Here is a 72,089-nt window from a genome sequence, read left to right as displayed (position 1 = left end):
GTTGAAACCACTGCATTTTGATACTTTTGGCTGAAAATCTAGAAGTGGTTTAACCTTGAAAAATATTAAAAGTTGAAAGGAGACCTGCTGGAAACCAATACGAACCTTCCAGTCTGAATAGCCCAGATTTGTAATACTAGTGAATTTTTCAGTGATCAATCTTAAGTAAATGGAGTCCCTGCATTATCTGTGGGGAAGTGCTTTTCTTCTGAACCATAATTTTAGACTGGACTGAGTTGAAGTTGGCGTCATTCCCTGTGCTCCCCATGATATCAAAGCACACCATGTATTTTAACTTTTCAGTACCTTTTGCCAATGAAAACAAAAGTTATAATTAATAGTCTCAGCAGTTTTGCTGCCAAGGGTTCCTGGCCACAATTCCTAGTTTGTTTTATGCTGCAGATGCATACCTCTGAATCTTGTTAACAATTTTTTTTCCTTTCCAATGGTTAAAGACTACTGCTGTCCAAGGAACTAGCCCTTCTTTAGAAATAAAAGAAAATAAAGCATGGCTGTTAAAGAGTTAATTTGCTCATGAGAAGATATTTTTGCGACAAACTCTTTGAAGGAGCTAAGATTCTTGTTAAGGCTAAAGCATCGTATCATGTATCAGTAAATGAACTGCTCTAAATTAATTTTGATGGCAGAGTTATATTGTATATGGAGTGTGTTACAATACTGAAGAATAACTCTACGCAATAAATGTATGGGTTAGCAGGTTGAGGTCTTATCTCTTTGCTCTCAGGAGCATCATTTAATTAATTGACTTAATAATTTCAACCCTGTAAGACTGGTAAAATCTCTTCCATGATGATGTGATACTTTTTAATTATTCAAGTATGTTTGTGTTTCTAAATATATGATCTGATTTCTGACTGTAGAGGTAGCTTGTGAAGCACAACTCTAATACAGAATCTTTAGAAAAAAGGGATTTTTCTTGCCAAAAAAACAGGTCCAGTCTTCTAAAAAGGGATTTTTTTTGTTTGTTTGTTTTGTATTTGTAGAGTTAGACCACACAGTCTGGTTTTATATTATTGACAACTGCAATTGGCTGATGGACTTGCTTCTGCTGAATTTGATGGTAGACAAGTGTTTTCCTACCACACAGAAATGTTTAATTTTTTCCCCTACTTTGCCTTCATGGCCGTCTTTCTACAGTAACATAAGCTGGATGTTGGTGTGGCAGGACTCTAATGTCTTGTTCAGCTCTTTGCTTGTCTTCCATAGAAGCTTTTGTTCTGCTTATATAATTATTTTTTTTTTTGTAATCGAGTCTCCCGTGGAAGGCTGTGTGGGTGGTTCAAACACTGTATCTGATCAGATGCTGTTTACCTAAGGCATCTGATTAATGAGCATATGTCTGAGTGGGATGAATACCCTAATGAGTGTCTTGGATAGACACAAATCTAAGGAAAGGATTCAGGCTGTCATTGTGTAGTGCTTAGTGACTGAGCTAAGTGCAATTTCAAATGGAAACCTCAGAGTTAAAAGATCTCTCTGTAACTTGTTATGTCTCTTCCAGTATTGCCATTTCTGTATTTTCCCTACTTTTTCAGAACTGTAATGATATGAAGAGAGCTAATTAAATGTCCTAGTACTATTGAAGCATTCTGTGAGTACTTGAGGTGTCCCAGCAGACAGTGGCTAAATGTGAAATTCAGCTTTGTTGTCTTGTTTCAACATGACTGTTCTCAATTCTGTGTTGCTTTGTTCATATGGTAATATGCTATTTCTATGCAATGTAAATGTTCCTCTTACTCAATTTGTATTTAGTATACTCCTCTATACTGTGTCAACTTTCCCAATAGGGGAATCTGAAATGTTCATGCAATTCTATTTCTGAAACCCTTCTATTTGAACGGAAGAAATCTTCATAGAAATAAATTTCCCAGGTTAGATTTTGTTAGATGTTCTGAACTGAACTTCTGCTGTCAGGACAAGTATTTAGGTTTTTGCATCTTATTTGAATTTCAGAAGTAACTTTTACCATATCAGGGGTGCTGTTTTGAATGCTTGGCAAGGTGGCCTGAGAGTCAATGGCTTGTTCTTTTCATTGCCATACAGCTGAATAAGAGGGGCAAAGTTTGTGCCTTGTTTAGCCACCAAACAGGGAGTGCATTAATAAAAAATTCCCAATTTTCTGATTTGCAATGTCAAGTGGACCAGCCATCTAGCTGTGACAGTTACAGCAAAAAGTAATTCCACCTGTTCTGAGAAGTAAAAAATTACCTGTGGAACAGCTGGGCAGCTGCAAGGACAAAATATAGAAAAGATTGATGATCTTAGCCTATTATGATTTGTAAACCTTGAGGATATTGGTTGCTCGCAGCTTTGGCCATATTTTCTCCAAGCTTGCTCACCCCACTGGACTTACATCAGTAGAGTTCCAAGAAGTAATGTGATAGATGGACTGAAGCTCTGTCAGTGAGATAGTTGACATCATGTCTTAGCATAATTGTGCTGGCTGAGGTGCAATAGCAATAAAACTGGTAGTGTAAGGTAGCCAGCATTGAAACCCATGCTTCAATGTCTTCAAAATTGGCATCTGATCTGAAGGCAAATCTCTATATGCTGCAGTGTATTTCCAAATGTGGGAACTGGGGGGGTGAGTAGAGGTTTGTGAAGGTCCATTTTACTATTGCTATCTTTAAGATTTTAATTTAATTTAATTTAATTTAATTTAATTTAATTTTATTTTATTTTATTTTATTTTATTTTATTTTATTTTTTAAGTAGGAATTAAAGTCAACATTGCTGTGAATGGAGTTGTGCTGGTGCTGCAACATGAGTGTAAGCTGTGGGAGGACAGTAGGACATGGGTTACCATCTAGGGTTAAAGTAGCCTTAAAAACATCAACTATAGAAGAAACCTAGATAGAATAATGGAGAGGTTCCTGCTCTCAGCCTCTAATGGATCCTATTTCTAGGGGTCTTGCGTTGCTGCAGGAAGAGCTTCTGCTAGTAGAATGTCTAGGAGAACAGCCTCCTCTGATCAAGGCTTTCATGAAGCATTTCTTAGCCTCTCAGGTGGCTATGCAAGATATTTCAGGACTGCTGAACTGCACAACAGACTTCCTGTAGTCTGTGTCAAGAACCAATGAACAGGAAACTACTTATTTTCCATATTATGGTTTGCGTAATAAAAAGCAGGCTATTGACATCTTGGCAGCTTTTCGTTGCTAAAACATTATTTTGAGCAAATAACCACTAAGAAAAAATCTTTTTTTTTTTTTTTTTTTTCCTTCCCCTGTTTGGATAATAGGAAAAAAGTAGCAAGAGAGAGCAAACATATTAACTTGCATCGTAAAACACTGAAACCACTTGAAACTATAAGCTTTATGTATTCCCACAGCTTCTTGCTGTAATTCTTTCTCAGTTTAGTGGTTTACCTACAAACAGTCCAGCAGGAGAGTCCAGGCAGGAGAGCTGGCAACTAGAATATTCTATGTAGAGAAATCCCTCTTTGTGTTTGTGTGGAAGAACTGATGGGACATGCTATGCTACGGAAAGTAAAACTGGAAAATTAAAACCTGTCTTTAAACAGAAATATAATCTACTTGATCTGTACTAAAGCTCACTAGAATTCATAAGCACACAGTGAGATCTCTTTGCTCCCGTTTATTGTTGTAGTTTGTCATCCAACAAAAGCTGATGTAGTCCATGCTGAATTCACCATAACTTCAGTTATCTTTTAAACTCTAGTGGGACTAAGCATATTAAAAGTCTCTCAAGTATATCTCACAAGATGCGCTTGCTGCAGTGCACATAGACCTAAACTGTGTTCCTGAACACTTCAGTCTACAGCAGAAACAATGCCAGAAAAGTTTAGAAGCAGGCAGTCACTTAATAACCCATGTGGCAAATATATTATCTTGTGCTACAAAACTTATAATAAAATTACAGGTTTGGCTGCTTTCTCCCACATAGAATCCCAGAATTTTTTTGCCTTGAATGCAATCCCTGGAGGTCACCTGGTCCAACCTCCTGCCTAGAGCAGGGTGAATTCAGGCTACCAGCATACAATGTAAAATGAAAAGATATGAAACTTTTCCATGAAAAGAAAAGTGTAATCTTGCCTATTGCAACCATAAGTAATTGTTGAGGTTGTTCTGAGTTACCAGCTCTGAGCTGCTTAAACAACAGTGTGCTCAATTAGTCACTACCTTGCAAACAGCTGCCACTGCAGTTTTACAAAGATGCAACTGTTGTTGAAAAACAAACAAGCAAAGAAAAGCCCAAAAAATGGCTTGGCTTTGGTTCTTTGAGTCCGGGCTTTCTCGGAGGTGGCATGACATACCAGTACAAGTAGTGCTATGTAAGTACAGCAGTGTGTGGTAGCACCTAACTGACACAGTCTTTCTTGGATAAAAAACTATGCCCTTATTGAATCTGAGGAACTCTTTGCAAGCTCTTTCTGAAGCCAGCATATGGAAAAATTTGCAAGTCTTATGTTGGAAAATGTTTTTTCCCTTCTTGGGCATGAGATCTTCTTGTGAGTTCCGAAAAGCATGCATCTGCCACCAACTCTGCTGGTCTGAAAGAGGGGAGACCCTGCCAGTCTATGTAATGCTGCTTTTTGCAACAGTTAAGTATCTATGAGGGTGTGGTAAATACTAATAAAAGAAGCTTAAGAAAGACTTAAATCAAAACACTCCACTAAGTATTTTGGAGGCTACACAGAGGGAGCCCAATGCTAGGTAAATTTTTCTAACTGTTGGAAGAGAAAAAATCAATTACAGTCCCAGTCACAAGCTGAGATCATTTATTTAAAGGGAAACACTTGGTGCTATGGTGCTTCATAATTTATATGACTGGGTATGCTTTACATAGCTGGACTTCTAATCTGGTCTTTACTCTTATGCATAACATTATAATGTTCTTAGAAGGAAACTGTTTTCCAAAGAGGTAAGATTAAAACTCTGTTGTGGGAGGTGGTGGCACTCTTCACTGAAAACAAGCAGCCTGATTTCTTCTGCTGCTGGGCATCCTGGTGGCATTTTGAAAGCTGTTCAGCTCAATGATGTGGGTATTGCATATTAGTTCCTGTTTTGGTCTAATAATGTGAAAGGCAGAGCAAAATGTGGTCTGCTGGAAGTGCCATGACTTGTGGAACAGTACAGACGAAACTGAGCTGCTCTTGTTTCTGTGCAATGCTTGCAAATTCTTCCTGTAATAATTGCACTTAAAGAGTGAACCTGCCCCTACCAGTGGGTTAATGATCTCTGCTGGTTTTCTGCCTTCTGAGCACATTGTATCACAGAAAAAACATTTGAGATCAGTTTTTCATGTGGACTCTGATCAACTTATATAGAGATATGTATTGGCTGAAAAAAATTAATAAGCATAGCATAGCAGGAAGCTGGGAAGTCTACAGAGGAAATACACAACTGAAGTGCTGCAGGAAAATGCCAACTGTCTTGTTGGTGATAGCAGTGTCTATAGGAAATCCATTCTTACATTCTCTATCTAGCTCTTTGATACTAGGGCAGATATATAGAACTACATAATCTGTTCTAGCAGAACTAGCTTGATCCAGCACAGACTGAGACTCCCAAGAGCAATTGCATCCCCGTTACTGTGAATTCTGCTGTTACGGGTATTAACGGTGTGAGAAATGTAGCTGAAAAAGTTAGTAGTATGAGTCCAGAAGCACCTAGATGACTAAATATCTTGTGCAAACCAATATAGCCAAATGATTTTTTATTAGTATTTTATTATTTAAAAAAAATAATGGTGGCTTATGATCAGCAGTGTACGACATGTGACTCATTCATTACTGTGACCTCAACTGTTGGAGCCACAGAGCTGGCAGGGCTCTTTGTGGAAATACCTGGAAGGATACCAAGAACCAGGGCAGGAGTATCCTGTCTGCTGTCACAGCTTCCTGTCAACAGTCAGTGAGCTCACAGTTGAGAACAGATGTTTGTGGCTTTGTATAGGGCTACTGTGTATGACTATCATAACATCCTTACTGAAGATGAGAAAGGAAAGAAGGATCCTGCAAAGCTGAATATCACTTAAATGGCAGACCTTATATAAGCATTTAGGGATGTAATGTGAAGTTCCCATGTATTTCAGGCTTGTTTTTAAGTCTCTCATCCCTCATTCTGCAAGGTGAATTTTGAAATAGGAAAGTTGCTCACCATAATAAAATTAAATTTGTATCTGTTGCGTCATTTTGGAGAATATATGAAGAGATTCTAACTTCTCAGCAGCTCTAAGGTATGTTTGTTTTGCTAACAATTTGCTTATGGTGTTTTATGATGGTGAAATGACAGAAATTGGTTGGTCTTATCAGTACAAACCTTTTAGGAATGAGATCACATTTCATCAGCTGATTTGCATAAAATTGAAATGTTAATTTACTTTTTTTTGGAGAGCACAAGAAAGTAAAATTGCTACTTGAAACATCTGGGGAGAATACTTACTGTACTTGATAAATCCATTCATCTGTTGGAATAGAGCTCATTAAGGAGAAAGGAAGAGAAAGCAAAGGCCAACACAAGACCATTTGTTTTCCTCTCTGCACTTCCTCCCTCTTCTCTGTTAAAGAAGTTTGGCATTTCAGTGTAGAACTGATTAAATTATTCCTGGAGTTTTAACATCTGCATTGCTAACAAGTGCTTGTGATTGGAGCAAGGAGACTGAACAAAAAAGCCAACCTAATGCAACTCCATAGTGTTTGCTTCACACAATCTGTTACTGGGAAGCAGGAATAAAAGCTATAGGAAGCTCCATATTTACTGTCTATATTGTAAAAATTGGATGATGTTCTTGCATAACATAATAGATATTAATACGAGAAATTAATAAAGAAGCTGTTTACTGGTTGTTCTGTAGTTTTAAAGCAGTTGCTTTAAAATAGTTATGGGAACTGGGGGAAAATTGAAATTCTATTCTTTTGTTAAAGATGGGTTCATATTTTTTATTTTTAAAGTACTTATTGCTATTCACTTTCATCATAAATAGTTCAACAAATGGCTTTCTTCTGCAAAATGGAACTGAGATGGGCTGTTACTGGTTGTTGAAAAACACATTTTAATAAAAGAAAAACATTAGGCTAAATAAAAGCAGTAAATTGGAACAAAAAAACCCTGAAGCCTTGAAGCTACCAACCTTTATATGAAGTGAAGTTTTTCAGCCACCACTCTGTTGCTAGTTGATGGAGTCTGTATCTCCCCAAACTACCTCCCAAGTTACTGGGAGATCATGATAAAGACCATGCTGAAGTCGAGGTATACAACATTCACTACTCTCCACTTGTCCACAGAGTCGTTTACTGCCTCCTGGAAGGCAGAAAAATTGGTCAGGCATGATTTACTCTTGTTAGATCTATGCCACAACTTTTCTCTGAATCACTGTAAAGTATGATTGCACCAGTTCAAAAGGTTTAGGATCCTCCTGTCAGCACATATTTATGCCAGCTTCTGCTAGAATTCTGGCAGAGTTGGCCAGACTCCTATTGGTGGTGCCAGGCAATAGGATGAGAGGCACAAATTAAACCACAGGAAATTCCAACTGAACATGAGGAAGAATTTCCTGTGAGGGTGGCTAAGCATTGGAATAAATTGCTTTGAGAAGTTGTGGTGTTTCCTTCCCCAGAGATTCCACAACTCAAGAGCTGTCTGGACACAATCCTGAGTAATGTGCTCTTGGTCACCCTGCTTCAGCAGGGAGGTTGGAATAGATGACCACTTGTGGTCCCTTACAGCTTCAACCATTCTGTGATACCCTGCTGAAGAACAGCAGCAGATGTAGCACTAATTACTGGGCTGTCATTTCTACTAGGAAGAGGTGTCTGGCAGGAGGGGAAAACTCTGAAGCTTTTTGGGTGAAAATATTAAAGTGGAAAAGCGTAGCTTTGGCATCATGAGCAGTTATAGACACTTTGTGTATAAGCTGTGTATAAGCTTTGTGTATAAGAAAAACATTGCACGCTGATGACGTTTTTCATGTTTTTTTTGTGTGTGTGTGTTTTTTTTGTCTGTTTTCAAACTGCTCGGCAGTTACGTGGAGTATTTAAGTAACTGACCAAACAGTTAAAAGCTACTTTGGTCCTTTGCAATTGCAAGTGTGAAGCAGAAAAAGAATATGTAAGACACTTCCGTGTGTTTCTCTGCATAGTATGGCATGAGTGTCAAAGAGGGGATGTTCTGTGTGGTTTTTGGAAAATGTGCCTTGGGGAAATGTCACACACTGTCCTGTCTGGAAAAAGACTATGTGGGGAGCCTCTCAATTGCAGTAGGAGCAGCACAGTCCTGAAGTGTTAGAGTGTAGTTTAGTTTGGTTTGGCTTAGAAGGGTGTCTGATGCAACTTGATATTCCATAAAATTTCAGTAGCATATACTAGGCGTATTTATCCCTGCTTTTGGATTCAAAACAGTTGTAATGTTAAGTTTTAAAGCTGTTATTCTGGATATGGCTCTTGAAGTGTACTATAGAAAGGTTTTGAGGACTGAGCATGTCATTGCTGATGGGTAATTACAATTTACTTCAGTTGACTTTAATAGCTGCTGCATGCCATGTTTGCATCAAAGTTTGAGAAGGCTTCCAGGCAGACTTGCTTCTGTAACATACTAGGAAAATGTGGGGGATCCAACACTTCAAGGAAGAAAACCAAGCAACTTTTTATTATAGGCTATGTCACTGTGGCTTACTAAAGTTGTTCCTCAGAAAGGAAATCACTGAACTACACTAGCTGGCCTTATGCTGGCATTTGTCAGCCTTATGAATACTTCCAAGAAGATGCATTGATTTAGGACAAATAGCAAGTTTATAAGCACTTTACTGATCAGCTTAAAATGTTCTTGGTGGTTTGGTTTTCTATTTTTTTTGTTGTTGTTGTTTGGGGTTTTGTTTGTTTGTTTGTTATTTCTTTAAAGAACAACCAAAAGAACCTGTTCTTGAATATGAGTATGGCGAATAATTCTGTCCTGAACTGCAACAAGTGAACCAGTCTATCTCTTCAATTTCTAACTTCTGTGAACAAAGGTAAACTAAGAGCGTGTCATGGAGCAGATGGAATCAACCTACCATGAAGTTACAATAAGTTGAAAATGTGATGTCGGTCTGCTTGTAAATTCATGCCAGCAGGAGCTCTGCAGGGTTTGTTGACAAATAATAAGATAATTTAGCCAAAGTGTATATCATGTCACAGTGTGGGATTTAGGTATTATACACCAAAAATGGAATTTACAGGGAAGCAAAGCTACAAAGCTACTGCTACCAGAGTATATGCTGGGAAGATCTTTGTAAGCATTAAGTATGCAATAATGTGCTTGTACTCTTCAAGGCTAGGGCAAAAAAGCTGGAGATGTACTTCTTTTGAATGAGGCCAACTGGATCCGTCATGGTATCTGTCACTGCCATTAGAAGAACTACCGGAACCTGTGCTTCTTTTCCACTTTACACAGGTGACAGCAGCACATACAATCTTCAGCCTCAGGGTGTGGTTCTGATGTTTCCTTAGCTTAATTAGCAGCAGAAGTTGTGGGTCAATACAAGTGACACGGAGCTATATTAAATAGTTACTACAAGACAAGAAGAGCTAGCATAGGATTCTAAGAGTCAGAAGCTATTTGTTTAACCATTAGGAACAGCATATAATTCTGATGTTTTTATTTGCCTTCCTAGGGGAGGTTTCAGGTGATTTATTTTGCTTTCAGATATGTCAAGAATACTTCAGTTACTGTGCTGTTTGCTCCTGCGACATCAGCATTCTGTGTTCTTTGAGAAACTGCTCAGCATTGTTGGCTGAGCTACCACACTTTAGTTTGGGAAAGCATGACTTCTGTTGTGAGTTCTCTTGACTTGCATTGATATCAAATGAGATGGATGACATTCTTAATCATATGGTTTAGTTTTAGGTAGTCCTGTGAGAAGCAGGGAGTTGAACTTGATGATCCCTTCCAACTTGAGATACTCAATGATTCTATGATTCTATTGAATTCACCAAGGATACTTAGTATTGCTGTCACCATTATTTTTTTGTGCTTGCATCTTATGTAGAGATATACAGAACTCTGGTTTCTGGGTCAGAGAAGTAGATAAGTCCTTAAATGCACTATGCTCTATATAGCAACTGTATGTGAAAAAACATTGCCAACCTTCTTGTAACAATTTTTTCCTTGACATGTTTTGAAACTCCTTCTGTTTTGGGTGTTTGTCTTCAATTTTTGGTGGGGCGTGGGGGAGAAGTGTGAAACTGAAATTCTGCAAGTGTTAAAAAACAGAAAAATGAATATTTGCTTTTATGTTCAGCCTTGCAAGCTTCTGTTTCAGAAAGCTTCTACAGATCTGACAGATGGGAGCTGCCAAGGAGGCAGTCCCTATGATGGAGATGTAGTTTGCCACCCCTATCTATCTTCTGCGGGCGTTCCTGTCACCTTTGTTAAATCCGGAAGTTTGTGTTCCCTGGGTATTTCCTAGCCTGGAGTTTGGCAAGAGTTTTTATATGTGTTTGTCTCCTGATATAGCCCTATAACACTTGTCTGTGTTTAATTCTTAACTTGGTACCACTTTCATACAGTCAAGCTTCTTTCTTTAATTATAATTGACTCTTATTTGCTGAAGATTGTGTGATGCTGAAAAATCCCCCAGTGAGGGAAAGCCCAAGTAACATGGGTGCTACAGTACAAAAGTGGGGCCTGGCTGTGTCCATTCTGAGATCTGCAGAACAAACTGAGCTTGGTGGCTTCACAGTCCCTGGGGATGTGGGGCTGTCTCGCAGGTTGAATCCAGTGTTAGCTAAAGGGTGAGTGTGGGTATCGATACTGAACTGCATCTGGTATGATGAGTGCTCCCAGAGCACCAGAATGGGATAAAGTCACCTACCAGGTTTTGAAAGGGCTGATCCATCTGGGATCATCAGTGCTAGGTAAGGCTCAATTCCAATTGGATTATCCATGCTCCTATGGCAGGGAAGTTGTCATCCTAGAAAGCCACCTCAAGTTTAATGAGACCTCAGATACTAAAATTAGCTGTACCTTTACACTGTAGGAATTAGTATGAGCTGACCTTTGGATATGGGTAGTTGCTCACATACAGTGCTATTATTCAGCTGATGAGTCTGTAGGAACTCGGCTTTGCAGAGTACCAGCAGCTTACAGGGAGTTGACAGGGAATGTCTGGTCTGGTCTCTGAACTTCTCTATTTCCATGGTCTTCCCTCAGGATATAGTTGATGCTTGGCTAACTTGTGGTTTCTAATTTTTTAGTACTTAAATCATGCAGCTATAGCATTCTGTTGCTTCTTTTAGTCTCGTGATTGCCAATGAAAATTTAAGTGATGTAGGTGCCACACTGTACAATACTGTTTTGATACATGTTAATTTTATTTCAGTTCGAGGGTGCAAAAAGCTTAGAAAGTGTAATGCTAGTCATCACAGTTGTCAAAAGACTCCCTGCCATATGCAGTGGAATAGTAAAACGAAGCCCAAAAGCACAAACTAATCCCATTGGTGTTTGAAAGACTGGAAATTTTCTGTTGTGATTGCCCAACATGCACAAAATGTACAGCTCAGTGTAACGATTTTCTTAAAACCTGTTGATAGCTAGGTTTGATCAACAAAGAATGGAGTCAATAGGCAGTCATGAGAAACTGAATGGCCCTACTGTATCTGGTTTGGGATTGTAGGTACATCTTAGGTATGAAGACAAACCATCTCTGCCGAATGCAGCCACTAAGGGTTTACTTAACTGGCCACTGGATGCCAGTATTGCTCTGCAGAAACTGGTAATGGAAAGCTTATTTTTGTGACTAATATTGCAATGGCTGCTCCAGTGTCAGCAGCATTTTATCACTGGTTTTCTAAACAGGCAGAAAGGGTGGCTAAAGTGCTAGAATGAAACATTACGCTTCATTTTACTTTCTTGACAGACTGAATACAGAGGGGTTGTTGATTTATATTTGACCTGTATTAAAGTATGTTAGATTTTGGAATCATCCATAGCAGCATACTTTGTAATGAAAAGAACATCATCTTTGCAGTTGGCCCTTTTCAGACTGTCATGAATCTGTTCTGTTGATGGTCTGGCCTACTTTGAAATGGCTTGCAGAAGGAAGTTCTCTTTGCTAATTCAGGGCTAAAAATCCTGATACTGCCCAAACAAATCTGTAACATCTGTGGCAATTTTAAAAATCCTGTACATGTGGGCAGAATTCCAAGATCTGTAGGACTTCTGAATTTGAATACAGTGACTTCTGTTCTTGTGTCTGGGAGTTTGTACTTGAAGACACAGTTTATTCACTGTCCTAATAGTGATATTTGGCAATGAGATTCTTCTAATCTTCTAATGGCTATCAGAGGCTTAAATGAGGGTATGCATTGTTTGCTGGTTTGTTTTTTTTTGGGGGGGGTGTCTTTTTGTTGTTTAATTATTTTAAGAGTTGCCTTGTTCTGGTGGAGGTTCGGAAATGATGAAGCTGCCAGCTTGGTCACTATTACCACAAAGATTAGTGTACAGAATACTGAAAGGACCACACCACTGTTCACCTCATGCTAAATGTTCATTCAACAAGGAGACACTAGATTTGGCAAATCTAACTGCTATATTGAAATATTTGAGTAGGAAAGTATGTTTTCCCTGTCTCATGTCAGTCCAACATGTTATCTCATGTGCAGGAGCTAGCATGAAAACTCATTACAGTCCAGAAAAGCAGCCTCTGCGTAAGTAATCAATGGGCGAAATGGAAACCACAGTGACCTCATTATTCAGCTTTAGCCTTGCCATGCTTTTGCTTTGTTCCTAGACAAAGTAACAGCTTTTCCTTTTAAGTATGCCTTAGAGATAGCATTAACCTGGAAGTAGTACTGTGGGAGAGGAAAATCGCTTCTTCAAAGTTTTATTAGCTGATATGGAGAAATGAACAAAAGAAGTTACTGTAAGTTTCTTTGGTTGTAGTGGAAGTGAGAAGCTGTTTAACAACATGGTCCATTTGTTGTATTTAAAGGAAGGGTTATAAAAAGAAGCTTGTGAGGCTCTAGCCTAAATTTAATTAGGGTTACTGTGCTGTTCAGCTGCCAGTCTTTAGATCACAGAATACTGGCAGGGATTCAGAGGCTGAAGTAACTGGATGGCTCATTCTCAGGGACCAGAAAACATTGTTCTGTTCATTAGCCAGATACTCTGACTTCTGTTCCTGGTAGTTTTAATGTGTAGTGCTCATTAGAACTCGCTCACTGTGAGGGGTTGTAAGGGCCACCCCCCCTTGGGATGTGGAGCTGACAAGGTTCAAGGCCAGTTTAGAGATGGTGCAGCTGAAGGCAGCCTCTGCAGCGTGATGCCATTTGGTTCTTGACTGCAGCCCTGGCAGTAGAAGCCCCCAGCTCCCACTAGCTAGGCTATGATGACTGGCTGGCTTCTGCTTGCGGCAAGAGGTTGAGCCTAGAGTTTGCAGGAACCAGAAGTGATGCAGGCAGATTCATATTTGGGGCAAAGCAGCAGAAGGGCCCTGGAGACAGGGTTTGATGAGCAGCATGTTTTCCATGTGTAGTACAGAGAGCCTGAGAAGCCTGTGGTGTGAACCAGGAGTGGGTTGTAACTGTGACATGCTCTCACAAAAGCCTGGGATCCTTCATTTCTGGTTCAGGAATAGTCACTTGAGCATTTTGTGAGACCTTCTGTTCTGTTTCAAGGAAGATCAGAAGAGCAAAGTAGGTAGATAAGTTTGGGCTTTTTTCTCATGTTTTGCAAGAAAACTGAAAATCAGGGTAAGAAATAAAATGTACAGGAAAAAAGGGAGAGGGAAAGATGGATCTCTGCAGTCCAGGCAAAAGCTGGAACCCAATGCAGAAGATGGGCTCTCTGGATTTAACAATGCTATGACCTCCTGGAACTTGTGCAAAGGAAATCCTGAGAGGGGAAGAGGCAAAATACTAGGCTACTTTTTGTCAGTAATGTCCCTGATGTTTGGTAGCATAAATTCTTTTGTAAAAGCAACATGATGATTTTCTGAAACCATTTAGAACTAAGATTGGTTCCTAACCTGCATGAATTTGGGGCAAGGAAAGTATTCTAACCAATGTGTATGTACAAAAACTTGTAGCATTTTTACCCATTTGTTTTCAAAATAAATTTTATTTAAAAGTTTTAAGTGTTCTTTACTGTGTGTGATTAATTGATTTCTTTTTAGAAATACTTTAGGAAGCAGAGCAGTTAAAAATATATGAAGTACGCAGAATGCACTGGAGAACACAGATGTTCTTTTATTTTTTCTTGCTGTCAATTAAGATGTAGACAAAACTAAGGAAACGTGACTGGACAACACACAGTCCTTTAGTTCTTGGTGTATTTTTTTCTTTTTCAAACTATTTCTGTTCAAATAATTCTGTTCTTGTTTGACAATAGAAAAAAACTCAGCTTTTCTGAAGGAGCAGGGAAGAGCTAATCCATCCATCTCTGCTAAAATACCCAAAAAGCAAAACCCTTAAAATATGATCCATGTCCCTACAGCTAGTTAATGGAAAATAAAGGCTGACTTTTAAATTTACCAGCATTTCCCCAGAGGCCAAAGGCTTGGAGCAGACATTGCTGTTCTGCCTCAGCATTCTTCAGCGCTGCTGAATACCACTTTGGCTAAAAACCTGTTCTGGTATCAATTAAAATTCAGACAGTAATAAATCAAACAATGAAATTTTTGCTTGGATAATAAAGGGTCATATTTATTCTTTTGAAACTCAGAATGCAGGGATTTCCATGTATAACCCTCTAAGCATCAGAGGGATTGAGAAGTTCTGCAACACTTTGGAAGACTTGAAGACATTTTGTCCACTATCTCCAAGGACTGGAATTCATAGGTATCACTGTTAGGTTTCGCGATACAAAGCTCATCTACACACACAGGGGAGCACAGAGAGACAATGGAATGGGAAACCCAAATATCCCGAGCCCCAGCTACTCCCAGGCTCATCTCAGGAGCCATCATCCCATCCCTGTAAGTTTGGAAGAACACAGGGGCTAAAGGCAGGCAGGAACTCATATTAAGGACTCAGAAGAAGGTACCTGTCAGAGGAAGGTGACACCCTATCAAGGCCTTTCTTAGGGCTGTCCCAGAAGAATTTCAGCCCCAGTGTCTCAGTGTGTAACTCATCAAGAAAAGTAAATTTTCTTCCTCTCCAGAGCACTGTTGCTATTGGTCATATACAAATTCCCAAAGGAAGAAACCAAGGAAAGGCTTTTGGCACATTCTGAAAAACAAATGAGAGGGTTCTGTTATGGGGGTCTGAATGTGGTAGTTTGATAGAGGGGAGGCTGCTGCAGCTCAAAGCCTCAGTAGTGAGGCTGAGCCTGTATTCCCATCATAAACACAGACAAGCACCCGTATAGTGCACATACTTACACACACATGGGCTGGCTGTACCGATTAGCATGGAGAGACAGACACAGTGCACACAAAAGCACCAACAGCACCAGTGTCCTCATCCTGCTCCCTTCTTTGACAGAGCAGGGTGAAGATCTGTTAGTGGGAAATATATGCATATGGGTGACAGATCTGGGAACCACATTTGCAAAACTCAAACAGTCACCTGGTGTGGTGGGCCACGTGAAAAGGAGGGATAAGGAAACACTTGGCATGGGGCAGGACTCCCAGTGGTGTAGCTGAGAGCAAAGGGTGAAAGTCAGAGTCACTGCAGAGGAATGGGAGGACTAGGCTGAGAGTGAGTTCAGCTCCATGCAGGAATGTATGAATGTATGCCTTTTGACCCCTCTGATCTTCTGTAGGAGGATTTTTCAAAATCCTAGAGAGATGTGGGAAGAAAAGGTGGTGTGTTTTGTTGGGGTCACTCTCATGGTGACTCTACTCTGCATGTGACGGATGCCCCAGCAGTGCACCCACACCAATAGCCGCCAAGGCTGCTGTAGGAGTGATGCACAATTGTCACATCCACTGTTCAACCACTAGTAAAAAGCTTCAGCAGTGGCCAATAGTGAGAAATGGAAACAAATGTGACTGGGCCCTGACATCTGGTGCTCTGACCATGGTGTTTGGCCTAAAGAAATGTATGAACATGGTGCTAGTTTTGTCTGTGGTGGGAAAGAACGAGGAGATTTGGGCCAGGGGCGGAATACTGCTCTCTTTCCTTTCCTTGCAGCTCCTGTGGGGAATCTGCAGTACCTGTTGGTGGGTTGGTACCCTGCTCTCCTGGGTGCAGGGTCCTGAACTTGCAGAGAAGATGTTGCAAAAGCTGCAGTGAGCAGGTGGAACAGCAATGAAGCACACACAGAAAAGCAGGGGAGGGGGAGGAAAATTTCTGCATAGGAAAACAGCCCAATATATCTTGGATGATGACTGACAATGGGAAAATGACACCAATTCTGGCTTTGAAATTGCTAGAAATACACATCTCATGATTCTCAGAGAAGGCCCTTCAGTGACCTCCGGTGAAGCAAATTAAAACTGAAGAAAGGAAACAGGGTTTTTTTCATTAAATTTCCCTTTTCATGCTTCTATAGACTACAGTATGCTACTATTGTTTATTGGCCATCTGTAGCAATTAAAAGCTCAACCAGCACAGCTTTCAATCCTGTTGTTCATCCTTTTGTAGCACAGATAGTCAAGGGTTTGTTTCACCTGCACTCTAAAATAAAACAGGCTTTTCTTGGAGTTAGTTTAAATTTCCACTGCAGTCAGCTGGTTTTCCTTTAGAGGTTTGAGTAATTCTTCTTTCATTTAGTTTAAAACATTGTCCTTTTCAGATATTACAGCTAACTTGTACTGTATTTCAGTAGAAACACTTAGTTTTGTTTATGCTTAAATGCTAAATATTTTGTTCTTTTAAGCTTAAGGAAATTAAGTGTAATGTATATTTGGGAGAAAATAGTTTTAAACAATCCAGGTAAGCAGGTTTATTGATGACATCCCTTTATGATTAATTCCTTGATAACATGAACCTATTAAACATATATACTAGAGAACTTGGGTGTGTTTATACAATGGGCTGCATTCCTCTTTTCCTTCTCAGAAGTACAGTTTTAGCCCCTGTGTTGATCACTTCAGAGTATCAAGTGGCAAGAGGTACACCATGATAACAATCCTACTGGGATGGAGTTTAAAACCCTATCAAAAGTTAAATAAAACAATCCAGTGCATTTCCACACTGCTTTAAAGTGATGGTTGACCTTACAGGAGAAAGAGTTATAATGTTCTAAGCCTTTACAACCCCTTAGCATTTCTTCTTCAGAAGAATGTGAACCTATGGTTGTCTTTACGTTTTCTGTCTTCTGCATCCCTTGGCTCCCATTTCTCAGATACATGAGTTGTTTTCTTAGGAACAATGGACAACGGGCTGTCTTTTTCCTTTCCTTACATCAATTTAATTGCATATGTTTTACAGACAGGACCATTGCTAATTCAGCAAGGCACATGTGCATGTTGCAAAAGCTCTTGTAAAAGAATGATTGAGATTTCACATTTCTGCAGAAGGCAAACACAATAAAATCCCAGCAACTGGCCCATGTTTGCTCTGCTGTTCTGAAACTATAAATGTTTTATGGAAACACTGGGATTTATATGTACATTCATACTTTAAAGAGAAGAATAGGTCTTAATCCACTGGGGACTTGGCTTACTAGAGATGTGAATCCTCTGGCCTTTCCGCTCCTGCTGTGTATAGCTTTCTGCAATATGGGATGACATTCACACTAGAGCTCCATTTTGCTCCAAGGCAGATGGGCAACTGATGGGTGATTGCTCTGTCACTAAGTAGACTGCTTAAGAATACCAAATAGTAATGTAGTTACTGCAGTGTGTTTCTGATTAAAAAATGTCCATTTTGCATTCTTCATCTCAAAACCACATTTAGTAATGTCAAAAGAAGCAATGAAGTTATCTTCCTTAAATAGAAAAACACCCAAGAAAACCTACTAGTGTTGAGAGGTTAGAGTCCAGACTTTAATACATAAACACTATTACCAGTCACCTCATTACTGAAAGATTGACCTAGCTTTATATGGCAGAGGATCTACTGGTATAAGAATGAAATCCATGCCACCATTTAAATTGCCTAATCAGATGTGCCTTCTGGCTTGGAAATATTGCAGTGGTTTAGTTTTGGAGGAGATATTTTTTTTCCTTTTTCTTCTTTTTTTTTTTTTCCTTTTCTCTTTGCTGAAGAGCTCTTGAAACAACTATTAAATAGAGACAAACAGCTGACAGTCCTATTCTTCCATTAAAGCATGGAAAAATGTAGCCATCTGCCTTTCTGCAAATTGTAAGAGGAGGGGAAAGCTATGCTAAATATCTGAGGAATGATGAAGTAAGGCAAGCTGTGCACTCTGATTTTCTGTGTCAGCTACATAAGTCATCCATCACTATTACAGTTTGCAGCTGGGGATATTGCCGGGTTCTGACATGAATTGTAATGGGAGATGGAAACATCCTGGTGAGCTGTCTGGCTCATGTAAAGAGGCTTCTGCTGTTACTTTATGTTGTAAATGCTTTTCTGTTGCTGTTAAGGAAACTAATATAGTTTTAAACAAAAGCTTGAGCAACTTCTGACTCTTGGAATGATCTAGACTGCCAGTGCTGGGGAATGGCTGGATGAAGGTCTTTTCCAACCTGGTTGATTCCATATCTCCATGATGACCTGCAGTTCCAATCTTAGTTAGGTTTAGGTTTGGTTTTTGAAAGTTCTTGGGAGTGGAATGTACCTTCTTTATGTTTTCCTAATAATTTTCTTCAGCCCACACAGAGAGGAGAGCCTGTAAGCAGAACCTGAATTTGAGAAGAAAGGGATGACGCATTATTGCTCTTCCGCACTAAAATGGTCACCAGTAGTTCAAATATTCCAGCATTTCCATTTTTTCCTTGCTCTTCCCTTCTCTTTTGCCTGTACTCACTGCCTGTTGGTTTTGTTTTGTTGTTTTTTTTTTCTGCCTCCTTTTCTTCCCCAAATCCTTCTGCTTTCCTTAGTCCCTTGCCCTGCCTGGACATTTAACTTTCAGTTTTGAATTCCAGCCTCTCCTGTTTTTTAACAGTCCTTATGTCCTGGCATTTCTCCCTACCATCAGCCTTCCAGACACTGTCAGAAGAAGATTCCAGGTATTGTTAGCTTTGGGATCTAGGAAGTGGTGCTGGTGTCAGAGAGGTAAGCCCCATCTCTCCTGGGAAAAGTAGAATGACGGACATGTGGTATTGTCTTTCCAAGCCACTAGCATGCAGTAGCTTCACTGCAATGCAATAGCAGTGTTTAGAATATATGATGTATGGTTTAGTAAAGAGAGATAGCCTAAACGGAAAGAGTACTTGGAAATCTTTCAAGCCAAGGTTTGAATTTCAGGTTTTTCAAAAAGTCCATAAATTCCTTCCCTAAAATTCAGAGATTTAACTTTTTAGTTACAGTTTGCATAGTACATATTTAGTTTTGTACTTGTGTTTTACTGAGAAATCTGCTGTGCTGCTTTTTTTAGGAAACCTTTTGATCCCTATGCTCCTATAAATATTTGCCATCTATACCAGATATCTCTGCTGGGTTTTCTCATGACTTTCAAAGGATTCTGAGTAGGCATCAGTGCAGTTACTTTACGATCTATAGGAGAAGTTATTAGTGTTGTTTCCAGCATAACAGGGTCCTACTTTAACTGTAGGACTGACATACCTTTAACAACCCTGTGTTTTTTTCTTAACCTTTTGAATACTCTATAGTTGGGGTAGCTTTTGTCAATTTTAATATAGGAAGTATTTCTTCGGATAGCCTCACTGTATTAGAGGAAAGAATTTTCTTTCTGTCTTGAACATGAAGTATATGCTGTACTAAATAACCTGTATGTATAAAGAGTGGATTTTTATCTTTCAACCAAGCCTTCTGTTCATTGTTATCTTTTAGCTAAGACTTCTGTTCAGTCTAGCACTTGCATTACCAAGAGTATCCACTTTCCCTTTTCTCAAGCCTTTCAGCTTAACCACAGAGCAGACTGTTTTCCAAGAGTGTAAGTGCTTAAATGCATTGTAGCTACTAGTGATAAATTATCTTTCCCACAAAGACATAGAGGGAAGGAGGTCAGCATAATTACTTGTGTCCTATGGTTAGTGTCCTCGGAGTGGGCTAAGCTGAAGGAAGGTCATGAGGACTTAGAAGCCTCAGGTCAGGTGGCAAACTGAAGACAGAAGGTCAGGTGGCAAACTTGACTATGATCCATGTTTTCTCTTTGCATGACACCACTTTCCCTTGACCAGGAAGGCCAAGTTCATTATAGACATTTGATTTTTCTATCTGTTCTGTCAGTGTAAGAACAATGTTCCTTTTTTAGAAAGCTTTAAGTTTTATTTTTCTTGGCTTAGGTTTGAAGTTAGGTTTACAAAAACAATAAGCTGCTCAGTTTTTATGATAGTTATAAATATAGAATTGACTATTCATAAATCTAAATAAGGCTGTAAAATACAACCTGATTGTAAAATAAAGAATGGAAGGGATTTTTTTAGTTTAAGCATATGGTCTTCATTTCATTTGTGCTTACATCCCCTACTCCACACAAAAAAAATCTCAGCTGACCTATTGTAAATGATTCAGGTTAATTCCACCCTTTTGCATTAAATACCCTCAGTGTGACACACTGTAAAAATCTACCTACTTAGCAGTTACTGGGAAGAAGTATGCTCATGAGAAGGGCCCCAGTTTTGATTTAATCACTGTTGACAGAAGTCATTATCAATGCTTTTTAAAGTTTGCTGATAGTTAATGCAAGCCAGCAGGTTAAGATGCCTACATCCTGATGCAGCCGCAATATGGGTGGTTAGAGGACTCCTCACTACTCTGTGGTGGGACCTCATTGTGTGACTGAGGGTAGGGGCTATGTCACCAATACCAAGAATGTGTTCACTTTTAAGGTTTTGAATATTAAGGCTGGTACTGGTGACAGATCTATATCCCCCTTTACTGTACGGTAGATTATTGGGCATATAATTCATTGATAAAGAAGTCTAAAGTTAAGGTTTCATACTTCTCCCATGATCCTGAGACAAGGGTTCTTTTTGCTTTCTAATACACCCTGAACACAGTTTTCTCTAGCAAAAATGTGGAATAATGGTCTTTATTTCTTTCAGTAGAATTTGGCATGTGACATTATATGTGTACGGGCTTGTAAGCTCTCAAATGCAAGATTTAATGCATCGCAATGTGTTTCAATGATTTTAGAGTACATCATGTTATGGAGGTTGGTAGCCAGTCTGGACTTAAAGTTGCAAATTGTTTTATTAATTGTAAAGTTTTATTTCATTGTTCTGTGCTCCTGCTCTGAAATACTAGTATGCTTTTAAAAATAGTCTAAACTTGCGTGATGAACTGCACCCTAATTATTCCAGTAGCTGCATAAAGCAGCTTCACAACCAGGGTGAGAAGTCTTTCAAGCCTGCAGCAGGTCTTAGTAAATATAACTACCTACAAAAGAAAAATGAGGTTGTGAGCTGCATACTTAGTTGTTTCTGTGTTTTGAGAAGATATTGCATCAACAGTGTAAAGATCAGATCAATCAAGTTTCCCTGTCTCCTTTTTGCTGTTTATTGTTTAATTCCTGTTAAAGGTCTGTGATTCTATGACAACCCGTCCCTGGTAGAAGGCCACTGTAGTGAGCCTGCACTTCTTGCCAGATTGACTGTGTGGAATTCCCAGCTTAACACGGAGGGATGTACACAATAAAAGTCTTATTCAAGAGCAGAGACATCTTTTTTCACAACCCTTGAAAATGTCTAATCCCGAAAATAGGGCGTGGACTGGCTGCAAACTCCTCTGCGTAAGTATGAGACAGTGGGGCTGCTCACTCTGTATAGAGAGGCCTGAATTATGCTTCCTTCTGGCTACATTCTCAACCTATACCCAATACTGAGCTTTCAGGTTCAGGTACTCTCTCACCTGCAGTCACCCTGATTCTGAGGTTTTGGGATTTTCTAATGTATGATAGTACAGTCACAAGAAGATATATGAAGTTTGATCTGTGACCCAGTGGTCTGAGCTTTCTTTTTGCAAACATGGGTGTGTTCTCTATTTTGTGGGAAATGAGGTCAAGTCCTCTATCTATAGATGTCTGTCTTTGGAACCACATGGCAAGGAAAGGGAGTTAACCTGTTGCTTCACTTGGCATGTGCTTTTTGCTGTGAATTTCTTTCCAAGGCACGTGACGCATGACTGTTTTTCTGCTCTGGGATTCAGTTGCTTCAAAGGCATGATGATACTCACTGTAGCTAATGCTGAGTCCCTCATCTTTCTCTATTTTATATCTTAGAACCAACAATACTGGTCGGTTCTGCATACTTTCCTCATATCCATAAAACATGTTTTTCTCTTTCACAGAAATATGTATTATTCTTCCAGGAGATATTCTGCTGGAATATTCCCAGTCATGCCATGACAGACTAAAGCAAACATCACTCAGCTGGAAACTCACTAAACTTGGGCGGTTTGTTTTTTGTCTGGAAAGCACCTGTTATTTGATGTACATCTCACATAAAAGTAGTTTTACTAACCATTAATTTACTGCTGCTATAAAACATTTAAACTTACCCCCTTTTACATAGATGTGTAGCACCAGCCTTTGGTTACAGGTTGACACCAGGTAATACCTACAGTAATTATAAATTGTCTGTAAGCCCTGGAATTGATTATTTTACCTTTCCCTGCAAAGTTTCCTCCTGCTCTGCAAAGCCCATCCATACATTCATACATGCATTTGGGGAGCTCAGCTGCAGGATCTGGGCTATGTTCTGTTTCATATGCATATATATACACACACATATAATAATGAATATTTTGGTGAAGAAATGCTTAATAGTTAAAAATGTTTAAGTTTTGTAGCTTTCTGTTTCATACAAGTGTGTATCATCCCTGCCAGAATGGGCAAAATATTAAGGTTCTTCTATAGGAAAGTAAATTTGGAGTTTATAGTTACTGAAATAATTTAAACAGAAGTACTGATGTATGGTGGTGAAAAAGGATGCCATGAGTTTGCAAAGGTTGTGGTGTTGGACTCAAATGTCCTAAGATTAAGATGGTGAGAATCCCCGACCCATCACCAAAACTGAATCTAATCAGTACTGCTAAAACGATTTGGCAGTCAACTCCTGCTTTCAGGTTACTTTCCAGCCTTCTGGCAGCTGTGTCTTCTCTTCATCCAAACCCATGAAAAAGACCTGTAATTCACTGGCAAGCTTGTTAAATTATTTACATGTGTAACTTGGGGTACTTGAAAGGTAATGTTATAGGCATGCTATTAGCCTAGGTGATAACATAATCCATCATGCTCAGTGTTTCCCAGGGTAAAATTTTTCTTTCAGTCTTCTATATTTTTTTGTAGTTTTGTAGGTTTTTGCTAAGCTTTAACAGTTTGCAATTTTCCATTTTGGAAATCTGTTTCAAGTGGACTAGGGATGGGGAAATGAACTGAAACTTATTTGCTGAAGACTAAACAATGTCAAAGAACAAAGGAGACGATATCTTCCCCTTAAAGTTTAGCAGCTTTGTACTTTGAAGAAATGATATTTAATAGGAGGCTACCTTTGTATTAAGTATCCTTCTGCTCATCTAGGGACGATAAAAAATCCCAACTTGGTTAACAACTAAGACCTTTAAATATACTATGAAAATTGTAACTGAATCAAGAGCAGGCATTTGCAAAAGTTAAGTGATAATATTTTGTATGTCCACAACATAGTTTACTAGACTTGGAATTGCTATAATGTATGAAATACAATGAGAATATGAGCACTGATTGTTAACTTGTGCTTACAGTGTTGATATGGTTGTACCTTGTCTTTTCCTTTGGAAGGGGGGGATAATTCCACTCCAGGCTATGTATACAAATTAATTTTCATGAGCCACTTGTATTCTAGTAATAGTATTCTATCCTGTATGAAAAATAAACAGGTAATCATATCCTTCAGTAAATACAGCCTGAGGTGGTGCATTGAACAGCAAGAAAAAAACTGTATGCCGAGTAACTACTCTGTAAAGGAATACTGGTCACCCATGGCTGGTCTGGTGAGCATCCAATGGAAAACAGAGTCAGTGGATATAATGCAGTACAGTACCATATATACATATGTGTGTATATATAGATTAAAAATATGTAGGAAAACATAGGAAAAAAACAGATTAAGATAGGTTTTACAACCATATTGCAAAATTTTAAAATGCTGTTTACAGATGCACATAGATGCACATACTGCAGAAACATGGGCACATACCTTTTTAAAGAGAAAAATGACAAAGATAAAATAATTTTATTATTTTTTTTTTATATAGCCATTTAAATGCTCTTTAAATTCATCTCTAAAATTACTAACTGGGTTAAACTTGGAACGAAATTCAACTGCAGGTTTATTTTCTTCTGGGAATAAAACATGAACAAACTGTATAATTGCTGCTAGAGTCTGAATTTCAATCACTTGCCAAATGATCCTAGGACAGATGCTTCTAATAATGATGAATTGAGTGCTCCATTAATTAGAACACACTTGTGCTCTCATTAGACAAGCAGTGTTTAAAATATTCCCACTGCTTCACATTGTCATGCATGCATGCTGACCATTAACATGTTCATTAACAATCTGTATTATAGGCAGGGTTCTGCTTTGGCTATAAGAGATCTGAGCTGCTATTCCTGGAATTTCTCTGCTGCTCAAGGTTTATTCTAAGCCTAAATTTAACATTTCTTTTTTTGTGAAAATTTACTTTAGTGCAACATCCAAACTGATAACAGTAACCAAGAATGTGTCTGATTTTAGAGCTGGAGTTTTGACAATATTTTTGCTGGAAGCAAGCTTCTGTTCCTCTGGCTTATGCATTACTGAACTTTGTTTTTGTGGCTGGAACATAAAGTTCATGAATTGGTAAAGTTTGCGAACACCTGAGTCTTTTCAGCTTTTGAGAGAGAACTATTTTAGATCAAAAATGTTTCTTTATTTCCACTGCTAATAACTCATCTAGAAATTTTAGCTTTATCTTGTAGTTTCAGGTTGAATTAATAAACATTTATTGATATTGCTTTGATATTTTGGGGGAGTTATTTTTAGCAAGTAAAAGAAATTGTTATTATAATCTTAAATGCAAGAATGCTTGTTCTTTTAATGAACATGTATTTTCTTTAGTGTTTTGAGTGTCTTGTACAAATTGCTCAATATTCATGTTTCAGTAATACAGTGCTTAACATTCACTTTCTAGTCCCAGCATTTGCACTAAGTTAATGGACCATGGCAGTCATTTTTGGCTAATAAACTCAATTAAAATAATGTAATAAAAAAAAAATTGCTTACTGAATCATAACTATTCATAGTGATATTTGGAAAAGTGAAAATTTGGAAAAGTGAAAATTTGGAAAGATGAGATATAAATGAATTTTTAAACTGATACTATTAAACATTTGATTCCCTGAAAGTTCTCAAATGATCTTCTTTCAATTTTCCCACAGTAATAACATGATTTTATACAATGAAAGAAACTGCTGGGTTTGGGGCCACAGGGATGGTACCCTGGTGAAAGCATACAAAAAATTCAGTTTCTGTTGTTTGGAGTGAGTGAATCAGTCAAATATCTTAGTGCATACTATGTGATTTGGTATCACGTGATGGCTGCACTTTCGCATTTAAAAAGAAATAGAAATGCTTCCTTCCTAGTATTCTGTTCTGAGAAGTAGTAAAATTGGTGGCTGGATTTTCAGATTTCAGGTTTGTCAGGTTGGTTGAACCCAAGAGAAAGTTGATGGTCACTTCTGGTGGGTCTGTTGAGGGTGAAGTTGGAGGGATTAGAACCATGCAACAGTAACTGCTGAGGGAAGAAACATATCCAAGGTGGGGTTTTATTGTATTTCTACGGTATTGTTAATGGCAACTTGCACTTCATGACATAGCTCTAAAAAGTGCAGCATGGTCCCAATACTGAAAGGACAGCTACTGGCTTCTGGCAGGGCTTACTGACTTCAGTTATGCTCCACACAGCCCCTCATCCATGTGGATTGACGGGCTCATAGAAGGGGATTTAAAGTATATGTTTCTCACTTGTTTTCTGAAAACCCATAAAAAGGATAAAGTTATTCAGAGGTGCTCAAATACTGGAAAGATCATAATTTTCTTTAGTGTGTTCTGCAGTTCCCCACAGGTCAAAGATGGGCGCAAGAATCAGAGCAATGGTTCAGCAGGTTGTCAACAAATGGCTTTTGGTGCTTGTCTTAAATGATGCTGATCTCAGTATATTAAAAAAGAAATCAGCCCTGCTGCTTCCTTCCAATAAAAGGAAGAACGCAGGGGGTATGTACATTCTGTGCAGTTCTTCTGCTAATTAGAGGTTTGAAGGAACTGTACATGAAAAGCTCCCCACTGAGCTCACTGAATTCTGTGTAGCAGCCTTATTACCTAGTATTAGTGTTAAATGTCCATTTTCTCTCATGCCCCCTGCTGGTAAATGAAGACTTACTGTTTGGGCTTCTTATGTGGGCATGATTGCACAGAGTGCTAAGGGAAGACAAAAATCCCTTTTAAATGAGCTCAGAGCAAGAAAAATCTATTCCAGTTCCCAAGTGCTTGGGACTATATTGGAATGTGGTGTTGTGGCTTCAGTAAAACTACCATGGAAAATTTTAGCTGCCTATGGGACTCTTGACCAAGCAAAACCAATGGGACTCTTGACCAAGCATGTGTTTTCTCCCATCTTCCCTGCTGTTTTGGGGAAAGGAAGAAGGAGGTATGGGGTGGAATTAAGAGAACAGTCTCCAAGATATACTTCTGGTAGGGTGACAGCTTAAGGATACTTGAGAATCTCTTTGCTTTGATAAATAAGCCTATTGCTTTGTCTGCAAGTTTTCACGTGCTTTACTTTCCCCATATATTTACACAGATTTTGGTGTTTATATGTATGGGGCCTGGTTGCTTGAAATATTTGTTATGAAGCAGTTAGCCTTCTTGAATTGTGATTTACTAATTGGATTGTATGACCAGAATATTTACTGTGAGATAATGTAAATGGTGCAAGACACTTATAGCAATACAGTAGAAAGTCTGAAAAAGCTGTTATGTGCTTTTGTTTACTTCCTCTGGATTCTTGTGGAATTTTTGGCATAAGTGTTTTGATGTAGCAGAAGCTACAAACTAGATTTGATAAATATGCTGCAGAAAGTAACGCTGCTGTGTTACTGCATTGTTAGTATATTTGTTATATAAAATGTCAATATTTAGACACTGCCTTTAAAGGAGAACCTGAGGAAAAGACAACTCAGAACAGTGCTTGTTCTGAGCCATTGTTTTTGTTTTGCTAGTACTTGCAATAGAGAAGAGGGGTTTATTACTACAGGAAATTCAAGAGCATTTGCACTGTTGAGCACCTACTACTTCTATTCTCAAAGGTGATCACATATTTTTGATTTACACCTAGGAGCTTCCAACCTGGTTTGCTTGGGTACCACTGGCCATGAAAGCCTATGAAGAAGAACACAGGCTCTCATCCTGGCCTCATTTATTCTCTTAGCACACCCTATGATGTAACCTGTCATTTTAGTTGATTTAGGGTGTGAGTATGAGGCTGGGCTTCCTCACGCCCTGAGTCAATTAAAGTATGTTTAGTTGCTCACCTCCTGACAACCTGTGTCAGCCAGGTCATTGTCAACCCCCATCAGCAGGTGTGTTATGACTGCCTGTGTTGCCCATAAAGCCAACGCTTCAAGTAGGTAATTCAGACCCATCTGCTGCACATTTTTTGACATGCGTTTTCAGTTATCTCTGCTGCTGAGTGCATTTTGATGGGAATTTTTCAAGCCTATTGGGCTTGAAAAGAAAATTTAATTTCCTTTCTAATCACAAGGAAGATTTCAGTCCATTTTGAGGAGGGCATCCACTTCTGAAATATTTCTTCCCTATGTCCCACAAAATGCCTATACTGCCATAAATTGGCAGAGTGTGACTTATTTGTCTGTTCCTGTTTGCACTTAGCCTCTAAGTAAAGCAGTTAGGGCTGTTCTTGACAATTTTCACCATCTCCATCTTTCTTCAAAGGCATTTCTTTAATCTCTCCACTTGTGACTATTTTAGCTCCTTCACCTTTTCCTCTCTGATGCTAGTCCTTCCAGCTAGAGCTGGGCTGAATGGGCTCCAATTTTACCCATTCAGCCCAGGGAATTTCTGGTTGAGGTGACAATGTGGCTCTTGAGATTGTTTTGGAATGGGATTTCTCCTCAGAAGATGTTCAGTGTTACTGCAGGATAAATGTATCTGTTGTTAAGAATTAGAACAAGAAGATTTCTTTGTGAATAATCGTATGCTTGGGAAATGCTTTGTCTCTGTATGTTTGCAATATGCCCTTTTAATTCCCTTCAATCTCTAAAACCTCTGAGATCTGAATACTGAGCATAATGGGGGTATATATGCACTGACCCAAATGATACTTCTATGTTTAAAAGTTTCATTGTAAGCTTTTGGTGCATATGTAAACTCATGCAATGAATTTAAGCACATACTATTTTATAAAATAGTCCAATAGTCTGGGAAACTAATTTGGGTTTGGTGATGCAGTTATGAGGACTGATAGGAACCAAGTATCGTCCTTTGGTCCTGAGACAAGTTTGCACTGCTGATGTTTGAGAAGAACACATTCCCTAGATAAATCTATTGATAAGATTCATGTTAGTCCCTTAACTTAGTCAATTACCTCTCAAAGCTAAGCCAATTAGTTATATCATCAAAGTATCATTTAGTTTTCTTTATAAAGTCTTTTCCATCATCTGTAAAAGCCAGCTTGCATCTTACAACTAAGGTACTGAAATGACCTGCCCTTCACATTTTATTTCAAATGAAATTTCTTTCCAATATGAACTTTCAGTTTCCTTTTAACACTGGAAACACCAACACCTCATAAAGGTTAATGCTTGTCAGTCTGTAAATGAAATCAAGCTCCATTATTATATTATCTATACCTGTGAAAGGGGAAATAATTCACTGTGATTGTTTCTCCTGTATATTACCATTACGGTGAATATAGTCCATAAATTGTCTCCATATGGCATCAGGGTATTTTCAACAATGTCCTGCAATCTGCAAGTCATTTTTCCAGGTGATGTCTGTTTTAAAATTACATGTAATTTTCAGTATTACACCCATGGTATAGGAACTTCTTTAAATTAACAGTTTAAAAGTAAATGGACCATAACCACTTTTACAGTTCCTTTTCTAGGGGCACGTGTGTTCCCACTTGGACACTAAATAATAGTTTCTCAGACTGACAAAGGCATTGACATTGTAATATATTTATAAAGTTATAGGGTTACAATAGAAAATTTTAGGATACTAACCCAAAACAGTAGCCTGAAAGTTAAGGAAGAAATGAACCATGTAGACACAGTGAGGTTTTTCCTCAGCTGTGACTATTACAAATTCCTTAAGACAGAGATCTCTTAGGATTGAAATGAACACAGTGGTCCCTAATCTCCTTCACTATTGAATTTTGGACTCAAGGAAAGACAGCCTTCATATTTCCCTTTTTTTCTTTTTGAGGCCTTAAAAAAAAATATGTTATTTGCTGATGGTTGCCTGAAGTAAAGTGATTTTTTTAATCACACTTAAAAGTCATACAATGCTGCTCATTGTGAAAAGCTTGGTCTCTTAGCCTGAAGCTTTCCAAATTTGTCCCTAATCTCCTGTAATTTAAGACCTTCATAATGGTAATTTTAAGAGGCTGTTTATCTTTCAAAATATTCAGCTATTCTGTTCATCCTGCTTGAATTTGAAATCACTTAAGATAATATTCTGAGAGTGTTGTCTGAAAGTTTCATGTCTTAAGATAAAGGCTAATCTGTATATAAAAGCTGATGCATGCTGCCATTTGCTCCCTTATCTTCCTTCTGCCTCCTCCCCCTCGCAGTGGTCTCTCCAGTGCTCCTGGCAAACTGGAGACAAGTAACATAAGATGCTAGGTTTCTAAAGCATGCTTAATTTTTCTTTCTTCTCAGGTGAATGGCTTCACATACAGGATGTTTGCTTGTACAAATAATTCTGCAAGAACTTTTAGAGAAAGGAAAAACATCAGTTAAACTAATGAGGTAAAGTTGGCCAGAGCAATAGCTCTGAAGGCAAACAGTATAAAAGGATTGTCTTTCCCAGGTTATCCTAAATGCTGAATGAGGGCTGTACTGTTGTTTCCAAGCTTCTGACATCCTTCAAATTGTAGTGATACATTTAAACTCCTGCTGGTATCCTTTTGGGGAAAAGCTGTCAATGAAATGTGAGCTACCAATCCAAAATAATAGTATATTTTGAACCTGGGAGCCGAGTTAAATTAACATCATGGCTAAAAGACAAATATGATAATCTTTTCTGTTGCTCATTTTTTTCTCAGTTGAGGCATTTGCTGCTTAATTACATTTGACTTGTATGTATAAATAACTGCAATAATACATTCTGTTAATACATTCTTTTCTAGTAAGTAACTGGACACTTTCCCACTCAAAACTACTCAGTGTTCCCATAAAGGCCCTTTACTCTCCCTTCTCCCTTCCCTCTGCCATCCAAAATGCCCTAGGATATTGTTCAGAGAGCAAAGGCATCTGTGTATCCACAGACATTGAGATTAGGCAATAGCTTCCGGATATAAAGCCTGCAATGTTGGCTTTCAGTTGATCAATACAAACCTTCCGGTTTGGTATTTCAGTCCAGATTCAGCAGACATGCCTTTGCATTGCTACAGCTTTATTGCAAATTTTAACAGTAGTGATGGAGGAGTACTAATTCTAAAGACAACCAGCGTTTGCCATACAGTCATAAGAATCGTTTGGATGGACCAACAATATCAACTAGACCACTTTCCCTGCTCGGAGCAGCACCGACAAGTTTAGTCAGGGTCATGTCTGGCTGGGATTTGAGTGTCTCCAAGGACAGAGACTCCTGCAACACCACGACCTCTTATGAGCAAGTGCATCAGGCCTTTAGGGAGGTTTTGATGTGCGTGTGGAGAGCAGCAGGGTGGGCAGAAGGGGCAGCCTTTGTGAGGAGAGGCTGGTCCCAGCCTGGTCCACCAACCCCACCGCAGGGCAGAGCTGAGCCCCTCAGCCACGGGCGGGCGCCTCGGGAAAGCCTGGGTAAGGAAGGGCAAACGGTGCCCGGCAGCCGGGGCTGAGGGGAACCGGGTGAGAAACAGCCCTGAGAGCCCCGAGGGCAGAGCGGGAGCAGGGCAGGAGGGGCTCCGGGAGCTAGGGAGAGATGTCCCTGCGGCACCTGGGGGTATTTCCACTGCCCCCCCACATGTTGCTATCTGTGTTTGGTGGAATACAGCAAAGTGATTAACTTTTTATTCCTGCCTCTTTAAGGCCTAGGTTCTCCTTAGACAAACTCCATAGATTTTCATTTTCTCTCTTTGGCGGGTATCTTGTCTAGAAAACTACCTGACCTAAATGTAACAGCTAAGGAGTAATCTATGCCACTTGAATACCTATGGACAGTATTCCCAATCTTACTTTGTAACATGCATTCCCATGCAGAAATGCAGAGGTACTAGCTTCAGTGATATCTGTGCTGTATGATGACTGATCAAGCAAATTACACCTTTTTTTTTTCACTGTCTTTTTAAATGATGGCTGTTTACATTTATATCATGCTGTCTAATTTTGTGCCTTTTCTGAGAAATTAGTTGAAAGCTGAAAACAGTGGTAACAGGTAACCCATAGAGGGGAAAGGGTTTTCTGTTTAAAAACAGGCAACATGAATGCTAATTTTGACCCTAAAGTATGTTTCTGGCAAAGCAAATTAGCTCAAATGCTGTTTTGTCTTTCTTTAGTAGGAGTACTTAGACATCTTAATCCCATCCTTCATACTGTCAAACAATGTCTGGAAGAAGCCTAATAAACATGGAAATACTTCAAATGTTTTTTGTTTTTTTTTAATAACAGTGTTAATTTTGGGCCAACTCTAGGGCAGATTCTATTGTGAAGAAATCATCAGCATAAATAGTGACTTTTAAAATTATTTTTTAATATGTGCTCTACCTATACCATTCCCCTGTCAACTCTATCGGAGGTTCATAATAAAAAGATGGCTGATTACTGCTGAATTTCTGAGAGGAAAATCACCAGTTTCACAGGGCTGTATTTCCATGATTTAAGTTGGCATTTTGCACTTAAGTCTTCGTGGCAGCTATCTTTTCCTCACCACCCTATCTTCTAAACTCTGAGGAGCTGAAAGTCCCATGCAAACTGAGCTGAGGCTGCCCAGCTGTGCAGAAGTGGTTATGTGGGTGATGTGGGATCTGCTCTCTGCCTCCAGGTGGTCGTGGTATGAAGCTGCAGTCAGGAGAAGCATGCCTTGGATGGCTCTGAGCAATGTACCATCGCATCTGCTTCAAGGCTTGCAGATGCAGCAGGCTGGTGGACTGACGAGCTGCATCCAGCCTGTGTCCTTCGGGAGCTGAAGAGAATGTATGCACCATGATTTTTGTGATGAAATAGAGCAGGTAACAAATCATTAGTTACATTTTTACACTCTCAGTTACCGTGATAAAATAGTTTTAAGAACCTCTCAAGCATGCTCTCGTGTGTGGGTTTTAGTTTCTTCTTCTGGTTTTCGGTGTTTGCATACAGCACAAGGAATACTATATGGTTTTTTTCCATGTGTGGTTGGGGTCCTAGTCACCTCAGTTCTGGCATGATACAAGTGTAATTGAACAAACAAACCCCTCCTACCTTGAGATTGGTTTAGTATAGTTTCTTCAGGGACAGTGCAGTGGTGCACAATGCACTGTGCATCATTGCAGGAGTCATGACAGAGAATTCCATTTAAAACATCACAACACCTTGCATTATGAGCTGTTGTTGCTACCACCTGCTTCCTACATGCACAGACTCAGTGAATTTGGATGTACAGCTGATAGAAAATGCTTAATCTCAAAAATGTAAGCCTGCATACAGTACTGAATGTAATAAGAGCCTTCAAAACAAGATGTGTTTTCAACCTCCTTTGTTTCGGTGAAGTGGATGTGTGAAGCCCTTGGCATAGGGTTTGGTATTTTTACCTGTCATGTCTCACACAACTTGATAGGCTCACTCAAGCAGTAAGGTAGGTGTAATCTAGTAGCAGAGGTTGACTTCTGTTCACATTCACTCATACCGCTGACTGGAAGTCCGAGAAAACCTGCATCCCACTCGTGAGCTAAAATTGCATGCCCTGCATTGTTTGTTGCTCAAGGCAAGGAAACTTTGCAGGTCCTCCAGTTGTTTCAGGTCCAAGTCCAATCCAGCTGCTACAGTCAAAAATACTGGTATCTGTGTACAGAAAAGGTAAATGTGCTTTACAGTGCAAGTCGAGAAAGATTAAATGAGAAGTTCCTTGCTACAATTGTGTCACATTTTTCTGTTACTGAAGGATATGTTATTTATTTTCCCCTAGGAAACCTCTCTGTAGATTGCTTTATCTCATCTTCTATTTCATGCTCTTGGTTGCATGAGAGCTGCAATCTGATGCTTGTCTCACTATCACTATTTTTCTGTTAATGGTTATGTTTATTCAGATGTAATAGTGTGTGGTTGCAAACAAGACCTCCCAGTACCTTTTCCTGATCTTGTGAAATCTAGTGACCTGCATGTGTAAGCTGTTCTGCTTTCAATTCAGATGTCTCACTCCCCATGTTGTGGGGACAGAGAACTGATCCCGCTGATCTGACAGCAAGCAGTATTTGTAACTACATAACCTGGCTTTGTGGCTTCGCTGAATCCTTTGTGTCAGGGAGGCTGATACAAAGGACTGTTTTGCCTTTCCTTCACTCCATTTACAACATTGATGCTTTTGCTTGTGTTTTCAGTCTCTTGCCTCTTTCCTTCTGCCAGTTAATTTTGGTCCTGTGGTCCCATAGTTCAGACTCAAGTATTGTCCCTCTCTGTAGCCCTACACCCAATGTCAGAACTCCTTCCAGTTCTCATTCAACTCCTAACTATGAGCGTTACATATAAAAAATGGATTAAGTCTCAGCCTTTTTAGAAAAAAAAAAGGCATGTTTCTTTTTTATTAAAATAAATAAAAAAAAAGGGGGGGGGGAATAGGGGCAGAAACCCCATCTGTTCTCAGACCAGACTACTTCTTTCTGTTGCTGTTCCCACTATTTCCATTGCTCATCCACTGCAAAGATACTGATGGGTTTACTTTTTTTCTTCTCCCCCCTTTTCCTGTGCAGGATGCCAAGCACACTGGAAGGAAGGAGAAGGAGAAATAGTGATAGCATTAACTAGGATCCAAACAAGGCAAATGCTTTATAGAAGTGATGAAAAAATAATTTCAAAGACAGTTATGTGCACAGAGATCTGAGTTAACAGAACATCTTAGCATGTCTCAAACTTATAGTAAGCTATGCTAAAGTCACAGGAACTGTTCGTATGCATAAAGCTTGGATAAAGTTCACTTGCTGAATTAAGGATCCAAGTTCTCTTCCCTACTGAAGTAAAACAATACTCTCTGTAAATGATAAAATAAAATAGCCCAAAAAGGAAACTTAGTAGGAACAATGAGTACTTTATATCTTGCTCTCCCTCCCCTTCTTTCTTCCCTTAAATTTGGCAGGATCCTTAAGGAATGGAAAACATACCTTAACATTAACCAGCATACATGAAGGGTTTTCTCAGATTTTCTGCTGTTAGTAATCTTAGAGCCAAACTTTGAAAGGGTCTTAAACTCATGCATGCATACAGTGTTCATATTCACCTTCCTGATGTTTATGTTTAAGTGTTTCAATGAGCCCATAGTGCAGACAAGATGCTGCTAAGAGAAACAAACCAAACAAAACCAAACACAACAAACAGTTTTGCATATAAATAAGTTAGATAACTATGCAGTTGCAAAGATTATTTTTTCTTATTTTTTTATACAAGAGCTGTGTGGGCACAATCCTGAACAATGTACTCTAGGTAACCTTGCATGAGCAGGGAGGTTGGACTAGATGATCCCCAGTGGTCCCTTCCAACCTCAACCATTCTGTGTACATATACCTTTGCTCATGTGAAACTGAGGAACTTAAAAATGTGGCCTTGAAGGATATTTTTAAGCAGCTATTCAACTTGGGTCCAGTTTTGTTTGCATAATTATATACATACATGGCCTGATGTTATCTGACACAGTTTTTGTTGCCAAGGGGCACATTCCATTATTTGTTACACACACTAGTATAAGTCTGCTAGGCCTAATCTTGGATTTACTTTCTGCTGTGTTAGGCTGTGCACAAATGGAGGACAAGTAGATGTTTCCTGCTCCCCGGAGCAACCCTTCATGACCTATTTGGATGCCTGATAGGATTATTTTTTAGCCTTGTTGCACCTTAGACTTGGGAAATTTTTTCTCAAACATCAGCTAAGCATATTGCTTTCATTGTACATTGCTGAAAATGCAGTGTTTAAGAGGTTTTTCATATTGTATACCCAAGCCTTGTCCTTAGTAATAGAAGGCTTTCATAATATTTTGGTCTGCCTCATCAAGAAAACTTCTGGAAAAATTCAATGTATGTATAACGGTTAAGGGGTGTTGCTGCTGTTGTAACTATTGCTGTTAGTATGTGTGAGAGTGTTGAATGAAGCACAGAATGAGTTTGTTTTCATTTTGCGATTGGATTGTTAAAGCTTAAACTTGATGTGTTCATGAAGCTTAAAACTGTCGTAGTTGAGCATATGGATAGCCAGAAGGTATCAGTGCTCATATTTACAGTAAAAATGAAAAGTGAAGAGGCACTAATGAATCTGTGGAGTACTTGAGTTAAGGAGAGAAAGAAGGTGTATACAGGGACAGTAACACCACTCTAAAGCGGTGAGCTTGGTGACTTCACAGCCTATTCGGGCAATCTGTTCCACTCCTTCACTGTTGCCATATGCTTTTCTCAGTTCTCTTGTTTCTGTTTATGCTCATTGTTTCCCATCCTTCCAGTGTGCACCACTGAAGAACCAGACTCCATCTTCTTGGTCCATCTTGGTACTGCATCCCTCCAAAGCCTCTGTTCGGGCTGAAAAAACCCTGGTCCCTCAGCCCTTCTCACAGGACAATGTTCCAGTCTCCAAACACTGAACTCATTTCAGTTTGTTGATGTCTGTTCTGGACCAGAGACCAAAAATCAGACACAGCTGATGATTGAAAACGAAATCATAGAGGTGCCAAGCAGAGGGAGAGAATCCCGCCCTTTGTATCCTGGCTCTGACCCTGTTAACACAGCCCAGGATGCTGCTGTGCATCCCTGCAGCCAGGACATGCTGCTGGCTCATTCCCAGGTTGCGCCTGCCCATGCATCTGGGTCTCTTCCCACATTGCTGCTCCCAGCCTGACAGGGGCCAGCCTGTGTCTTTGCACCAGGGTTTCCCACTCAGGGCCAGCACCTGATATCTGTCCTTATTTTAGAAAAAAAGTTTGAGTAGTCTCAGTGCAATTTGCATGCAATTGCTGTATCATTCCTGTAACTTTTGCTTTTCAAATCATCTTGATCATATGTGTATTAAAATGTTATATAGGAAACTACAGAGATTTTATAATGTCATCCTATCTATGTTGTGCTACTTAATGAATATTGATCAATCCTTAAAATTCAGATTTAAAAAAAAATAAAAAGAAAAGCTAGAAAACCTAAGCAGGAGGCAGGAAAGTGTGATAGTGAGGTGAGATTGAAAGTTGAAATACAGATCCAGAGTTGCAGCTGACCATACCCAAGGTCCAGACAAGTGCAAATGATGCATGTGGAAATGCAAAAGCAGGTGGGGGTTACATTCTTGGCACAGGTTTTCCTTTCTGCTCATGAATTTTCAACTGTTTGATTAAAGAGGATGTTTCTTGAACACCTGTATATCAATATGCATCAGTTTGTTACTGTAGTCTAAAGGACATCAGGCCACAGAAAAGTAATAAGCAGAAACAGTGAAGCTCCGTAGAACCTGCTATAGACATGAATCTAGTGTTATCTCCTTCAAAACCTCTTACAGGATTTTTGTTATTTCTTTCTTTCTTTAATCAGTCTCCAGATCCTATTAAACAGGAACAAAAAGAGGAAGTACACGGTATCTGCTTTCTACAAAGCAGACTGTATTTATTTGTTTAAGTGAGACAGAATATCAATGTCTTCAGTGTTTCTTAAAAGCAGATTTAAGCAAATCAGCCAGGCAACCAGCCAGGCAGAGTGTGCATTTTTAGGCACTGAATCAAAGACAGTGTCAAGACATATTAAGCTGAGTGCCTAGAAACAATATATATGAGATTTTAAAAAAGAATACTGAAAGATCATCTTGCCGTGGTTGTGGCTGATTATTTAATACAGGATGAAGAGAAATTGCATTGTAAGCCATAAAATGGTGATAAAAATGCTTTGAAATACTGAGCTAATACAGTAACTAGGGCTGGATGCCATCTGATGCTACTTCTCAGACAGTTCACAGTCATGCGTTGCTGAATCTAGTCTATAAAGAAGCAGATTCAAACCACCACCTTCCCAGAAAAAGTGTAGTTTCTTAATTATTGTGCTGAAAACTTGTATATCTCAGTAGGAGATTGCTATATACTACAAAGATGGAACAACTATGTTGATTTTCCCCTTTGTTTTAATATGTGTGTGCAGCAGGACAAATGAAGCATATCACCCACAAAATATCATTTATATGATAACTGATTTTATTCTCAACCTTGACTGCTGAGATGGAAGCAGTGTTTTCCTCAGCTTTGAGAAAAGCAACATTCATAGGTAAAGTTTAACGGTTTTCATGGAAAGATTAAAAAAGTTTCCTTTTCCTTTTTACTCAACACGTTGTCACTAATAACATAGTACTTATACCAGTTGAATAATGTATCTTTTATCTAACGTATTTTTCAAGGCATACTAGCATTCACCGCAGGAGGTTAGTCTCGGTAGATGGTGCTGTTGTGTCTTAAACGACTGCTGGAGCGAGACGCAAACACTGCCCTAGGCAGTAGAGGCACAAGGAAGGTTCTGTCTCTGGAGTGATTAGAGATAGCCTTAAATAAGTTGGGGATTGTTGTTGTTGTTTTTCTAAATTAAGAATGGGCAGGCATGATTTGTTGAGGTCGTATGTAGCTGTAAAACCTCTACAGAAAGAGAAAAAGCTGCAAAGTAGGTCATATAATTTAAGGGTGAAATGAACTCTGTGAGATGAATAACAGCACTACTAAGTTGGGGAATAAATATTTAGGTGTCTACTGAATTATTTGTGCTTATGGCCTTTATTGCCAGTAAAAAGATACAACCGTGTCTTATCTGTATTGCATTGCACTTTCCCTCAGTCTATTTGAGTGACAACTCTTACACAGGTTACATAAAAAGGAAGTTGCACAGAAGGGTCCTGCTAGTAAGTGCATGAAAACAGTACTGTGCTGCGCTGGAGTTGCCTATTGTTCCTTCAGTACCTGATATGCAGAAATCAAACCAGCATATTTTCTTTCAGGCCTGAAAAAATGTGTGTCAGCAAACGTAAGACTCATTTCTTCCCCTCAGCTTTTATTAGCAGCATTTTCTTGCTGGGATCTCGGGATTTTAATAGTGCAACAGGCCAGTGGCACAGTCTGAGAGCAGCTCTGGTCAATTCTGTTATGTTCCCCAAAGCTATTTTTGGCTTGTGCACAGCAGATAGCAATTCCTGGATCCCAGTTCTGCTGAGACAGCTGGGCCCTTACAGTCTGTTTACACTTGAGAGCTGTGCTGCTGAGAGACTGAGGACAGTAAGAAATATAGGCTCTCTCAGGATAGTGGGAGGTAAGGCAGCCCTGAGACAGTGGAAAACTAGGGCAGCATTAACTTACAGCCCAGGTCTGGGCCAGTCTTAGCCACATTAAGTAGCCTACATGAAGGATAAACTGAAGGGATTTGATCTGTTTAATGAGCAGCAGCATCTCTTTTAAACAAATAGATATAATTAAGACTGATGCCCCACAGCATGCTTCCAGATGGCAGCATGATCTTAAGGCCAGGGTTTCCTTACCTTGTTGGTTTTTTTTTGGTAGGCAATCCCTGGAGCAAAAGAAGCCAAGTTACTGTGGTAACCTAATGCAGGATGGATGGAGATCACAAACACAAAGCATCCCTTTTGTCAAGTTCCTCCCACACATCTTTCACATCCTGATGAGTTGATAAGGTCGAGCTGAGCTGAGCTGAGTCGCCTTAGATACTTGGTTTACTCCTCAAAGACATAAAGTAGTTGGGTTTATGTCACATCTGTCTGACTACCACCCCCTGTCATTAATATCCTCTCTTTGCTATATGCTATTAAGCACACTCAATCTCTTTAAACATTTTTTTTAAGGCCAGAGAGGATGGTTTCAGAGAGATGGATTCAGACAGAGAGAACACTGAAAATTGTAGACTTAGCTGGTACCCTCAAACTATAAACAGAATTTGTTGTTGTGATGCATAAGAATTTGCACTGGAGGGGTGCTGACATGAGATGTTGTTTTTCTCTTATTACATTTTTAACGTATCCTATAATTCTTATGACTCTTATAAAACCACAAACAAATATATAGCTTGTGGCAGGAGAAGTATGTGGACATGCAGACATGATATTAACCTGAACACTTTATTTCTTAAGTAGCTTACATTTTTATGGAGAAAAGCTGCTTTACAACCCATTTAGATGAAGATTAACTTGTTTAATGTTTAGCTTCATTCCCAGTACAGCAGTGAGTGAATTCTATTTAGTCTGAGAGGAATGCAAGAGCTCTTGTAAGTGTTTTGACTGAATTTGAATATTGCTAATGATAAGGGACAGAGACTCTTGAAAATGAGTGCAAACAGCCAGCTGTTTACATAATACTTGAATCACTTGGTTGGACTACTATCTCCTTATCTACACATGCATAAGACTATTCCAGCCTTCTCAAAGGTCTTAGGAGCCTGGATCCCAGCCTCTAAGCTCTATAAAAGACTGAATACACTTAATTGGCAGCTGAAATGAGACTAGCCACAAACATTACAGGATTTATAAATAGATGATTGAATCTAAGTCTGGGTGTAGCACATCTCAAAGCCTCAAAGAAGACTCTGGGCTGTATTACATTCACAAGTTTTATAGGAAGCCTGATGACATAAAGCAGCTTGCAAGTAAACCAAGTTTGCAGAGTCTTACATCCATTGGTAAAGCTGGCAACTCTCATATTGATTTCTGTAAGGCTCAATGCATCTCCTAAGTACTATGACTGATCACCTTAGTTAGGGAATGAGAGTGTTCTGACTTTAGGCAATTATTCTCTGTGCCTAAGAGAGGCTTTCTAGAGGGGTGCTCTGCTCCTTGGGCTTTTGCATGGTGTTTTAGCTCATATTTATGCTTGTGATTGCTCTGCTTGCACCCCTCAGCTACAGACACAGAAGTTGAATAGGGCAGATAACATTTCTTGAACTAGAGTAATTTTCATTTTATTTGCTGAATGGGGGATGGACTTCTTCCTCCATTTAAATTTTTGCAATTTTGGAGTATTTCTGCAGAATTTTCTGATAGAAACTGCTAAGCCTCATGCTGGGACCTACTTTTAAGGAGCAACCTCATCAAATGTCAATTGAAGGCAATCTCATCTACGACTGTTACTCTGCCTGAAGTTTGTGACCCCCAAGAAGAAATCAGGAAGAAGCAGTTGTCTGCCTGCAGGAGGTTATGCCACTATTAGGAGCTACCAGCTCCTAAGAATAGGTTTCTACTATCAAATACTTGGCTCCATGAAGAACAGTGGCAGTCTGAGCTCCACTCCGAGACTTCATGAAGGATGCTTCTGTCTAATAACCCAGCCCATGTGAGCTATTTCTGGAAGGTCAGAACCATCCTATGACAGTTCTTGTTTCCTGCATAAGGAAAAACCTGGACTGGAATACTTTACAAATTTATGCTGAGTCAGTTGATAACCTAGGTAGCTTTTCCTTGGGATGTCATGTTTCTTTGTCAGCTGTGTTCAACATCTGTTGTGCTGTTGCTACTCTGGTGGCTTGATGAGAAGGCAAATTTGTGGGTGTCCTCTGTGAACATTACAAACAACACTGCAATGAGCAACTGGACCTGTCCTTTCAGTTAGCTAGTAAGATTTGTTAAATGCCTCAGGAATTGTCATAGAAGGCAAGCAACAGCCCTGAGGTATTTAAAACTAAATTTAGTTCTAAACCATTTCATTGAATATGGCACCCTGTCCTCTTTTTTCTTTCTATTGCGCAGGAATGTTAGAAAACACATGTATTTGGTGTCCCACACTGACAAATGGAGCTCTATAAATGGTTGAAAGCAACCCTTTTTTGCCCTTCTACAATGTATTTGTACAAAGAAGAATGGTGTCATCTATTTCAATGAAAGGCCATGGATTTTTTTTTTGTCTATCTTTCCTGCCCAGAACACTGTTTTATCCTTGTACTGGTGCTCCTCTTAGGTCCCAGATCTGCAATTTGGTACTTGCAACTTCTCCTTTCTGCTTGTTTCCACAGAGAAGAGATTAATAAAAGGAGAGAAAAGAGAGGAAAAGGTATGGGTGTACCCAAGAGGTAACTGTAATAGTACAGGCTGAGAAATCTTCAGAAGTGTCTGGGATATATTTATGCAGTACCCTCATGAATCACTGATGTTTATAAACCTAAATAACTGTTTGCTTCCTCTTTATCATGTTAATTTTCCAAGGCTAATCTGATGTGCTGTCCATTTGTAAAAGGAGCAGCTGGGTCACTATTTTATTTTGGTAGCCAGTTTTCCAGAAAAAGTCATTTGAACTAAAAAAAAGCCCAAACTCCCAAACTATAAAAAGGGGGAGGGAAGATGAAGCTGGGTATGTCTTTCAAGCAAGTTGAATCTGTTTGGGCAGTGGAGAAACGAATCATTTAACTTCTGTCTTCCTTTTGTGCTACTACAGGGAGGCAGCTGTTGAGTCTGCTTGGACCTGCCATCCCTATGGCGTAATCTGGAAAGCTCAGGTGTGATCTCCTCAGTCCCCAGTAGGTTATTCATTCTGGTGTCTGATCCATGACAGGCTCCTGGGCAGGCAAGATGATTTAAATCCTGAATAAGAGAGAAGGTATAATGCAGGCCATATGTCAGGGCTGCGAGTGTAGAAGTGGGTGGGTGAGGGACCACGGTAAAAGGGGAGAAATAAGCACTGAGTCAGCAGCAGGGATGATTGAAATTTATCCAAACATATTGCCTAAGATTCTGGTAGTGCCTCCAGTATTACTAATGATGAGGTTGGGAGGCTTGGAGTTCTACTGATTGGCAGCTGCACCCTCGGAAAGGGACATGGGAAAACTTTCTCATCTGTCAGGATCTCATTATTTCCACTGGAGTCTGACAGCTCTAAGGTTATGTGTGTATAAATCAGGCAGGCAGAAGGGGAAGCAGACACTAATTTTATTTTGTAGTGGCACAGGGGGAGAATTGTCACCCCAGAGTCTGAGCAGCACAGCCGCTGCAACATGCTGAGCAAGCATATACCGTTCCTGAGCTCCTCCTATCCCGGCTCCTGCTCACTGCTGTTGGCTCTGGAGTATTCCTTCTCACAGCTGCATTCCTCCTCCTTCTTCTGATTCCTGAGAGGCCAAGAGAGACAGCAGCACTTACCTGTCCTCCTACCGAGATGCATGGAGTTGAGACTTTGGCCACATTAATTTCTTACATTGTCATGTCATTGCTTCCTCTCCCAGACCCAGGAAAAGCTTGGGGGGAGAAATCAAGCTGGCCTCTGAAGTGGCAATATCAATGCGAGAACTAGATAACTTTTTTTGGGAACAAAATGAACCCAGAAAGCTATTCCACACAGTGCTGTGAGTTGGAGCTGCTGTTACCAGCATCTCATGACGAGCTCTCCTGCCAACATCTTCACTTGGGTGTCAGCTGGGTCTGAAAGCAGACTCAGTTTGTTTTATATTTGTTTAATCAGACCTGGAAGAAATAATTGAGATATGTATCAACTTCTAAATGTTTTTTTCTCATTCCCAGCTTGAGCACTGTGGATTCAGGTTTCTTGTTTATATTCAGATGCTGTAGTGAGTTATAAGTTGTGTAGACTTTCGTAGGTGGCTGGTTAAGTTTACTTGTCTGGCAATATATAATACTTTTTCTAGGTCTTTAACCTGGGTTTCAAAGCATCAGTTTCTAGCTACATGGACAGGATACATAATACCTTCTCAGAAATTAGGCAGGATCTGGGATTCTTTTTTTAAGGGAGGAAAGTAAGGTAGGGAAGAAGAAGAAGTGGCAGAGGAAAACTATTTTGGTATGTACTATTGCCAAGCTGGGAATAGCTTCTCCAAAGAGATACTGAACCTCCATTTATTTAGAACATTTTAAATGAATCACGGCAGAAGATGGTGAGGGAGGAGAAATAGACCTGACTTCTGAACCTTTCTGTAACACGAGCTTGTTGATTCCCCCTACAGGTTGGCCTAAGGTGAGGCACAGAGCAGTGTGTCAGTTCACTTGAAATCATAGATCCATTTAGGAAGTATCAGGTTGCACTCTGTGGAGAGGGCACATGACCCATGACTTTCCCATGTGGGTAAATTAAAACAAAAGGTAGAAAAAACTAGATGCTATCTTCAGCAATGATGCTGTAAAACATAACCTCTAGCATATGTTGGATAGACCTCTTCAGAAGAAGACAGCTCCTCTCATCTACCTCAGAAGCACTGCAGAAGAAAGTAATCTGATTTTGCATAAATCCAGCCAGGAAGTGAGAGCTTGCACTGTTATGTACTCTCCCTCACTCTGCTTATCTCACTCCCTTTCCCTTTCTCCTCCTCCCTTCTGATCTCCCTCTTAGTGGTAATAAATTAGGGTATACCACTCATTAGGATGGTGTGCTGTATTTTCCTGCTTATAAGCCAAAAGCACCTAACACTTGTCTTTGCTAGCCCTGGGGTTCCTAAAGTGCCAGAGAAAATATGGAGTTTAGTAGATTCTCTCCTTTTCCTTTTTTAATGTACAAAGAGAAATTTTGCATCTGTGTACAACCTGTGTATCCACATCCCGTTGCTTCCATTGACAACTACTATCTCTGCAAGTCATTAGGGACATAGCAAAGGGAGCTGAGACCAACAGACCACTACCTGCTCCTCACTCCTGCCTCTTCCCTAACATTTCTGTGTTTGCAGTGACCTTCCATCCAAATGAGAAGCCATGGGTTCATTCAGCATAACCTCCTTTATTAGCCTTTGGAAAAGAGGCTGACAAGATTTAATTACAAGCAGGAGGGAGAGGCACTGGGGGAAGGAATAGTGAAGAGGTCTAGGCAGGAGAAGGGCAGCAGGGCTGGCAGAACCTCTGTATTGGGTTGGGCTAGGGGTGGGACAGGGACTCTTCAGGTGCTGACATCAGGCTGTTTTGGGCTAGTTCACCAAGCAGGTACCATACTCTTTTATGACCATACTAAGGGCAGTTGTGTGAGAATCACACGCAATGTGAATGCATTGCTTTTGTAGGAGAGACAGCCAAATGCTCAGCTCTTCCCAGTCCTCAGTACGGCTTTGACTCCTTCCACACCATTATCCAAATTTCTTCCATACACCTTGTTGCTGTATCGTGATTGGGCTTTCTCAGCACTCTGCTTAACTAGTTGTTACTTTCTGTCCTGGGTTCAGCAGTAGCAGTGATTTTTCTCCTTCATGGTAGCTGGTGCAGTGCTGTTTTGACTTCCAGCCTGGGAGCAGTGCTAGTGATACCGATGTTTTCGGTTGTTGCTAAGTGATATTTACCCTGACCAAGGACTTCGTGAGGCTCATGCTCTGCCAGGGAGGAGGGGAAGCTGTGAGGAAGCAGAGACTGGGCGCCTGACCCAGGCTAGCCAGGAAGGTATTCCATACCACAGCACGTCATTGGCCGGGGTGGGGGGTAACTGGGAGTTACCCGGAAGGACACGGGCTTCCAGGTGGGACTTGTTTCCTGGCCGGTGGTATCGTATTCTCTTCCCTTGTTATTTTCCCTTATCATTGTTGTTGTTGGTAGTAGCGGTGGTGATTTGTGTTGTACATTGGTTGCTGGACTGTTCTTGTCTCAACCCTTGGGAGTTGCACCCTTTCGATCCTCCTCCCCGTTCCTCCGGGAGCGGGGAAGGGGAGAGCCCTGGGGGCGGGGGGGGCTCGATTGCTCTCAGCCCGGCACCACTCACTGGGAGTGAGTGAACAAGCTGTCTGGCTAGGGTTTAAACCACGACACTTTCTTTTCCCAGCACCAGACAGTGTCCATGTCCTTCTCTCACTGTTTCTACTGCCCAGCATGCTGCTGCCTGAAGTCATGCACATATTTCACCTTCCCAATTTCTCTCCTATTTTCTCTTGTAGCTGTGGTCAAAGACCCAGATCTGTTCATAGCCCTTTTTCTTCTCTGTTGTGGGGGCATTTTCAACCTTTTTCTCAGGTTCTTGGGCTGAGCAGTCTAGAGCACTGCTGTAGAGGACATGGATGACTGAAGAAAATGTCATTTACATCAGCTTATTCTCACTGGAGAAACCTGCAAGTTGTAAAATATATATAATACAATAAATACAACTCTACTGTTGCCTGAGGCCTAAAGTGAAAATGAATCCCTCACATTGCATTTCCCTCCTTTGCCCAAATACCAGAGGGCAGAGAAACCTAAAAAAGGACAAGTGTTCTCTTTCCATCTCAGAAGGTGCGGGGAAGACAAGTGGGGAAGCCTAAAATATATTGGATTCGCGTGAATTAGTAAGTTTGAGAGGGGTTTCTTCTAAAAAGGGAACAGAGAAAGGCTGTAGCAGTATGCAGAGTCCAGGCCAATTAACCCTCAATGTACCTGAGATGAGCGCATCCCATGGTGTGCAGGAGTTCCTTCCTTGGAGTGCAACATTAAAGGGAACAGAGAAGAGAAATGGACAGGAGATGTTTTTCTGCAAGTGTTCTGCAAGCTCTGGCACAGAAAAGGCTTCTTATGAGTTTCCTGGGAGCTGAGAAACAAAAGCAGCTGCTGAAGAATCACTTTTAAGGGAGGTTCATGATGGAATGTACTTAGCTCTCCCTGTTATCCACACTTTTTAAAGAGCTGAAATAACAGACTGAGCAGAGTGGCAAAAAAGTTATCGCTGCTGTTAGAGACAGGGGTGGATTGATGTATGACTGGCAGAAGGAGGAACAGATCACTGCAGGTAGCAGGACCCACTACAAAAAAATATCATGGCTACTGATCCTCTGAGCTGGCACTAGGCCTTGCTGCTAATCCAGGATGGCAACTAGGTGTCTTTAGCATTTCTCTTCAGCAGAAAAAGAAATAAGTTGTCATTACAGTTATACTCCAGGCAGGAAGGCCAAGACACTATTCTTTTGAAAACTCCTTTGAGTGTAAGTTGTATCCTTGTTGCTGCCAGTTGTATTCTGGCAGGAGAGTCACACACACATGTAACTTTGCAAAAGTGTCCAAAGATTTCACATGTCAGAACCCTCTGGCTGCGCAAGTGAGAGGGAGACCCTTGTGCTGCACGTTAAGTCCATAATGAGAGACGTGTGTGTGCAGAGTGGGGGGCATATTTGAGGAAATTACAAAATATTTCTTGAGTTAAGTATGTTTATGAAACATTTCAGTCAGGACCAGTTACACACCAGTGATTCCCAACCACATTCAACCTTTCTCATAGCACCACATGCTGCTTTCTTCTGTCTTCCATCTTGACAGAAACCCCAGAATACTGTTGCTGCCCTTGCCTTCCTCCACTGCTGTTAGTTTGAGAAAGTGCCAGTGGAAAGACTTAGATAACCAGCCAAGCAAAGCATATTAGTTTGGTCTCTCATCTCTAATGTTGGCGTTCAAGCCAGAGAGGTTGTTTTAATTGGGACCCACTATTTGAGATAAAATGATTTTTTTTTTTTTTTTCCTGGAAAGCAACTGTGTTAAATTTGAGATTAACACTAAGATTGATTAAATTTAATCTGGACCCAATTTTAACTTTCTATCACTCAACAATGACTTCCATAAAAGAGAAGAAAAAAATTAAAGCAGCCAGAGCATGGGATATGTCAATCTCAGCTATTCATTCTTAGGATATTACAGGAGGCCAATGTGTTTGGACAGTGAAAGGAGAGAAACAACCTGGTTTTAGAACTGCTAAGTATCCCAGAGAATTCCTAGTACACTTAAATTCTGGGTGCTAAACTTCTTGAACATCAGACCCGTAGACAACAGAGTATGCCTACGTTACTTGCAGTATCAAATGAAAAAATCTAGAGTTCCTATTCTCTCGCTGGTGTTTTTTCTCCTATTACTTCATTGTAAATGATTAAAACCTGCTGGCAATATCCCCTCTCCCCCCTTTTTTATTAATTCATGATGAATTCTGTTTTCTGGCTGACATCAGTACCCTGTCATGGTTCAAAACTCTTCCAGTGCTTGGTTGGCTTGTTGCTTGCTTGCTGAAAAAAAGTGTTTATATCAGGATATTTGGAAAGCAACAAAATGTGATGTTATGGGGTGGGGAGAATTGTTTTGTTTCTACAGAACTTGAACTTTGAGATATTTACATTGTCTAATATGTGACTCTCATTAGGAAAACAATGCAGATTGTTCTGGTCTGGTTTTTCCATTCGTTCTTTTGTTATAGCTTTGACAGTGCAGTAATATCAGTAGGAAGTAGCATTCTGTGCACACGCTGGGGTCAGCTGTCTAGCAAACTTGCCAGAGGGTAAAATATCTTTGAGAAAACTCTCAGATATTCCCATGTTCCATTTTTGCTTCCCTACTTGAGTTTCATGCACATTTCACAGTCACCTGCTGCTGTATGCAACTTCACTCTGATTATTAGGTTTGACCTTAAAGGTGCTGTCTGTTAAAGTCTCTGTATCTGAAGTAGCCTTTCACACGTGTCAGAGTTTGAATGCCTATCCAACCTAGATAAGGAGTGAGCTCACATGCCCGTGAGAATTCAAGCCCTTAGTTAAAAATCTTTCTACTGCAACAAGGATGACCTCTATTTTGTGAACAAACAATGAAGACATTAAAAAAATAAGAATTTAGCTACCTTCAGAACCAGAGTCCATTCTGAATCTCATATTTTCCTTTATTGCATGTTTGTTTAAAGACATCAAATGTCAAACTGGTAATGGTTTTGAATGCAGAGCAAGGGAATATGGCTATGGTCTGAGACAGGTGCAAAGTTTTAAGACATAAAAGGATGATTTTCACTTACATACTGCTCCCAATGCCAAAAAGGAGGCTATTCTCTAAAAAATAAAAAAATAAAAAAAAAATTAAGAAACTGCTGATTGGAGGTTCCATCTGTTAAAAGATGTTCCCTCTACAGTGGTGTTTGCTTATACTATAGAAGGACTGCATATATCACAATCTTACACTAATTGTGTGCAGTCTAAGAAAATTTCCGAAGAAAAGCCAATAAAAACTGTGGTTATGATGATCCATGACTTACTGCATTGATTTACATTTTGGTCTGTTGCACACAGTGCCTAACAAGAGATTGCTTGGAGAAATGAAGCTCTGAATAACACCATTAATAAATCAGGGTCTTTTGCTTCATATGTCATATAAGAGTTTGGTTCCTAAAATGAAAAAAAATAGGATAATGGGGAGTCCTGCCTAGTTTGTAACACCGTTCTCCTTTCTGAGTATGTTCTCAAAATGCTTGAGCATCCTAAGTTGCTAAGGATTTGATGTTGTTTGGCACCTAACAAAAAGCAACTTTCTCACTGGATAGCCAACTTAATTTAGAATGCATTACCTACAGTCAAATTATCTGCCACATGCTGAGAGAGTAGTTGGCTGTATGGACAACCAGAAAACCTGGACTTTCTGTTTTTTCAAAATTCTCTTTCTGAGATGTTCTTATAAGCAGCTACTTTCCTCTTTGGGTTTTCAAACTGAGGGTCAAATGTGCTTCACTGAATATCTATCTTTCTTTTTCTTTCTTTGCTTAACAGAATGCTATCCCTCTTTTACTGTGTCCAGCTGGCACATCCTCAGCATGCTGATTTCATTTAAAAAATCACTACCCGTTGTAGAAGCCAGATGTAGCTGAATAAAAGTGTTTTGCTCATCGTATCACTCTGCTGGCTGAACCATTCAAAGGGCCATTCCTGAAAACAGTGAGTACTTCTGGAGCAGTGAGAGAAGACATGAAGTGCTACATCTGTGATGTGCCTGAGAGTGGGACTGCTTTGACAGGGCATCTGTCATCCCATGGCTCTAGCATTTGAGCTGGTTCTTCAAACATATTGTTATGGAGGTTCACTTAAGCTAAATAAGAATAGTTGGAAAGAAAGCAACTGGTAAGTATAAAGATAAAATGGTCTCAGGTAAGACTTCCACAGGAAGTGTGTATAAAATGAGTCATTCTTTATCTTCCATTCAGAAAGAGCCTGTCACCTAAACAGTATACAGAAAATAATGGCTACAGCTGAGAGCACCGGGCTGATCATGCAAAGGCTTGAATGTTGTTCTTGGCTTTTCTGAGCTGCTTTGAACAAGTCACCTCCTCAATTTCAATACCTTCTCTACATTTTAATCTTATGTGTTGTTTAACCTCAGCTGGCAGCTAAGCCCCACACAGACACTGACTTCCTGGTGGGAAGGGGGAGAAAATCTGAAGGGTGAAAGTGAGAAAACTCACGGGTTGAGATAAAAGGTTTAATAGGTGAAGCAAAACAAGAAATTTGTTCACCACTTCCCATTGGCAGTCAGGTGTTCAGCCATCCCCAGGAAAGCAGAGCTCCATCACACGTGAAGAAACAAACACCATCACTTAAAATGTCTCTCCTTGCTTCTTCTTCCCCCAGCTTTTATTGCTGAGCAAGATGCCAATATGGTATGGGGTAGCAATAACTAAAACATCCCTGCGTTATCAGCACTGTTTCCTGCACAGATCCAAAACCTAGCCCTATTCTGGCTACTATGAAGAAAATTAACTCTACATGAGCCAAAACCAGCACAGTAAGCATCCAAGATTGCTGCTTGTCTTGATTAAACATACCCTTTACATTTTGAAGGAGGTCATGTCTCTTTCTAAAGAGACATTTCCCTTTAGAAAGGGAACTTTCTAAACAGTCTCATGCCTTTGATCTTTCCTCATAGGTCCTATTTTTTAACTGTTCTATCATCCTCATTGCCCTTCTCTGGACTCTTCCAAACAATCCATAAAAATCTGTAACTGCAGGGGCTATAAATGAGCATGTTACTCCAGCTCAGGCTTTCTCCTTCTGAAGATGGAAGAGTGCTTTCTTAGGGTGAAGAAGTGCACTGACTAGGAAAAAAAAGAAAGAGTGTGTGAAGATACTGTAAGACCTGGCTATTTTCAATTATCTCCTATGAAAGTCTTGGTCACCAGATGCTAATGTTAAATCACCAGTTGTAAGCATAGCTGTCACCTCACTCAAGCCTTATTTGTGTAGCTACAAGCACCCTTCATAAGCTTCCTTTTGCCTTGCTGTCATCTTAATGTGATGTTCTATACATTACATTACTTTTTTTGGAAATGCGTGCAAAGGCTAGATTCATAAAACTGTTTTGGCTATATTAGGATCCAATGAGATTGCTTTACCTTCTCTTGTACAGAAATAGTCCAGAGATTGACTAGTTCATCTTGTAGTAGCCTCCCATGTCACAGAAGTCTCCTGGAACTGTAAGGGAACAGACACCAGTGGAAACGCCAAGCAACTGCAGTGCCCATAGCAGTACGTGGCTTCTTAAGATGTGCCATGTGTACTGTTCCCTTCAGCACTATAAGTATCACCATTTATTCTAGAAGTTACTGGTGACTCTCTTTTACCAGATAGTCCTATCTCTTGGGCCTCTGTACCCTATTAAGCAGGTCAGACATTCCAGTCACTGGTGTTTGCTCGAGTTTCATCTTTGAGATGTCAAATACAGTTTTGCCCCCACCTAAAAAAGAAATACTGATCTGAAATTTTCTGTCTTGGTGCTTTGTGCCGCACTGTTTCAGGACTACCCAAAACTTGAATCATATCTAAAAATAGAACTTGTGAAGAATATACTTTGTAGTGTATGAAAATTATAGTGAGGTTGGTTTTGTGTTGTTTTTGTTTGTTTTGTTGTGTTTCCAGGTGTGATCTGCTTTCTCTGGAAAAACATATATGGCTTGAGCCTTGGAGAAAATTATCTGCTTGATTTTGGTGGAGGCTGGAACTGATCTGTGCTGCCTTTTTGCAGTGGGTGAATCTGGGCAGCCACCTTTTCCTCTGCTCTTAATGAGCATCTGAAGCAGCACTGCCTCAAATGCTGCCAATGAGGAGAGTCGGGGACAGGAAAGAAGTTCCTGGTGCTGGAAAAGGGAGCAGGACCAGCCCACTGTTGTGGGTTGACCTTCGCTGGACACCAGGTGCCCACCAAAGCTGCTCTATCACTCCCTCAGCTGGACACAGGAGACAAAATATAACTGAAGGCTTGTGGATTGAGATAAGGTCAGGGATAGTCACCAGTGACCATCATGGGCAAGACTTGACATGTGGAAATAAGTCTAATTTATTACCCACAAAATCAGGCTAGGATAACAAGAAATAAAACCAAATCTTAAAACACCTCCACACCACCACCCTTCTTCCTGGTCTTAACTTTACCTGTGATTTTCTCCACATCCTCCTCTCCAGCAGTGGAGGGGGATGAGAAATAGGGGTTCTGATCAGTTCATCACAGGTTGTCTCTGCCACTCCTTCCTCCACAGGAAAGGGCTCCTCACACTCTTCCTCCATTCCAGCATGGGATCCCTCCCACAGCAGACAGCCCTCCTCCAGCTTCTCCAACATGAGTCCTTCCCACAGGCTGCAGTTCTTCATGAACTGTTCCAGCGTGGGTCCCTTCCATGGGTGCATCCTTCAGGAACAGACTGCTCCAGTGTGGATCCCCATGGGGTCACAACTCATGCAGCAAACCTGTGCCAGCTGGGCCTCCTCTTTCCGTGGGACCACGGGGTCACAGCTTCCTTCAGGCATCTCCCAGCTCTGGAATGAGGTCCTCCCCAGGCTGTAGGTAGATATCTGCTCCACCATGGGTCTCCATGGGCTGCAGGGACACAGCTGCCCCACCATGATCTGTGCCATGGGCTGCAGGGGAATCTGCTCCAGTGCCTGGAGCACCTCCTCCCTCCCTTCTTTCTGCACTGACCTTAGTGTCTGCAGAGCTGTTGCTCTCACAATATTCTCTCCTCTACAGCTGCTGTCGCTGTTGTGTAGGTGGGCTTCTGCCTCCCCCTTCTTAAACATGTTACCTCAGAGTCACGACCGTGGTCTCTGATGGGGTCAGTCTTGGCCAGCATTTGGTCTGTCTTGGAGCCAGCTGGCACTGGTTCTATAGGGCATGGGAGAAACGTCTGGCAGCTTCTCACAGAAGCCACCTCTGTAAACCCCTGCTACCAAAACCTTGTCATGCAAACCCAATATGCTCAGAAAGGAGATGGGGAGCATGAGGCTCACAAAGTCCTTGGCCAAACCAAAACATCCTTGTTATCAGCTCTGTTCCCAAGCTGAAAGTCAAAACACTGCACTGCACCAGCTACCAAGAAGGGGAAAAATGACTGCTACTGCTGAACCCAGGACAGGAGCCAGACCTGTGAAGGGGTTCCAGTAGAAACATGTGCTACACCTGGTCTATAGGGGCAGGATGGAAGCTGGTAAGAAAAGGATAGGGGCTGGAGGGCAGGGAGTTCTGACAGAGAGGGAACTGAAGAAGATTTTATGGCTTCAGGAGGGATGTAGCATTAGAAAGTAGAGCAGTGAGATGCTCCTTCTTGCTCTCCTCTCTCCTTTCTCCATTTTCTTGAATTCATCACCTGAAAACTGAATATAGCATCATCAGGTGTGAAGTCTGGGTAAGTGGTATCCCTGCCTTTCACTGAGCTGCGTGGGCAGGTGCCCTTAATTAAGTCTGTATCCTAGTGCGTTAAGGGGCAAATCAGGTTTATACATGAAGATTTCAGTCAGTGTGAGCTTATTTAGAAACAACAGCAAAACTTTTCATTGCTTGGCCTTAGCAGGTTTAGAATTTATAAGGAATTGTAGTTCAGAGTGTACTACATCTGGTAGAAAAATAGCTATTTTCATGCTGTGAGTACTTAGTTTTTCACTTGGGATACTTCTAGATCTATTGTTTTAGAAAGATATTTTAGTCTTCAGTTCTTACTGAGACGAAGTCCAGAATTTCACGGTGTAAATAGGCATCACTAACTCAAGGTTTGCAATTTTAGATTTAGTTTTACCACAAAGTCCTGTATATTCTTCTCTGGGAAATCTAGATTCTTGTTTATATATACAATATATAGCCTCTGTTCCTTAAAAATACACCTTAACCTGTTACGATCGTGAGATAAACCCTAACATTTGAATTGCCTGACTTTGAAAATGACTGGTAGCATAATTTATACTTGACTACATAGGAATGAAGCAGCACCATTTGGAGTGATGAAGTTAAATGATAGCCCAACTGAAAATTTGTTTTTTGACAGATTATCTATGTTGGGAAAATGATTAGTGAATGAAGGGAAAGGAAGGTGGCAAAAATCAAACTGAGTAATTTATCCTAGTGTTCTTGGTTTTCCTGTCTTTTACATAAGTGTTGTACATATTTATGTACCAGTGAGATAGAGAAACCTCCTTCAGCAGCTACTACTGCAGTTCACTATATCCACAGCTAGACAGGAACAATACTGGGGGCTCCAGTTATGCTGCCTCAGGGGAGAGAGAATCAAACTTTGGAGAGAGCAGGGCAACAGGACATCAGCATGTACCTACCCTATAAGAAAATTGATGTGTTTTTGAGTACAAAGCCTCTTGTAACTCTGAATATTGAGGACACCAAATACAGTGGGAAGCTAGCTGCACTTGATGCAGCAATCAAAGGGTCAAATTCTTTCCCCTGCTGCTCTGTGGCAGTCTGCTGGGCTCCGCCAGTGAAACTGAAGAGGAGGATTTGGCTTGCAGCCTGGTTTTAATCTGCACGTATGGTATCAATTTTGGAAGCATTTTCTGGTTGTCCTCACAGTTATAAAAGGGTAGAAAAATATATTTATTCTCTTCCCTAGTTAAAAACCAGACTTTTGTTAACTCATTTGTGTTAAGTCTTGACCTGAAAAGCGCAATACTTCATTTTCAGTTTTTTCGTAGCACTGGCCTTTGTATTAATAACTACCTCTGCTGTCTATCCAAAGTGAAAGACCGCTCTGGAGAAATCAGCTTGCCACAGTGGATCCCAGCTCTCTCCTGCACACGTAGCTGGTGCTGAGTCCACTGGGACACTTACTAGTGGATCCCCCTTCTGACCCTAGGTACTGGTGTCTCCTGCCCATCAGCCTTCTTCCTCCATTTTCTTAGCATGTTCACCCAGTTGCTTGCTTGGAGTTGAGGAGCATCGCGGAGCATGGGATGTTGACAATAGTTGTGTACACTTCCAACCAGCTGCTGAAGAGGGAGTGTTTCCTCATGCTCACCCAAATTTTCAGCTTCTGTGATGAGCCCTGCAGCCATCAGCCGTTGACAAGTGTCTGTCCCCATTAACAAGCTCTGACCCTCTTAGAGCTCCATATCAAGCACTGTCATACCTTTCCTAATTGCTGGTTTACTATAAGGTTTTCTTGAGGTGGTCTCAGGACACATTCCTTGCTTTTTGTCCCTTCTGCAATGTTTTATGTCACCCTTTTCTATGAAGTAGATGCTGCTTCCTTCCGCTTCTGAGAAAGACCAGCAGCTCCTGCCTCTCCCCAGAGCAAAAGACTGCAAGAAGCTGCCTGTAGCAAGGATCTTGGCTTTCCTGTGTAATTGCAGATACCATTCATATTTTCTTCAGAATCTGGGGAAACTTATTCATGAGAGGTAATTAAGCCCTTAAAAAAAAAAAAAAAGGGTTTTTTATCTTTTGTTTTTTTTCCTGCTTTCTTGTATATTTTCTAGGTTTCCATCCCTCCCAATTGCTTCTTTCTTTGTCTGCCTTTCCACCCTCTTTTTGTACTCTTTTCCTGTATTTTTAACTCTTTCATCTACCTTGACACTCACTCAGTACCCAAGATCAAAATTCTCATGTGGCTGTACAGACCTATTGCTTCTTGACTCTTAAAAATCTTCTTTAGGATAAAATACTTCAATGAATAGCATAAGATAACCATTTAAGAAGCAACTGAAGAACAGTGGCACGCTGCATGCGATAAACTTAGCTTTAGTTATACTGCTAGGAAACATTGGAAAACTAGAAGGTGAGAAAATTAAGTAGGGAGATGAACCAAAGTTGTTGGGTAGCAGGGGCAAAAGGGCAGCCCTATCATACACCAGCCAGTAGATAACGCTTGCCACCTTGAATTTCTGCTGACAGCTGTCCACATGTGCCAATACTATTACTAAGGGTTAACAAATCATTGGAAGTTCTCATTTCCAGCAAACTGGTACTGCAATTGCTTCTAGCAATTTCCTGGGACACCTTTATCGTGTAATAGCAGTAATTCATAATCAAAATAGACAGAAAACCAGGAAGTTCCTCATGCTTTCTAGAGCACACTGCTGCTCTGGTACTTTATATGGAATACGTGTTATCTGTGTTGTGTGGGTTTAGATTTCTCTTTTGTGAAAGACAGATCAATAACTGCTGAATTAACCAAAATTAACCTCCTAACATAGCTATCATGAAAACAAGCTTTAACACCTGCAGACCAGTATGGCCGTGTTTGTATTTCAAGACCCAAGAATGCCTTAAGCAGGTTCTTTTAATAAGATGAAAGCTTTTGGCTACCAAAACCCACCAGCTGATTATTACCATCATGGTCTTATCTTAATGTGGTTGTTTTGAATGCTGAAGATGAGAGAGATTCTATTTTGGAAATACATTTCCAGTATTCAAAGCGATTATGAAACCAACCCAGGTGTTTTACTTCATACCTCCAACATTAGCTTTTTTAATGATAAGTCAGTCATGCAATTGAGATAATACAGGTTTCTATCTCAATCAAATTTGTTCTTCTTCTCTAAGACCAATCACTATGACAGTTCCAGTTCACTTAAGTCTTCCTTTATGCAGCAGTTTGGTCATGGCTGTAAGTATGGAGCTGTTTTCATGTTTAATTTTGGATAGTAGTAGCAACAGTGGGAAATCATAGCTAATCAGGCCATTGAACACAATCATGCCAGATGCCTTGTGTGTCTGGGGTTTATCATGCACCATGAGACAAGCTCTGGCCATTGTGTGCATCACAAATTTAGATCTGCATGACACAATTGACAATAATTTCTTCATAGCACTGGGATAGGTTTATGGCACGTCCAGAACCTCAAGCTGTATTGTACTGTATGACACTGTCAATTTTAAAACACTGATTTGCTAAATCTCTGCATAGCTTTCATTCCTAGTAGGTTAAACAAGGCTATTGAAAAGTTTTCCTGGGGTTTAAGCATTTTTATGCAGGAAAGTTATGGCAACATATTTAAAATTTTGTCCTGCAAAAAACCTGAGTTCCAAGGCCAATTAAAATTTAAAGAAATGCATAGAAAATAAACTTAGGTAATACCTTCACATATTCGGGAATAGATTCATCAGCCAAAAATTATTTGAATGGATTTGTCTAATGAACATGACATTTCTATACACAGTATGCTTTGACCTCTTGCACCCTTGAATAGATTACAAGAAAGCCCACAACTGTGCTAAACAAACAAGGTTGTTTAGTTGTACCAAGTTTTTGTTCCAGCAGCGGAATTCACTAAAACAGCATGTTCTGTGTATTGCCAGCAGGTCATCAGTGCGTGTTTGAGTCAGGCTCCTGACCTTTATTTTCTCTTGCCAAGTCTGCTCGATTGTCTCATTTGGAGGACAGTTAAAACACCTAGTATTACTAATGCATATATCTTCACACAGTGCTCACTGTCTTTGGTAATTATTAATTAGTTTATTTGACAGGGAGTCAGTTGCTTAATTGTAAATAGCTGCTGAACAGTATGAAATAGAAAGATTTTTCCTTTACCTAGAGAAAATTTAAATGCATTTGGAAACCTCTTGTTTATTTGAGCTAAGATTTTTATTTTGATAGGATGGTTGGAGGGGTCATCTCAAGCAACTAGTCAACTTTGTGTGTTCCCAGTGAGTTACATAGACTTGTAATTCTCTAGTTTGATGTTCTGGTTGCTTTTATAGGTGTAACTGAGGTTAGATTCTTCTGCAGTGTTACCCCACCAACATCTCCAATAAAATGTGCCACTACACTCTACTTAAGTTGGAAAATGGTAATCAATCCACAGAAGTCCAGCTCAGCATTTCCCTAACCTCTATGCAGAAGCACTGTATTTGTCCCCCTGTTTTGGTTTTGGTACTGACCATAAGCACTTTGAGTCCACAGGTCTAAGTATCAGGCCAGCTCCTATGTGAGGGTCACTATGTAGGATGAGGGAATTATACATTTTTTGCCTGCCTCCCTCATTTTGTAGATGTTCTCAGAACAGTCCGAAGCCATGAGAGCCTACAAATGCAACAGTGGTTGCTGTTCTGTCTGTGCTGAGCAGGAAAGGGGGAAGATAGTGACTACAATGGTTCTTCTCTCAGGAAGCGGAAACCTGATTCAACTCTTCTTGGCCTGAGAGGGGCTGAAACCTGCATTTCCCAAGTAATCTGCCAATTGTTTCAGTAGTGAGGCATGCTGCAGAGTGACATTTGTGACATCTTCAATCAGCACCAAAGGACACCAAATAATGTGAACTGCAGTGTGAGAGGTAGGCATGGCTGTCTGTGAATGACATGGACATTCATCTGGATAAAGGGAGTCACGCTTTCAACTTCCTACTCCAGAGCCACTTACTATTTTATTTAGTGTGCCACCTCTGCCATTCTGCCTCTGCTATACAGCTCCCTCAGGAGAGACCTGTGGTCAGTTCTTGGAAAGAGGCAGCCATCTGCTTCTAATGCCAAGCTATCTGAGCAGCAGAGCTACAATAAATAATTTTACTTAAATGATCAACAGAGTGCGAAGAAGAAAACACAGAGAATTTTGTACGAATAAGTGAAGTAGGAGGTGCTTTCCTCTTTTGCTTTTCATCAATGCCATTCTCATAATTTCAATAGACTTAAAGCAGGATTATTTCTTTCACTGATCAAAAAAACCCTACGCATATACAAGTTTTGTGTACAAATTTTGTCATGGTTTTTGAAATTTAGGAGATCTGATAATAAGATCTGTAATAAGATCTGATAGCCAGTTTGCAGTGTACTTGGTATGTGACGTGTGTTTAGATTTCACCTAAGAAGAAAGAGCTGCTCAAAGGAAAAAATTATTCGTGAGAAAAAATAGTAACTGTTTTTGAACCATGCATTAGATTTTTCTGATCTCCCTGTGCTTGGATGAAAACTTCTTCAAGTTGGAAAGAGTGGTCCAGCAGTTGGCTTACCTCAGACTGGGAACAATGAAGGGGGATTTTTGTGTTTCCCAGTTGTGAATATTTTGCAGTTGATTACAGTCAGAGAGGAGGCTACAAGAACCTCACCAACAGGTAGGTCTTCTAGCTGTTCTTCTCTTTCCTGTTCACAGGGAAAGGTGATCCTCTCAACATGGTAATGAAAAAGAGGCCAACTTCATGCAAAGGAATTTTGCACATGAACAGTGAGTATATGCAAGAGCTCAACGGTGAAATGCCAAGATCTATATCAGCGTGCTAACTCCACTGTTATTACGGTAAGCAGGCTTTTACAGCATCAAGATCCACAGCATTGTAAACACACACCAGACTCCCCTGAACGAAAGTGTGGTATTGATTTTGGTGTACTCTGCTGCACTGTTAGGGACCTTAACAACATGCTGTTACTTCACACAGCATGACAAAAACTTACTAAAAGAATCTATTTTTCCTAATAGTATCTGATGAGAATTTTCTTAATGCTTCTTTTGATCTCCAGTGCTCCTGCTCCAATGTACTGTCCAGATAAAAATAAAATCTTGTTGTCTCATAGGAAAGTGTTTCTCTTCTAGAAAAATTTTAAACACTTTGTCTCATCATTAAAAAAGACTTTTCCTCTGGCCATACTGAGATAAGATTTCTTAATAACTCCTACTGGCCTCTGGAACACCGGGACAACTCAGTTTGGGGTTTTGAAAAATGAAGGTAAGGTACCACAGCAATAAAGTGGCTCAATATTTCTTTTCTCCATCCTGCCCATTTGAGCTGGCAACAAAAGGAATCTAAAGTCTGCCTGCACTGCGTGATGCAAAGATGAGCACCCTCGATCTGTCCTGAGCTTGCTATGAAGTGTCCACCGTCCCTCTCTTCAGGGGAACCTTTCTGCCCAGCTCCTATGTGCATCAAAGGACAGATCTGTGTATTGGCTCTTGACATCATCTGCCAGAAGTATTGCATGAGATTATTTTACTATGGAGATTATTAGTAGTAAAATAAGTTTTGGAGTTTAGCACTGGGAGGGAATACATTATGTGAAACTGCAACTTGTACCTGAGAGCGAGCCTATACAATTTAGAGTATCTATTTTTTTCCCAGGCATTTGTTATAGCACAATGAATGCAATTCAATTCAATGTGATTTCAAAAGCAGATAAGCAAGTATGTGCATTACAGGAATCACTCAAAGAATATTAGAGTTTTGAGACCATTCACTTCAACAGTGCTTCAGGAGTGCATAAATTACCACTTGGTAATATAAACTTTGAAATTTCTTAAAGACGATTTTTTCCTTTTCATGGAAAAGAAACACAACTAGAAGACTCAGATCTACTTACTACTGAGACAGTGCTGTGTCCCGAGACATGCAACAGAATCATAGAATCGGATTGGTTTGGGTTTGAAAGGACATGAAAGGTCATCTTGTCCAATCCCCCTGCAGTAAGGAAGAACATGTTCAACTAGATCAGGTTGCTTGGATTTTTTGACCTTGGATTTTTCCAGGGTGATACAAGTTGTGATGCAGTTCTGCAGCACTTCTTCACTCTCCTGTGCCTTCTGAACAGAGAAGCCCATGAGAGGAGTCAGGCATAGTCTACAGCTTTCACACTTAAATTTCATAATAATTATAGTAACATTGCTTTGAAGGAAATTATTACTCCTGCTTTCCCTTTTCCAATATACTTTTGTTATTTTCTCCCTGCCCAGTACCACTTTCCAAATAAATATTTTCCCGTTCTATTCATCGATCATTATGTAAAATATTGTTCTTCTATCCCTGAAGACCCATGCACCAAAGTTAATCATATACAAACTATTTCACACAGCTATATTGTAAAGTAACTAAGCAGTATGCATGTCAGGAAGTGACAGACAGTACAAGCATTCAGTTAGTTGCTTATACAAGGTTATTGAATTAACCTAGACATGAGTAATGGTACTAGTTACCTCATTAAAGGTAATTGAAGGAGAATCTGGTGTTCCAGTGCTAAAGATCTACAAAACCACAATTTTAATAAAAGCAATTGCAACTGCAAATAACTTTGAAATGGAAAAAAGAAGTGATGAAAGGTTATCTGTATGCAGAATTATTTGGTAAGTTTCTTTATTGGCTAAGTAATATATCCTGCATGTCTTTGAAATGAAATTAAGGGAACAACTTCACAATGAAATTAAGGGAACAACTTCACAAAAGTTTTAGGAGTGCAGTAACTACATTTGAGTGCTGGGTTCAAGGTGTGTGTGGAGCTCCAGAAGAAACTGTCCATACTGACCTGTCAGAATGCCAAACATGGGACCTATGGTCAACAGACCCAAGTAGAGTCACGTGCTCTGTTCTGCTGGCGTTCATACAGGCCTCCTGTGTAGCACTCACGCTGTGCAAAGTGAAATCTGCCATGACAAAAACTCCATCAGTCTGCTAAGACTTGTGTTCCCCATCTGTTCTCACTGATGAACCGTAAATATCATCCAAGCTAGCTGTACGGTACTGTAGTAATGGTGGTGAGGTTTCTGTTAAGAGTACCATGTAAAAGAGCCGAGAAATGTGAAACAGATGAAAAAGTTGTAAAACAAGGATGGGATGTAATGGCTGATCTCATGATAACTTCAGAAATTGTCAGTGCCATAAAGTGATGTGTTAGTCTATGGCTTTAGGAGAAAGCATAAATGTAAACCAGGTTTTCTATTTTTATCTATTCAGCTAATGAGAATTTGACCAGGATGGAGGCATTTCATCCTATAGCAACCTGTTATTTTCACTCATTTTGGAAAACAATTGAGACTTGTTTGTATTGTGCAATGGCTTTTCTAACCTAACATGTACATCTAATTTAGCAGCTTGCTGGATTGTTACATCCCTCATGGCAATGTAGTCTCTGATACCCACTGAAGCAGGTCACTGCTCTTCTTGACTTGATCTGAGTTTCCTGCTTTGGCTACAAACTGTTCCCTCTGTTCTTGGGTCAACATTTTCTGGGCAACGTTCCCTCCAGTGGGCTGGATGATAGTACAATTTTGTACTGTAGTTCATCTGAGATCAGTGAATGTCTCCCTCCTCCCAAGGGTAGGGACAATGGCTGCTTTAACTAAGAAGGTGGTAGGAACTGAGAGTGGCTTCAGCCTCCTGTTTTCCGCTATGTAGCCACAGGGCAGAAAGACAACTCTAAATCTTCCAAAGTTTTACAGGGTTTCAAATATTTCCCGGTGTATACAAGAAGGGAACATGCAGCTAAAATGTGTGATGATAAATCCTTTTGTCCACCATGTTAATGTTATTTATTCCTAGCACTGTAATTTTCCCTTTCTCATTTTACCTTTTTCCTATTCCTCCTCCTGCCAGCTGTGAACCACACAGGCAACCAGCTTCAGAAGTTTGACTTTGTCACATTATAGAGTGTATGCCACAGCTGAAAACACAGCTTCTCCCAAAATATCGTTGCCTCAGTTCCTGTGGTATAGCCTCAATATACTATTGACCTATAGTAAGTCAAATGATCCATTCAGGGTATTTGGGTGCTACTTTCAGTTTTGAATGAGCCAAGACCAGTTATCACAAATACACTACAAGAGATCTTATTTGCTTAAAACTGGCACAATAATATCCATACCAACAAGAAGGGTTGCCATGAGGGGCATCTTAAAATGGATGTACCACTAATCAAAAGATAATTAAAACAATTAGCAAAATAAGATTTTGAAAGTGTATCACTTTCAGTAGTGGTTTGTCCCAACTCTCTATTTTCTTGTACCACAAGGCGTAACAAGAAATAAATATCCTAAGACACAGGCCCATCTGCAGCCTCAAGAAAAACAACTAATGTGAAAGAACAGTAACTCCAGCTCTGGGGTGGGTGTGTGTGTGTGGGGGTGTGTGTGTGTGTGTGTGTGTGTGTTGTTTAAAGCCCTACATAAATCAAGAGGAGGCCCACAAAGGGAAGACTGTTTGGTTTCAGAGACTGGTCTTGATTTTCTGCTTAGGATAATCAAGATCAGGAATTCATCTCTAATTAAAGGCAAACAGAAAATATTCAGGATTTTCACATACATTCTTTTCATACTCATAGTTTAACATGTTATGTACACAGTATTCTTTTCCTTTAATTCAACTTTCTCAAATTATGTGCAGACAGCTTCAGCTGCAGGGAAAAGTGGGAGCATTTAGGATATCTAGAATTTAACTGTTTCACTCCTACTACAGAAGGACCTGTTTCTTTATCAGAGGTATTCATAGAAATGTGGTTTCTATTTTCAACAGAAATCCTCACTGATTCTGTATGATTCTGTTATGTGAGGGCTTTTCCTTTGATTTTTTGCTTTTGTTTTTTTTTTTGTTTTTTTTTTTGGGGGGGAGGTAGTTTTTTTGTGCTTATTTTTATTTATTTTTTTAATGAGTATATCCTAGTGAAGAGATTGGTCTGGCTTCTTTGAAGAAAGACTTGCTTTTAGTTTAATAAACATAGTGTTTTTTCCTTGCCTGCTTCTGTTGTAGCTCTTGTTTCTTTTTGCAATGTTTTTCCATGGAAATGTCATTCAAGCTAACGAAATTTAAGCAGGATGTGGGTTTTGTCACTTTGATGGTGATGTAGTTTCCCAGATGTAAGTTTTTCATTAAGAAATTAATATTAGCAGATTGGGTATTACAGTGAACTAAACAAGCTCGAGTACGCGGTAGGACCGCATCATTTTGTGTAGTGATGTTCAAGTTCCTCTCTCTCCCTGCACAGTGAAGTCTGGGGATAATTTACATAAATTCTTAGATTTCTAACAGCAGCACCCCGTAAGCTGAACTATTCCTCATGCTTTTGGCTCCTCTTCTGAGACATATTGCTGACACTTCCATCGCTGACTCTGTATAGTCCAATGAATCAATGTCTGATGTCTAGTTTTTAATAGATGGAAAGGTTTCTGATGATATGTGGTTGCATTTATTTATGTGACAATAAGATAGATGAAGATTAAAGTTTGGCAGAGATAATTCTGCCCTGAGATCCTCTTCACCTAATGCTTGGAGAACGCTTACTCACACAACTTGACTTCGTCCAATAAATATGCTTTCCACAGTTAAAGAAGCCCTGTGTGTTGAACCAGGTGCTGAGGGCCAGCACAAACTTCTGTTAGGCCAATTGTCCAGAGTGGTTTAAATCGTAAGCTCTTAGGAGAGGCAACACTGAAGTAATTTCCAATCATGCAAAAGATTCAATATCTCCAGTAAAACAGCTTTCTCAGGGGGGAAAATAAGCATTAAGAGTCAATTTCCTTGAATAAAAGAATGAATGCCCTTCTTCACTGGTGTAAGAATAATAATAGCTGTGTAAGGAATACTGGAACATTTTTTTATGATGACTGTTTATTTCTGTGGGCTGTTGGTCCAGTAGTTAGAGGTTTCCTGTAAATCATTTTTATTAATGTGGGTATTTTGGGGGTATGTATTTTTAACAAATTTATTTAAAATAAATGCACACATGCACCACTCACTTGGTTAGTCGCCAGTGCATCCTTGGTTCTGCCTTCTTCCTTCTGTTCATCTGGATTTCACCATTTACTCATAAAAAAAGTGAACAGCAAGAGAAGGCTAAAAATGGAGAGCAGGCAGCTAGTTCTAAAATTATTCATAAGGACATCACTGCAGTGGGAAGCTTCACCAAAACGCAAATAAGCTGCCCATTCTTCATGCAGTGCTGTTGAATTGCATCCCCTCTACAAGACCATGTATCTTCTGCTTTCTGACTACTCTCAGCCCTTCAGCTATTGCAGCACACACCTATTCTTACCTGGTTTGCTGAATTACAGTGAGTCACGGTGGCCTGCTTTCCCTGCACCACTGGTGGCCTGTGGGTCTTCCCTATATCCATGACCTCACTGCAATTCCTCCTTTCAGTTTGCTGCACCATAGTCTGCTGTCTTCTGGGCATGATGGACTCCCTGCAGGCTTTGGTTGTAGGCACCAGCTCATAAGGCTGGATGGGTTCAGATGAAGTCCAATGCTGTTCCTGCTCTGTTGTCTGCCTAACTCCACTGTAGGGATGGTTTACCTCTTTGTAAAGCAGGTTCTGCACTGCCACATGTCACAGAAGAGCAACATTTTAGTGGCATGAGAATGACCCCATGAGTACCTCAGCCTGCATAGGTGGTGGATACCAGCAAGTGTGCTTGCAGGCCAAAAACTTCACAAGTGTTCTGCTAATGGAAGTGAGTGTGACAACAGCTTTAGGTAGAATAAATTCTAATTCTATTTGGCTGTTAGAAGTGCAAACTAAAGCTAGTTTTTTTACTACAGTACTCATCAATAAGAAATTATATTGGCAAATGGGTAGAATTGAGTTTCTTAAGAATTTTTACTTCTTAAAACTGATTCTAAGAAGGTTCTGATTTACATATTTGGAGAAAAAAAGACTTCTAACAATTAGCATGCTACCTTTTTTATTATAAGGAATCTTATTATTATCTCATTTTTTACATAGTGTAAAAGTTTAATCCAGAAGTATGTGAAATCCTTTTTTTTTTTCTCTAAAATTGTCAGTGGCCAAACACTAATTTTAAAGTAGCTGGTTTGTATTTTGGTAAAGATTGTTGAGCTTTTCCAGCAGAAGAATATTTTTACTTTTTCCTTTTTCTGTTTTCAACAAGTGTAGAATAGTGTCAACAGTTCAATTTTTTCTGTTTATGTATTACAAGAAATATTATCTTAATTATTTAAAGAATAGTTAAAAAAACAGGCATTTTTTATAGTATCACTTTTTTCAGATATTCTGTCTTCTCTCTTCTCCTCTTCTTTCCTCTCCTCTCCTTTCTGTAGTTTTTGACTCTGAGTTTTCTGATTTTCTTAGGACCATTTTCTCCATGCTTGTTCCTACCTGCCAAACAATTGTCAATAGTTCCCTAGAAACATCATGGTCCCAGTGCCTTTTTAGTGCTGACTGCTGGGTTTGGGAATTTAAGCTTCAAGCATGCTAATCTAAAACTACTTAGTATGAGCAGGCAAACTTTTGTTTCCAGTCTCGAGTCTCCTTCTATTGCATGCTGCTTGGTGTGGCCAATTTGCTTAACCTAACCGAGATCACTTTTTGGTCCTGAATAGCTGAACCCCTTGTGAAATCTAAGACTGCTGAGTATTTCCAAATATGAAAGAGGTAGTTACATATGAATTTTATTCTTGAGGGCATGCAAACTGGGTTTTTTTTTCAGTATGAACACACGGATGGATAAGTGTTGTCCTGTACAAAGGAGCCCCACTGCTTGACCTGTGCTTTTACTTAAGTCCAAGAAGGAAAGGAAAGTTTGTGGAATTTACACACCCTGTGGTGTTGAAGTCTGTTGATAAAGTAAAGAAAAAATAAAAGTGAAGTGCATGCAATTTTGAGTCATCTGCTAACTGACTATAAATCTACAGCAGTCTATTTATCACTTCCACCAAGGATACACCAACTCAAACAGGCAAGAGAATGCAGCTGCCTGTTCCTGTATGCAGGGCCTATAGATGGGTCAGAACTGAACGTAAATCAACAATATCGAGCTGCTGCATGAAAGACAAAGCCCACAGTCCGAGCAAGAAATGGAGCAGCGGCTGCTTGTGAAGTAGCCCCCAGCACTGTACAGGACAGGCAGGTTCTGGTAAGGTTTTAACTTGGATATTGCGTGTAGTTCTGGGTGCTGCGCCTAGAGATGCTTACAGGTTAAAGACAAAAAATCCAAGACCACTTGTGAGGATGATCAGGGCTCTGAATAGCATTTCTTTCATGGAAGGACACAATGTGGTGGAATTGTTTTCCACTCAGAGACAGAAAAATTGAGGGTGGTTATGGTACCTGTGCTCACTTCATGTCTGCGGTGAGTGGAGAAAAATCTGGTGAGGGGCAGCAAGGAAGATTCAAGATTGATATTAGGAAAAAGTTTCTCACAGCAAGCATACGGAAGTACTGGAGAAGCTGTCTTCATCACTGAAAGTCTTTGCAAGTGGATTAGATAAGCATGGGCCAGGAACAGTTTATGTAATCCCTGCCTTTCCCAGGTGAACTTCTGAGACTCTGCCTTGGGATTTCTGTTGAAGACAACCTAAGTTTCTCCTTTCCTGTACCTGAATAATATTGCATGGGGTTTTGTTTTTTTCCCAGACCTTGCAGGGACAGAGCCTAAAAGCAATGGTATCTACTTAAGCACCCAGTACTACTGTAATTTGTTAACTATGCCAGGTTGGGTTTTTATGAGAGCTTCTAAATTTTACAAGACTCTTATAAATGTTTTGGCTAAAGATGTACAATTACCAAAGTTTAGCAGCATCTTCAGAAAGGCTTGGGAAAGAGACAGTCATCCTGAGTAAGAAGAAACGTTTCTCTGGCTGTAGGTGTAACTTTTCAGGGCATGCCAATCATGAGATACCTTATGAGGCCGGTCATTTCTCCTCCACCCACCCATCTGAAATAATGAAGCACTTAGAGAGGGCTCTCGACCGTTAAGCCTGATTTCTATACGTTGCCTTGCACTTTTCTAAATGTTTGTTCTTTCAGGTTTTTTTTTCTCCCAAGGCAAAAGAACACACATACTTCAAATTAATAATGATGCAATAATGAAGCTGACTTGCACTGTTCCAACAAACATGGGGTGTGAGCGTGAAGGGTTAGGAGTCCTGGGGTATTTGGGGCACATTTTTACTGAACTGCAGGGGCCTCACAGTAGGCTGATAACTCAGGGGGCCAGGTCAGTGGTGAGATATCTTCTTAAGTGTTTAGCCAGAATTTGTTGGCAGGCAGCAGGGAAGTGGATAGAGGACTCGAAGGTCAGATGTTGTTCCAAGTTTGTCACAAGTATGCATTAGGGAACAGGGATGTGGGGGTGGACAAGGCTGAGACACCAGATTTAAGCAGGAGACTGGTGCCTGACACCACCATGCAATGCAGACAGGAGTGTGGATGAAAGAACACAAAACTACAATGCTGTTTTTCTTCAGACTTCTGACATAATGAAATAACTCTAGGGCTGCCCACAGTATATCAACGTTAGCCCAGCTCTATCCAGTACAGAAAACATGATTGTGTACTTCAATAGTTTTGAGGCATGTCTGCTGAATGTCATATAGATTCCTGATGGTGCAAGTTGCAAGCAGGACAGATTTTAACTGCTTACGAAGAGCGACATAAATTCTCTAAATGCTCTACAAAATCAGACCAGCTGTCTTGCCCAGTACACTTTCTCTTCAGCAGCCCAGATAACTACTTGCTATTTAGTGAGACTGAGCAAGCTTAGTCATTTAGTTTGGTCCACTCCCATGACATTGCAACAGATCCACCACTGTTGGATTGGGGATGTTACAGAGTGCATTCCCTCCTGTTCCCTTTCTGAGTATGGACCTGCTTGCTGTCCAGAGATTTGTGTCACCCTTTCTGAATCCAGTGGTGCTAGCTGTCTTCAGGATCTCCTGTGCCAGCAAGGTCCACAAAACTGACATGAAGTACACCACTGAGTTTTCATGAGAGGGATTCCTGAGCCTGCCTTTGATTTGCTTTCTAGAAAGTCTTGGTTCCAGCACCTTGGCCACTTCAAACTAATAGCTCTGAAGCATGTGGAGCTAGGGGTGGAGTTTTCCTTCTGCCCCTCCATTTGCACATATCATATACTTTGGGGAATTTTTTAAAGGTATTATTTTAAAGTTTTGAAGTTGGGGGTTTTAAGTACTCAGAGGAGCACACGTACCTTTAAACAGGTAGAGAAAAATTCTGAAAGGATTAAGTGGTTTTGGTTTCGTCATACACATGCAGACTTACTTATGCATATACACAAACCCACGTTTCACTTTACCTTCTTACTGATAACAGCAGCAGGCCAAAAGAGTAAAATCTTGATGGGCTGCACCTTGGAAAGCAAATTCCTCGTTTTCTCTGCCTTTGGCTGGAGAGAGCACAGTTAGTAAAACAGAGCACTGCTGGGTTGAAAATGCTGCCAATACAGATGACAGCAGCACTGTCTGAGTGTAAATGCTTTGTAGCTTGGCTCACGCGTTGGCCCTTCAGACATGCTCGGTACAGCTCCCTTCTCCTCCACCTACTTCTCACAGCCTTCCTAAAGTGCCTTTCCCTCAGCAGAGAAGGATCTTATGTTGAGGGTAAACATAGCTCCACCTATTTCCCTTTTTGTTTTACTTAAGGTTTTAGGGTTTCAATATTGTTTCAGCAATATTGTTTCAGCAGAAACAGCAATTCATCCAACACTTCTTTAAAAGTTAAAATGTTCAGAATCAAACTTAATGATTTCTTTTGCCCATTTTCCTACTGCACAAGTCCACTTAGGATGCAGGAAGTTATAGTTGTCATATTGAATTATGTTAATAAGATCATTACAGAGAATTCCTTCTCTCTGCTTCTCAAATTCTTCAAACTTATCAGGAGTGGTAGAGAAAAGCAGGAAGTGTGAGATACCATTTGCATTGCTTATTTATAGGCTCACTTTTTTATTTTCATTTTTATTTACTGTCTCCTAGCTTCTTGCTGAAATAGCAGAAACATCTGTCTCCCTTCCTTCATTGAGCAGAATCATTTATGAGTCCCAGATTTACCAACAGTATCAGTTACAGCCAGCAAACCTCACTCTTGGTCTTATTAATTACTTTCCATCTGCTTTTCCCTCAGGCATCTTGGTTAACAGAAAAATGCTGACAATCAACAGTAATGGCTTCTTGAGTTAGTTATTTATTAAGTCAAGCCTTTTCCAGATACAGTTTCAATAAATACATTGTGGGATTGGTTTTCTTTTTTTTTTTTTAGGAAGAGTCATCGTTGAATTGGACCTGGTTGAAAAACAAAACCACAAAAAATCCAGAAGCTGTGGACAGTGTGGGAGTGTGTGTGTGTGGGGGGGTATTATTTTATTTTATTTTATTTTTTTTTATTTTGAACTGACTGATGGTCTTAGCCTCTGCTTTGAACTTTTAAGCTGAAAGAAGTGCCACTTGAATTCTGTAGTTGTTTGCTCAACTCATGGAAAAAGTAGAGCTCCAGAAGCAATTGTTGTGGGCAGAAGCGGATGGTCCTACTGGACTTTGGGGCTTTTGCTCTTGTCTCTTTTTTTTTTTTTTGAAGTGAACATTTATATTCTTTTTTTTTCCCATGACTTTTCCCTTTTTTGGCTAGGTAACTCCCTTGGTCTCCTACTGGGAAAGCAGCATTGAACTTGCAGTGCTGAAAAGATGATTAATGGTAGGCAAAACTGTATACAACATGCAGTTTATTTGGGGGGGAGGAGCGTGCAGTGAAATACTGCATTGGAGAATTCTAGGCAAATGGTGTGTGAAATTGTTGACAAATTGCCCTCATTAAGCTCACTAAATGAATACTTCCATGAGAACATTGGCTTGATATCACCATGTACAATATAACTTCTACTTGAAATTGTGTGTGCTGCTATTCTTATCTTTAAAACCCTTGCAACAGCTTTAACATCCTGATAAAGCCAACCATTGTAGCTGTCTTCACTGTTTAATACATGAGATGTGAAGGAAAATTGCTGAGGGTGACTTCCATGAGTGGTTCTGAATTATTCATTAATTTATTCATTATAATGAACCATTCTGAGCCTGGTCACTGCAGTTCATAAATGCCAAGAAATGGATTTAGAAATGCCTTTAGCTCCTCAGAATCTTTGACTTGTTCCCTGACAATGAAAGGGGCAATAAAAAGACAACAGTCACAAAAGCCTCTGTTTTAGCAAATGCAGCCTTGGATGCTGCTTAACTTTGTTGATCTAGGAAACTTTCAGGGGAAAAGAATGTCTTAAAGGTAGCAGTGTTGCTCCAGCACATTCACTGGCATTCAAGTAAGGTCAGTGTGCACTACACATTTGCTCTACCAAGCTGAATTCAGAGCATCAGCCTAAATATGCTCCACTGGGCAAATAATGAAGTGCAAAGCCACTACAGGGAGAAATGCATAGACTACTGAGACTTTCAAAGATGAAGGTCAGGCCATGGCCCAGCATTCAGGTTTGCACCACGCACAGTGTATGTTTGTTGCCAGGTTTTACTGTAGTAAGAGGGAAAGTACCCATGCAAAAAGCTGACAGTGTGAACTCTTTGCCTTTTTGATTAAGCAGTTGCTTTAGCTGCCGCAAAGGGGTAGGAGATGACAGTCAACCCATACTGAAAGACGATCCTTACAATGAAATGTAGAAAAGTCCGTGTCCTAAATTAAATGTATACCATGCAGAGAATGGCATGTATAGATACGAGGCTGTCTTTGTGTTGAGGACTGCTGGTAATTTTGAACAGGAATCATAGTATAGGAAGAAAAATATGACATGAATACATTGCCAAACATTGATCCACTTGGGATAAAACCAGATAGGGCTGGTCCTTAGAGCCTTGACAGTAAGGAAAGCCTGGCTGGAAAAAGCTCTCATAGTGGAAGAAGATGAAAAGCACACCATATAAACAAGAGAATAGGAGTCTGGCTTACCCTCATCTACTGTTATCACATCATAGTGTGAATTCTCAACTCATACTTTTGCTTGGGAAACTCCCTTTATTTTCATTAGAGCTAGGTAAGCATGGGTACAGGAATGCCTGGGAACTTCAAAAGACTTTTCATTTGTAACTTAACTTCTTAGTGTGGGAAAGATTGGGAATAATTGAATTATATGGATATCCACTGTTATGAGCTGCACTAAAAAACTGCATAAGCAGTTGCAGACAGGGAGGAGTCTGTGTGGCACTCTGTAGCTGCCTTCAGGCAAAGCCTGGTGTACCTCTAGGGTACCTTTGTGGGCCATTAAGCTCCCCTGTCTGACTTTAAACTAAAGTACCTTGAGGAGAGTACCTGTGATCTCTTTTCTACAGTAACAGGGATGTATGAATACACCTAGGTGATTGTCACAAGCAGTTGTTAAACATCTGTCTATATTTTAGTTCAGATAAATAAAACAAAGCCCCATAGATCTGTGAAGCTGCTGTAAGGCAAGTTATTTGGTTTCTTTTCTTACTTGGGGATGAGTGTGAACACATCTTCCCCGTACCATAAATTATGCAGTTTGGTTTGCCACATTTACAAAAATCTCAGATGATCTCCATCACCTTGATAAACAGTTTCCCTTAATATAGTGTCTTCTCTGCTGTAAAAATCTAAATATTCGATGCCTGTGATGGGCTAAGGCTTAAGCTCAGGAGAGAGATGCCTCTGAGATTTGAATTTGACTTCTCCTGTTTACTAGGCAAGAACTTGAAACATATATTCTTACAGTGTGTAGTTTGTGCCTGCACTGATCACCCTGTTGTTCAGAATAGTCTGGAGTGACCTCTCTACTGATCAGTAGTGTCATTGACTATAGAGTACATTGGCACTGAAGTGGGTTTTTGAGTCCTTTAAAGAAGCAACATATGTACTGTATTGGTAATTCTGAGCATCCTGGTACATCATAAATGGAGTGCATAAACTTTGTAAGCCTCATGCTCTGCCAGGGAGGAGGGGAAGCCGGGAGGAAGCAGAGACAGGACACCTGACCCAAACTGACCAAAGAGGTATTCCATACCACAGCACGTCATGCCCAGGATGTAACTGGGAGTTAGCCGGAAGGGCTGGGAGACTGCAGGGTTGGAGGAGGTATCGGTCAGAGCTTGGTCGGGCTTTATCAGTTGGCTGGTGGTGAGATGATGTATTCTCTTCCCTTGTTATTTCCTTTATCATTATTATCATTGGTGGTAGCAGTAGTGATATCTCACTTTTTGTGATGTAGGCTTTAGAGCTGATCATATAAAGTGATTTTTCTAAGGCTGATAAATCCAAACTTCCTCTCTTTTAGCAATCATATTAGAAAAAAAGTGACTGAAAAGATCTGTTGATATGTCCTCCATAACA

The 72,089-nt window shown here is 40.1% G+C and overlaps 1 long non-coding RNA gene across 1 annotated transcript; it reads left to right on the top strand.

Annotated features, from left to right (window-relative positions):
- Positions 1-31,218: 31,218 nt before the first annotated feature.
- Positions 31,219-51,068, top strand: LOC134159631 (uncharacterized). The gene is made up of 3 exons (XR_009963218.1): positions 31,219-32,848; positions 49,667-49,820; positions 49,962-51,068. It is a non-coding gene; the product is annotated as an uncharacterized LOC134159631 (long non-coding RNA).
- Positions 51,069-72,089: the final 21,021 nt, after the last annotated feature.

Source organism: Pezoporus occidentalis, unplaced genomic scaffold (assembly GCF_034315485.1).
Source record: "Pezoporus occidentalis ecotype Australia unplaced genomic scaffold, CSIRO_AGI_Poc_V1 ctg15, whole genome shotgun sequence".
Taxonomy (NCBI): Eukaryota; Metazoa; Chordata; class Aves; order Psittaciformes; family Psittacidae; genus Pezoporus; species Pezoporus occidentalis.
Note: the sequence above shows the minus strand (reverse complement) of the source record. Positions and strands in the feature narration are given on the sequence as shown.